Raw genomic sequence first — 60,948 nt, forward strand, 5'->3', positions numbered from 1 at the left:
CATGTGGTCCACAGACATACATCCAGGTGAAACATTCATATGCATGTAATAAAAATAAGTAAGTCTTTTTTGAAAATCAAAAGAGGGCTGGAGAGATGCTCTTCCAGAGGGCCTGGGTTCAATTCCCAGCACCCACATGGCAGCTCACAACTGTCTGTAGCTTCAGTTCCAGGGGACCCAACACCTTCACGCAGACATACATGCAGGCAAAACACTAATGTTCATAAAATAAAAATAAATAAATTTTAAAAAGGTGAAATAATAAAAAAGAAAGAAACAACTCTGGGAGCAGTGGTTAAGAGGACTTACTGGACGAGGGGCATAGTACTGCATGCCCAGTACTCGGGCAGGTCTCTGTGAGTTTGAGGCCAGCCAGGTCTACAGAGTGAGTTTCATGACAGCCAAAGCCACATAATGAGGCCCTGTCTTGGAAAAAAAAATATAAGAGCACTTACTGGTTTCTCAGAGGACCAGAGTTTGGGTCTCAGCACCCACATGGGGCAGAGGCAGTTCACAACTGCCCCAGCTTCAAGAAATCCACTGCCCCTTTATGGGCACCAATACACACACACACACACACACACACACACACACACACACACACACACACACACTTAAAAAAACCAAGAAATAGAATTTATGCTGAATTCTGTCATATTCTAAGCAAAAGTAGTACTTATCCATTCATATTTGGAAGAAAAAATATCTAATAGTTAAAACTTATGCTGACTAATAATTTACTTTTTCTAATTTATTTTATTATTATTATTTTTAATATATATAGGTGCTTTGTATGCACATATGCCAACAGATCAGAAGAGGGCATCAGATTGTAAGCTGCCATGTGGTTGCTGGGAATTGAACTCAGGACCTCTGGAACAGCAGTCAGTGCTCTTAATCACCGAGTCATCTCTCCAGCCCCTGCTCATATTTTCTAAAGTACTCTTATTTCAGGAGGTCTAATGTAGTCCAGGTTGGCAATGAACTCACGGTGCAGATGATGATTACCTTGGGTTCCTGATTCTCTTTGTCCACATTCCAAGTGCTGAGATTCCAGGTGTGTATTACCATGATGTTCTAAGGAATCATTTTATATTCATTTGAGCTGAAAAAGAAATGTGAGAAGTGATCAGTAAAAGATTGTCCTCACTCTCATTGCCATAACCAAATATTATAGACTGGATAACAGAAACAAAGGATGGTCATTTTCCCATAGTTGAAGAGGTTAGAGGAACAGGACAAAGGAATGAACACAAACAGGGTCAGGTAAACGTGCTCTTCTTGACTGTGCACAGTCTTCTTATCCCTGTGTCTCCACATAAGGATCCCCACAAAGATCTCTTTTACAAGGGCACCAATCCCAATATAAGACATCCCCTCCCCCCACACACTCTCAGGCTTCTCATTTCAATCTAATTATTTTCCAAAGGCCTTATATCCTAACATCCAGTGGGAATTATGGTGTTAACATATAAATTTGGGGAAGAAATAATTCAATCCATAAACTTTTAAAGCATAAAATCATGTTCCATTAAGATAAAATTCAATGAGGTGAATATAATGGAAAATGAATTAGAATTAAAGATAATTTATATAAACTTTCTGGCTATTATTATTATTTTGGGTTTTTTGAGACAGGGTTTCTTTATTATGTAGCTCTGGCTGTCCTTGAACTCGCTATGAAGACCAGACTGGCCTCAAACTCAAGAGATCTGCCTGCCTCTGTCTCCAAACGCTGGGATTATTTTTGCTTCTTTAAAGGTAATTTTATGTAACCCAGGCTATCCTCAAACTTCCTATGTACTGATGAGAACCTTGAACTTCTGATCCTCTTGCCTTACACACAATTCCCAAGTGCTGGAATTATAAGCATGCCCAACTGTGCCCAGCTGATTTACTTTTTCAATAGTGGTGATGCAAGCCTGTAATCCCAGCCCTTGGAAGGTAGAGGCAGAAGGATCAGGAGTTCAAGTTCATTAAAGGTTACATATTGAATTCACATTAGATGCCACCCTGGTCTATATGAAACCTTATCTCAAAAGAAATAAAAACAAACAAAAACTCAAGTATAGTGCTGCATGCATATAATCTTAGCACTTGAGAGGTATGTGAGGCAGGAGGATCACTGAAAGTTTGAGGCCAGACTGGTCTATATAGCAAGTACTAGGCTAGTCGGGGCTGCATGGCAAAACCCAGCTTCAACAGAATAAAAACAAAAATATCTTTACATTTTATAGAACTAGGGGTTAAGCTCAGGGCTCCACACATGCTAGGTAAGGACTCTACCACTGACCAATAACCTCAGTCTTTTATTCAGAGACTGGATATTGCTATGTAACCTGAGATGGCCTTGAGCTCCTGAGCCTAGGCAATCCCCTGCTTCAACCTCCTGAGAGTCAGGACTACTGGCACAGGCATGGCACCCAGCTAAATCTCTTTTTAACTGATATATAAAGGCATAAAAATCATGCATATCTATTGAGCATCAAGTGACAGTTGAACTATCTATATCTCCTATCGGTTTCACTTTTTTTGGTGAAAACTTTCAAAAGCCTGTTTTGTTTTGAGACAGGGCCTCATTATGTAGCTCCAGCTGGCCTCTAATGCACAAGGATATATCTACTTCAGCATTCAGAGTGCTGGAATTAAGGCATGTCACCATGTCTGACACACCAGAAGATTTTATTCTTATCCAAATGCAACTTAATTACCCACTGATTAACCTTTCTCTATCCCTCTCAGTCCCTTAATCTCTCCCTTCTCTGCTAACTACCATTCTATCTACTTCTATGATGTCAATTCTGTCTTCTCTGTATGGCTTATTTCACTTAACATAATTATCTCCAGTTCCATCCACATCACAAATCACATTTTTTTTATCCAAGCATCAGTTGATGGACACGCAGGTTATTTCTGTTTCTTGGTCATTATGAATATTGCTGCAGCTAATGTGAACATGGAGTGCAGGTGAGTTTTCATCATAACTAATTTTATTTTCATTGACTATATACCAGTAGTGTAACTGCTAGATCACATAGTAGTTATACTTTAAATTCTATTAGGGACTTTCTTTTTGTTGTTGTTCTCTTGAGACAGGGTCTCTCAACATAGCTCTGACTTTTCTGGAATTCACTATGTAGACCAGGCTAACCTTGAACTCAGACACCTGTCTGCTGGGATTAAAGTCACAACACCTGGCATGTTAGGAACTTTAATACTTGCTGTGGGATGTTCTGTATGCTGTGAATATGTGTTGCTCTAATTGGTTGATAAATAAAATGCTGATTGGCCAGTACCCAGGCAGACAGTAGAGGCAGGATAAGCAGAGAGGAGAATTCTGGGAAGAGGAAGGCTGAGTGAAGAGACCAGGGAGCAGAATGTAATGGCACACAGGTAAAGCCATGGAAAATGTGGTGATGTATAGATTAACAGAAATGGGCTGAGTTTAAGTGTAAGAGCTAGTCAGTAGTAAGCCTGAGCTAATGGCTGAGCAGCTTGAATTAATATAAGCCTCTGTGTGTTTACTTGGGTCTGAACAGCTGCGGACCGGGCAGGACACAAGAAAACGTCAGCTACACATACTGCTTCTTCTTTCATTAGATAGGATTTTATCCAGCAGGTTTAGTGTGCCTGGAACTGATCATGCAACCTTGGCTGGCCTTAAACTTGTAGCCATCCTTCTGTCTAAACCTTACAAATGCTGGCATTACAGGCAGAAGTGACTATGCTTCCACATTGTTTTCCTTAATGACTGTGCTAGATAACATTTATTTACCAACTGTGTAAAAAGGTTCTCTTCTCTACATCCCCATCATTGATTGTTAAACTGGATTTGTTTTGAGAAAGTGTGTGGTGGTATTGTGCTCCCCAAAATATTGTGTACCCTAATAAACTTATCTGGGGTCAGAGAACAGAATAGCCACTAGGTACAGAGGCTAGAAAATGGAGGCACTCACGCCTTTAATCCTAGCATTCCAGAGGGAGAAGTCCCTCTGGATCTCTGTGAGTTCAAGGCCACATTGGAAATAGCCAAGCATGGTGACACACACCTTTAATCCCAGAAAGTGAGCCTTTAATCCCAGGGAGTGAGGCAGAAAGCAAAAAGGTATGTAAGACGTGAAGACCACAAACTAGAAGCTTTTGGCTAGTTAAGCTTTTAGGCTTTGAGCAGCACAGTTCAGCTGAGATCCATTTGGATGAAGACTCAGGCTTCCAGTTTGAGGAAACAGGATCAGCTGAGGAATTGGCAAGGCGAGGTGGCTGTGGCTTGTTCTGCTTCTCGGATCACATTCACCCCAATACCTGGCCCTGGGTACGTTTTTATTAATAAGACTCTGTAAGATTCATGCTACAAAGGGTCTCATGTATCTTTGGCTAGCCTCATGCTCACTATGTAGCTGAGGATGACCTTGAACTCCTGATTTTCATGCCTACATTACCCTAGCGAGGGCATTACTAGCATGTCACCATGCCCAGTTTTATGAAATGCCAGAGACTGAATCCAGGGCCTTGGGCTAAGCAAGCACTCAACTAAGCCCCAGCCCCAGCCCTTGATATTTTTTTCAAACAGCCATTCTTATCGGTATGAAGTGAAATCTCATTATGGTTCTGATTGCATTTTCCTGATGATTAGTGGTATGGAGTTTTTCCATCTACTTTTAGCCATGTTTTTGAGACATGGTCTTACTATGTAGCCCTGGGTATCCTGGAATTCACTATGTAGACAAGGCTCCTTCAAACTCACAGATATTCTCCTGCCTCTGCTTCCCAAGTGCTGGGACCAAAGACCTTTAGTCATTCTTCTGTCTTCTTTTGAGAAACTTCTATTTAGGTATTTTTTATATTTTGTAATTGAGTTGTTTCTTTTTCACTATTAAGGTTTTGTTTTGTTCTGTTTTGTTTTTGAAACAGAGTCTTGCTATATGGCCCGGGCTGACCTGGAACTTAATACATAAGTCAGGCTGACCTTAAACTCCTGGTCTACAGAGTTCCAGGACAGCCAGGATTGTTCCATAGAGAAACCCTGCCTAAAAAAAAAAAAAAAACCTCACTATCCTTTTGCTATAGGCTGCCAAATGCTGGAGTAGACATGCTTCTTCATGCTTAGCTTGACAACATGTCTTTTAGACACATTGCTACTCTCTCTGCTGGGAACTTCCTTGTTTCCAGGGTTACTGCAATAGTTTCCTAAGTTCCTTCCATCTCTTCCCTCAAATCCTTTCATTATATTATATTATGCTATCACAGTGATTTTCTAAAAGCCAACTTTGATTTAAAATTCCTTTGATGACCCAGGCATAGTGGTTCAGGCTTACAATGCTAGCACTTGGGAGGCTGAGGCCGATGGATCACAAGTTAGAGCACAGTCTGTCTCAAGAAAACATAAAATACAACCAAACAAAGCATAAATCCATGAATTCTTTTGATAGTATTCTTCTCCACAGAAGTGTTCCGAAAACCTGACCACACCATAAACCAGCCAAGTCTGGTGGTAGATACCTGTGCTCTCAGCTACTTGGGAGGCTGAACCAGAAAGGTAGGACCTGGGCAACTTAGAGACACCTTGTCTCAAAGTAAAAAAAATAATGTGTGTGTTTAGGTCAGAGGGCAGTTTGTGGAGTCAGTCCTTTTCATCTACTTTGAGATCAGACTGAGGACTGAATGCAAATCATCGAACTTGCATGGAAAGCACTTTCTAAATGTTTACTTTTATTTTATATTTATGAGTGTTTTGTGTGTGTGTGTGTGTGTGTGTGTGTGTGTGTGTGTGTGTGTGTATGTATGTATGTGCACCGTATGCATGCAGTGCCCGTGAAGGTCAGAATAGGAAGTCAGAACACCCGGGACTGGAGTAAGGAGGATTGTGAGTCACTATGTGAGTTCTGGAAACTGAACTCAGCTCCTCTACAAGAGAAGTAAGTACTCTTAAACGCTGAGCTAGCTCTCCAGCCCCATGGAAAGCATTTAGGCCTTAGTTGTCTTTGTTCTGTTTTGTTGTTCTGTTTTATGAGACAGGGATTCACAGAGCCCAGGCTTGCCTTGAACTTTTCATCTCCCTGTGTCCACCTCCTAAGTTCTGGGATGGCCCATATCTGATTTATATGACACTAGTACAAGCATTCTACCAACTAAAGTATATCTTCATCCCTAGGATTCTTTTTATCCATGTTCTGATCCCAGTCCTAGAAGAAAGCCAAACATTCAGGATGTTCTCGTTAGGTTCCCTCTACCCAAAGCCCCTACCACTCATCCACCTAAGCCTACCCCTGCAGTGACTGCTCTCTGATGGAGCCAACAAGAGGGGCCCTGGACGCAGATCAAATCAGGCTACAGCAGACTTCAGCTGTAATGTGTTTTTGTTTTTGTTTTTGAGACAGGGAAACAGTCCTGGCTGTTCTGGAACTCGCTCTGTAGACCAGGCTGGCCTCGAGCTCACAGAGATCCACCCCCACCACTACCACCACCAAGTGCTGGGATTAAAGGCATGTGCCACCACCGCCTGGCAATAATTTTTTTTTTTTTTATAAAGAGTCTCGTGTAGCTCAGGCTGGCCTCAAACTTCCTATATAGCCAAGGCTGGCTATGAACATTTTTTGTGTTATTCTGATTTTTTTTTTCCAGAAAGGGTCACATTATGTAGCTCTGGCTGTCCTGAAACTTACTCTGTAGACCAGGCTGGCCTCAGAACTCACAAAGATCCACCTGACTGTGCCTCCTGAGTGCTGGGATGAAAGGCGAGTGCCACTAAGCTGTGCTGTGGCTCTGAACTCTTGATACTCCTGTGATGATTATAAGTGTTAAGCACCACAACTTGCTAAGACTTCCGTGTTGAAGGACAACTAAGAATTGGGTAAATAAAGCAGTGGGACAGAAGCATTTAATCTGACAAGTCAGAACACGGTAAGGCATAGAAATGGAACAAAATACCTTGTACACTGGAGTGGTAGTTAATGGCTTCTGCGTGCTTACTGTTCTCATACTACGTTAATTGTCTTACATAGTGACAAAGGCTCCCTCCTTAACCACACTGGGGTCTGGCTCCTCTCAGACACTGAGTTAAATCCTAAGTCCAGTCAGTCCAGTTTTACAAAGAATCTGAGTCTCTAGCAACCACCACCCTTCATATCTGATCAAATTCCTCGTTCTGTGCTTGTCACTCTGGGCTGCCTCCAGCAAGAATTCCCCTAGATTTGACATTTCCTCTTGGTAATTTTCCATTTGTTGACCCCTGTCCTTTCCCTTGGCTACAAATTCCTGTCCTTCCTTGCTCTGTTTGAAGCGGAGCCTAACTTCCTTCCTCCGCTGCAAAATGGCATTGCTGTGGTCACTATTCCCATCCTGATAGAGCCTTTCTTTACCAGACATCCTGAAAGGTATGTTAACGAGGATCACATTTGGTTTCATGTAACCCTATGAGCGGCATATTTTGCTAACACTTTTTTACAGAACAGAAGACTGGAGATGACTGGAGAAGTTGGCCGAGTGGGAGGGAGGACAGAAAGAGTGACAGAGACTCTAGGGAACTCTTCAGGGCCAGATCCTAGTCCATCTGACCTGCCATAACAAAAATACCAGATACAAATGTGTTTGGTCTCTAGTCAGAAGGCTAGAAAGTCTTTTTGTTGTTTTTGAAGGACAAAGCCTAAGATCAGGCGCGAGCAAGTTCACTTTCTTCTAAGGCCTCTGTCCTTGGCTTTACATGGCCACCTTCTTCCTAGATACTCATATGCTCACTGTGTATGTGCCTCACTGATGCTGTTGTTGTTTGTGGGTTTTTGTTTTTTTGTTTGTTTGTTTGTTTTAAGACAGGGTTTCTCTGTGTAGCCTTGGCTGTCTAAGAACTAGGTCTGTAGACCACACTGGCCTCGAACTCACAGAGATCCGCCTGTCTCTGCCTCCCAAATGCTGGGATTAAAGGTGTGAGTCACTACAACCCAGCTGATGTTTCTTTTAATGGCCTCATATCCTATTGATGAGGCCACCAATCGGGTTTGATTAGGTTCCACCCTGACAGTTGCACTTTAACTTAAATACCTCTTCAAGGACCCTATCTTTAAATGTAGTCACACTCGGATACAGGGATCCAGCATATAAATTGGGGGAGAGACATCTGAGCTCAGTAAAGGATTTGAACCTTATAGACCAGTTTATTCTGAAACCTGGTGGTGAGTCAGAATCACTGGAAGATTGTTGGGAAACTCCTAATTCCAGGGCATGATTCATATTTGATCACTGTCAGCTAGGTTCTGGGGAGAAATCTAGTTCCTCTGTCCTTTCCAGTTGATTCTGGGGTAGTCAGGTTTTTCTCCCTACCCTGCTCCCCACCCAAGATACTAGGGATTGAACACAGGACCTTGCATGTGCTAGATAAGCACTTATCACCAAGTTCTATCTTCAGCCCTTTTGAAAATTCTGAGGGCCAACACAATGGCTCAGTGAGCAAAAGCATTTATTTGCCTTGTAAGCCTGATGGTCTGAGTTCAGTTCCCAGATTTCAAGGTGGAAGGAAAGAATCAACAGGTGAAAACTGTCTTCTGACCTCCAAACCCAGAGCATTGCACACACACATCCATACTCACAACAAAACACACAAACACACATACAATAACATAATAAAATTAGAGCAAAAAAAAAAACAGACAAAAAGAACACTTAGACCGTGGTGAACATTCAGCAGACACTAACTGCAACTATCTACATTTAAGATATGAATCCCTTCAGCTCTTTGGCTTCTGGTTCATATTCTTTCCAGCTAAACATTATTCAAATTGACCCTCTAACAAGCCAGCTTCCCTCCTGGACCTTAACTCCAGTAGGTTTTGCCTTCCCCCAATCCAGACTCACAGGGACAATTCCCTGACCTTGACTGGTTTTGGATTGTTGTCTCTGAACACTGAAGAGACTGAGCATAGCCATAGGGCTGGACTAGTATATAGAAAGCTTGGATGGACTTTTGCCTTAGTTGGAGATGACTGTGTGCTCTTTTGGCCCCAGCCCAAACTGTATGAGCCCTTCCCTGGAAGATAAAGGCGGAGAAAGGAAAGGGAGGGCTAGAGAGAGATAGCTGCTTTGTCAGCATTTGACTACACAGAGAGAGGAAGTTCCAGTTGCAGGAAGTGAGGCAAAGTTTAGCTATGCTGACAGCCAAGCAAAAGTCAGGAGATAACTGGGTGTGACTGGTCCACACTTATAATCCCAGAGACTCAGGAAGCCGAAGCAGGATGGGTCCCAGGAGTTCCAAACCAGTCTGAACTACAGTGTGGGACCTTGTCAAGAGAGAGAGAGAGAGAGAGAGAGAGGAGGACAGAAAGAGAGAGAGAAGGGGAGAGTGAGAGAGGAGAGGGGAGAGAGAGAGAGAGAGAGAGAGAGAGAGAGAGAGAGAGAGAGAGAGAGAGAGGTAGAGGAGGACAGAGAGAAGGGGAGAGCAAAAGAGGAAAGAGAAAGAAAGAAAAAGAAAGAAAGAAAGAAAGAAAGAAAGAAAAAGAAAGAAAGAAAGAAAGAAAGAAAGAAAGAAAGAGAGGGAGAGAGAAAGAAAGAGGAGGGAAGGAGGGGCCAGAGGGCAGAAAAGCAGATGCTGCAAGTAGATGCCAATTGATTACCATGAATGATCTTCAAGAAGGCCATCCTCTGACTGATACCAGGGTGATCCTTGGCAGGTATGTACCCCTTCCTGTAAAAGGGTACAAGACAATAGCTCTAAGGGAAAAGCCTGGCTCACCCCACCTTCACCCCCTCAATCAAAACAATTCTGCTTTCGATCTAGTATATTTGAGCTCTATCTTAGAACTTCTTACAAAAAAGTTCCAATGCCAAACCATTGTGATTACCTCAGCAGGTTAACTATGAATTTCACTTTTGATAAAATCTAGTTGCCACTGAGGTGTGGTGACTACGATCAAATATTCTCGTCTATTTATCAACATCTAATGCATTTTAGTCTCTGAAGGAGTGTCCTTTCTCCTAGTCAAAGCAAATGCTTCTGTTTGTACTTCAATTCTATCTTTTATCTTTTCCTTGCTTCCTATGAATCCTTATGCCATCCATTTTTTTTCCTACTATATGACAGCATACTACTTTTATGTTGGAATCATTTAGAGGGCCGAGTTGGTAGAGTTCTGTTTCTTGTTTGTTTTGAGCTAGGGTCTGGTATCAGACTGGCTTAAAATTCACTATGTCGAGCACGTCGGTAGTGCGTGCACGCCTTTAATCCCAGCACTTGGGAGGCAGAGGCAGGTGGATCTTTGTGAGTTTGAGGCCAGCCTGGTCTACAGAGTGAGATCCAGGAAAGGCGCAAAGCTAAACAGAGAAACCTTGTCTTGAAAAACCAAAAATTAAAATTAAAAAAAGAAAACTCACTATGTAGCCATAGATGGCCTTGAACTTGTGACTCTCCTGTCTTCACCTCCTGAATACTAAGATTACAGGTTTGCACCATCATGCCTAAGTTTGGACACTGTTGCTTTCACTGGTTGCAGTCTTGTGCCTTGTACACTTTTCTCCAGTATTTTCCTTAGCTTAGAAAAATCCCAAGCAAATATCCTTGCACAGGTAAGGATAAGGTCTCAAGAGATGTCTTTTTGTAATTTAACATTTCTATGGCTCCCTGTACATAGAACCTAGACATTATACTTTTGAGGGATCATATCTCCCAAGGGACAACTCAGTATTTACCAAGGGTCTAAAACAGTCATGAAATGCTTGTTCATCCATTCTACAATTATCTGCTGAACACATACCATGTCAGATGTTGTGAGTACTTGGACTATATCTGTGAACAACAGAAAAGTCTCTACTCTTTGGAATATTTTTTCCTTTCTTTCTTTTTGCTTTCTTTTCTTCTTAATTGTATGCGAGCCTGCAAGAGTTCATGGGTTACTATGTGATGAAAGTTCAAGCAGAGGGCATCAGATCACCAGCAACTGGAGTTACAGATGGTTCTGAATCATGGTGTGAGCACTGGGCACTTAGGAAGGTCCTCTGCAAAAACAGAAAGCATGTTGAGGCCCTGAGTCCTCTCTCCAGTCCCTGCTTTATCTTCATCTGAGACAAGGTTTTACTCTGTAGTGGAGCTGGCCTCAAACTCTTGCTCTTCTTGCCGCATACTCTTAAATGCTGGGGTTACAGAAGTACAGGACCATGCCTGGCTCCTCATCCTTCTCTTCTTGAAGGTTTTATTCTAGCAGGGATGGAAGGAAGAAATATATAGTAAAGAAAATAGATAGGGCTGGAGAGATGGCTCAGTGGTTAAGAGCACTGGCTGCTCTTCCAGAGGACCTGGATTCAATTCCCAGTGCCTACATGGTAGCTTACAACCATCTGTAAATTTAGTTCCAGTGAATCCAAAGTCCTTTTTCTGGCCCCTGCAGGCACCAGGAATGTTCATACTGAACCAACATACATGCGGGCAAAACATTAATACACATAAAATAATAAAACAAGAAAAGAAAATAGCTGAGAGGCCATGGAAAGGGGGGGCATGTTGAGGTTGTCTAAGAAGGAGTGGAAAGAGGAGTTAGGAGTTCCTATGGGGAGTCGGAGAGGGGAATTTGGGTGCTTTTGATCAAGATGCATTGTTTACATGCATCAAATTGTCAAAGAATAAATAAAAGTATTCCATCAAGACCGAAAACAAAAGAAATGGCTGGAGAGATGTCTCAGTGGTTAAGAGCAGGTACTGCTCTTCCAGAGGACCTCAACTCAGTTCCCAGCATTCACACTGGGAGGCCTGTAACTAGTTCCAATAGATCTAATGTCCTCTTCTGGTGTCTATGGGTACCTACACTCATATGCACACACTCCCCCACACATAAACTTACGTGTACACATAATTAAAAATAAAAAAGAGAAAATAATAAGATAACTATATAGTATATCAGAAATGCAGGAGATGGATGAAAATAGTAGGAGGAATATGAGCAAGACACACGATATTTTAAGTATGAAAATATAATAAAACCTATTATTTTGAGCCAGGCTGTGGTGGTGCATGCTTTTAAGTCCATCACTAAGGAGGCAGAGGCAGGTGGACCTCTTTGAGTCCAAGGCCAGCCTAGTCTATAGAGCCTGTTTCAGGATAGCCAAGGCTACACAGAGAAACCCTGTCTCAAAAAACCAAAACAAAAACAAAAACAAAAAAAAAGGAAAGAAAAAAAGAAAGAAAAGAAAAAGCTTTATTATTTTTTAAACTAAGTGTAAAAATATTAAAAAGGAAAAATAGCTGATTGTGTCGGCACACACCTTTAATCCCATTACCTGAGAGGTAGAGGCAGATGGATCTCTGTGAGTTTGAGGCCAGCCTGGTCTACATAGCAAGTCAGGCCAGCCTGGACTATGGAGTGAGCTGTGAAAGCTAAAGGGATAAAAGGGGAGAGGCGAGGACGTGGAGGTGACAGGCGTGAAGTCGGTGGAGGGCTTTTTATTAGTTATCTGTTGCTGTGTGATAAATCACACTAAAACTTAGCCACTGAAAACAAAAAACAACAGTGTAGGGCTGGGAGGGAGGATAACTCAAGAAAAGTGCTTGCCTCACGAGCATGAAGACCTGACTTCAATACCCAGGCCCTATGGGGAAAGCTAGGCATGCTAACATGGCCTTGCAATCCAAGCATCGGGGAGGTGGAGACAGGTAGATTCCATGGAGCTCATGGCCAGTCAGCCTGGTACACGCAGTGAGCTCCAGGCAAAAGGAGAGTCCCTATCTCCCAAACCAGGTAGGCGGCTCCTGCATTTGCTTCTCTGTTGATGGAATAAACATCATGACCAAAAGCAACTTGGGAACAGAGGAGTTTTTTTTAACTTACAGTTTACAGTTTATCATGGAAGGAAGTCAGGCTAGAAAGTCAAGGCAGGTACCTGGAGGCAAGAACTGAAGCAGAAACCATTAGAGGAATGTTGCTTACTGGCTTGTCCTCATGGCTTGCTCAATGTGCTTTTTTATACAACCCAGGCCCATCTGCCTTGGGGTAGCAACCACCCACAGTGGGCTAGGCCTCCCACATCATTAATCAAAAAAATACCACACAGACTTGCCTATATGTCAACATGATGGAGGCATTTTTTGCAAATGAGGTTCTCATCTTCCCAGATGACTCTACCTTGTGTCAAATGAACAAAATCTAATCACCATAGCTCTTGAGAAACATCATCTGAAGTTGTCTGACCCACATACAAAAGAAAGGGAAAAAATGCACACAAATTCAGGAGAGAGGTTTATTTGGATAGTTCTAGCTTTGGTTCTCCATAGGTTATACAGTTTTTTGGAGCATGAGGTAGTTTGAAAGTAATTGGCCCCCACAATCTCATAGGGAGTGGCACTATTAGGAAGTGTGGCTTTGTTGGAGTGGGTGTGGTCTTGCTGGAGGAAGTGTGTCACTGTGGGGGTGGGTTTTGAGGTTTCCCATGCTCAGGATACCTATTGCCCAGTTTCTAAGACCACTTCCTGATGCCTGCAAGATGTAGGCCTCTTAGCTATTCCTCTAGCACCATGTCTGCCTGCATGCTGCCATGCTCCCCACCATGATGATAATGGTCTGAACCTCTGAAACTGTAAGCGAGCCCCTTCAATTAAATCTTTTCCTTATAAGAGTTGCCGTGGCCATGGTGTCTTTTCACAGCAATAGAACCCTTAAGACAGGTGATTTTTAGTTTGTTTATTTATTTGTTTGTTTCCTTGTTTTTCGAGACAGGGTTTGTCTGTGTAGCTTTGTGCCTTTCCTGGATCTCGCTCTGTAGACCAGGCTGGCCTCAGATCCTCCTGGCTCTGCCTCCCGAGTGCTGGGATTAAAGGTGTGCGCTACTACTACTACTACCACCACCACCACCACCACCACCACCACCACCACCACCACCACCACCACCGCCCAGTGATTTATTTATTTTTTTAAGACAGGGTCTCACGTATCTCAACCTAGCTTTGAATTCACTATGTCTGAGAATAACTTTGAACTTCTGATCTTCCTGTCCACACCTCCCAAGTGCTAGAGTTACAGGTATGTTCCACCACACTAGGTATATGTATTCTGGGCAAGCACTCTAGCAGCTGAGCTACATGCCAGTCCACAAGAGATTGTAGGCATCGTAATCTTAGGCCTGAAGTAGTCTCTTCAAAGTGTCTTACTCACATGGTCAGCAAGGTGTGGCAGCCTGCTGGTCCAGGGGGAGGAAAGATGGGAAAGGGGTAGGACGCATTTTCTCATTAGTTTAGATACTGGGCTGGGTCGTCTGGTTTCTTGCCCTTCCTTCCTTCTTTTCCTTCTCTTTTTCTCTCTTTTGGGTGGGGTTTGAGATATGTAGCCCAGGCTTGCTCCCTATGCAGCTAAGGGTGACCTTGAAATCCTGGTCTTCCTTCCTCCACCTCTACCTCCAAGGACTAGACTACAGGCATGTGCCAACAATCTGTTTTCTTTCTTGAATAAAAGTCTTACGATGTAGACTAGGCTGGCTTCAGATTCATAATCCTCTTGCCTTGGCTGCCTGAGTGTTGGGATTAGTCATGAAGCATCACAGCTAGTTTCACCTTCTGTTTGAATACTCAAACATGCCAGGGTTACTCCACAGCAATCAATCCAAGAGAGCCAGGCAGAAACCACAAGGCCTTTTATGACCTCACTTTAAATGTCACACATCACCACTTCTGTATCCCATCAGTCACACAGGCCAGTAACTAATTCTAGGCAGAAGAAACACAAGCAAGCACATGACTAGTAGTGACTAGTGACAGGTGAAGACTGTTGGACACCATCTGGTAGCTGACACCAGAACCTTTGGAGGTATTCTTTTTTTTTTTTTTTTTTGAGTGAAATGGAGAGCCAGTGAAGGGATCTGAGCAGGACAATGATCTGTACTGTGGTTTCCATGCGTTACTGGTTGCTGTGGAAATGAAGTGGAGAGGGAACTGAGAAGGCCAATGAGGAAGCTACTGCAGGCCAGGGGAGAGATAGGCTTGATGAAGTGGTGCTGAAGTTGATGAAGACTGTGGTACTCGGGACATATTTTGAAGATAGCAATGGTAAGCTTTGCTGACGGGTTGGATGTGAGATGAAAGGAACTGGAGATGTGTCTAGGTGCTGGGGACTGCAGCTGGGGGGAGGGCTTACCTAGGATGCACAGAGTCCTGCATTCACCAGCACAGCATAAAGTGGGCATGGTGGTGCACGCCTATATCCCAGCGACAGGGAGGTGGAGAAGGGAAGGGGAGTTCAAGGTTGGGTCTACAAGATGGCTCAGCAGGTAAAAACATTTCTCTTGGAAGCCTGGTAACCTGACTTTGATTCACGGAACCAATGGTGAAAGTGAAGAACTACTAAATATGCCCTCTAGCCTCCACACACGTGCCTGTCATGTGCCTGTGGGACGAACGTGTGAGCCTGTGCCTACACACATCTCTCTTACACATGACTATCTTAAAAAAAATCAAAAAGGCACTAGAGAGCGAGCAGTCATAAAGGGACTTGCTGACAAGTCTGATGACCTGAGTTTGAGCCCCGGAATGGGAATGGTGTGTGTGGGGGGGGACAGTCAACTTTAGCAAGCTGCCCTCTGACCTCCACACACATGACATGGTTTCCACTCCTGTGAATACATTTAAAATTCATAAAAGATGACTTCAAGGGTTTTCCACCAATGATTTGGACAGAGACCTCCCCCTAAATGAGCTTGCACCATGGGAGAGATGAGACATTTATACGAGGAGCTCCATTGTGTGGCATAGGCACTGTGCACAGTAACAAGACACCAATGTCAGTGATGGAGTTAGATGAAAAAGTTCTAGAACAGTGGTGATGGTTGCACAACAACAGGAATGTTCTCAATGCCACTGAACTATGTACTCACTGTCAGATCCCAAAGCAAACACGGCTCACTGACTACCTGTGCCTCCTCCCAGCACTTCTCACCCCACCCCTACCCTAAACGGCTCCAGCACGGGCTGGACTTTGCTTCCCTCCCCCAGCTTCTCATTCATCTAGAAAGCTGCCATTTTGGCCATGAGTACTCTTGGTCCTCGGCTCCTCTCTGTATCCCCTTGCCCCTTCTCCTCTCTTCCTCTCCTGCTCCCCGCTCTCATGGCCTAGTTCAGTCCTGACCCTTCCAGATGCCTCTGACTGAACCCTCCCACACACTTACAATCAAATCCTTCTCCTCAACCACAGCTTGGAGCAGTCATATCGTCATTTCCACTCACTTACAGTGGTTAAAATAAAATGGCTAAAATAGTAAATTCATGTACATTTGACAATAAAAACGTTAACTGGCTGGGGGTAGTTGCTCAAGCTCATAATCTTAATACTCAGGAGGTTGTGGCAAAGGATTGCCAAGGGTGAGCCCAGCCAGACAAGGCTACATAGCACAATGTCTCACAAAATAAAGCCAGACATGGTGGGACAAGAAGATCAGGAATTCAAGGTCATCCTTGGCTGCATAGTAAGTTTGCAGCCAATGTAAGATACATGAGACCTCGATTCAAAAAACCCAAACCAAACAGTACTAGCTAGGTGACGTAGCAGTTGCCTGCAATTCAGGCTGGCTTGGCCTTATGCAGTGACTTCTGAGACAGCCTGGGCTATACAGTGAAACCCTGTCTTAAAAAAAAAAAAAACGAAATAACAAAACGCCCAAAACAGCAACAATAAAGATTCTATAAAACACTTTAAGTTCAAAGAATAACGAATAACAGAAAATGAGAAAATATAATCTTCAGGTAAGGGAAGTAGAGAAGGTTCTGCTTCTGTTCAACTAGTTTCAAATGGCAAGAGCCAGGGCACAGTTCAGTAGTTTTCTTAGAAGCCACTATACATTATCCTAGGGGTGAGTGAACTCAAGGCTAAGGGGATTTACTCTCATCTTGAAGTCAGAATGAAAGGATTTAGGATTTAACTCGGCCTCATGCAAGCTGAGGGCAGGGGTGGGGGTGTGGGGGGTGAGCGGCCGGGCAACAAGTCTAATACCAGAGAAAGCAGCCTAGGTGATGGTCTGGCAGAAGACCTGTGAGCAGAAAGATCCAGGGGTGGCTAACAAAGACTAGCACAATTGATTTCAGCCTCTTTAAAATGAGATGATGATGGACCAACTTACTATAAAGACAAAGGAGGGTAGCTTGAGGTGAATTTCTGTTTTGGTTTTGTTTTGAGACAGGGTTCCATGCATCATCATAGGCTGGGGTCACACTTGCGACTGAAGATGACCTTGAACTCCTGATCCTTCTCTTGATGAATTTGAAGGTGGCTTGGTAAGACTCCTATCTAAAGGAAGAAAAGGGGTGGGGGTACTGATTTATATATTTAAGAGTGCTCTGAGAAATGAGATAAATATTTTCTTGCTGTTTTCTTTTGTTGGCAGTGATGAGGTCTGAGTCCCAGACCTTGCACATGCTAGACAAGTGCTCCACCAATGTGTTACATCCCTAGGCTTTGCTTGCAATTACTAGTATTGCAATAGGTCAGGTCTAATTCTCGGGGCTCCAAGCACACCAGGGCCTCGGACACAGGTGACTCTGGGGAGAAAGGTTTTGCCATCAAGCTTGAGGATCTGAATTCATCCCTGGAACCCACATGCTGGGAGAGAATGGACTCCCCAAGTTGTCCTCTGACTTCACACTAAATCAATGTAATAATTTAAAATTTAAAAAAAAAGATGGCATCAGAAGGGATATTATGTTAGCAAAAGTTTAAGAAGCAAAAATATTTTTCTTCTTTTCCAAGTTCCTTTTCATCAAGGGCAGCATTATTTAACCAGGCAGATGGTACTCATGATTCCTTTGAAATGATATCCAGAATCTATCTTACTACACTAACCACTAAGAGCCCAAATTCCTGGAACCTAAATCCACATTTATGTGACAACCATACAAGCATATCTGAGTAACCTAGGGGCATGATCATCATTTTGCGTACAAAGACTTTTTGTGTTTCTTTTCCATCTTCGCTGTATTTTTTTTTGTCTCTTCACAAATCAAACATCTCTCACTCTCTTTGTCGCCCTTTCCTGTCATTCCTTTCATCTTTCTCTCTTTGGAAACGGCGGATTCTAATCTCAGTTCTCTTTTTTTCCGGTGGGTGACACTGGAATAATTAACTTCTCCGGGTCTCAGTTTCCCCCGGAGAAGGAGTTTAATAGGGGTGTCTTGCCTTTCAGGGTTTTCAAAATAACAAAGAGTACGTTATACACCTAGTCCTTGATATCCAGTAAGAACCCAGTACGTTCTGACCCTTCTCCCTCGGTTTTTAATCCTCTGACCTGTATTCCCCTACTCCTCACCCTAAAGTCTAGGTTAAGGCCATGGGAAAAAAAAAAAAAGTCCTGGCTGCTAAGAGGAAACGCTTGGGCTGGGCGGGGACTGCGAGGTGACCTGTGCGCATGTGCAGCCGCTGGGTCAGGCTCTGGCTTGGAGCTGGGGAGGGGGGGGGGATCGGGCTGCATAATGAGGAGGACCGGGTTTTTTCTGGATGCCCCCTTCCGGCTCCGGGAAGCGGCGGGACGTTGGTGCTCCCCCGAGCAGGCGCGACGCTAATCGAGGGCCACCCGGGCCCGGGCGGTAGGTCGGAAGATGGCGGAGCGGGAAAGAAGGAGGGGCTCTGTCGGGCGGGAGCCGAGCTCCCCGGGGGTGAGGTGGGGAGGCCATGGCCTAAGGCCAATAGCTGGGCTGGCCGGGGAAGCTGGCGGACAGCACCCAGTGGCTTTTTTTTTTTTTTTTTTTTTTAGCCCTGACGTGGACACCCTTGGTTCCGGTCTCCGAGTTCTCTCCGAGGGGGCCGAGGTCCGGCCTGTGGAGGCCGAGGGAGGGAGACAGAGTGACTTCCGTTTCCTTCTCCTAGGCCGCGGCCCGCTGCCCCGCCGAGTTGTGTTTTCCTGATCCGGCGCGGGCTGCCCCTCCTCCGGGACCCTCCCCTCGGGAACGGTCGCCCACGGCGGTTTGGACAGGCTTACTTGGCGCGGTGGGTACAGCTCTTGTGGGTTTCCCGCCCTCCCCTCCTCCTCTCCCCTCCCCTCCCTCCTCCCTTCCCCCCCTTTTCTCTTCTCCTCCCTCCTCCCCCCTCCTCCTCCCCGCTCTCCTCTTCCCCCCTCCCTTCCGCTTGGGCTAGCTCTGCCTAGTTGGGCGGGAAGGCCGCGCCCGCCCGCGGGGAATGCTGGACTGGGCTCCTTGTCCAAGGTCCCCGGGATTGCCCCTGGAAGCCGAGTGTAGGGTGGCTGGCTTCAAGCCTTCGGGTCAGCCTCCTTAAACTTCGTGACACCTAAGGTAAATCTAGTTAAATAATTAAAAAAAGATAGGATCAACCTCCCCCCCCCATCTGATGCCTGTGGCGTGTATGGGGCAGGAAGAGTAGGTTTCTAGCAAGGGTGCGTGAAACCAAAAGCCTGAGGGCCCAAGAGCTTCCAGAGGAGGAAATAGCTGGTCATTCTTGCCACCTTTGGTCACTTCCCCAGCATTATTTCTGAAAGAAAAATGTCAAGTTGACTTTCGGTTTCAGTATTTTTAACTCCACAGTTGAATTGTGGGGGTGTTATTCTTTGAAGGGAGGGGAGTAGTGATTGCTGGAACTAAGCAGTGGCCCTCTCCATCTCCAAGAAGAAAAATGTTTTAGTGGAAACTTTGGGAAAAACCAACCCATTAGATTTTAATAATCTACTACTTTGCCTTCAAGTATAATTATGTCACTACTCAGTCATCACAGCTATACCTTGATAATGAACGAGTCATAGAAATTTAGTAAGACTGGAGATTACTGTAGTATTTCTTCGCTCTTCTCATTTTCTCCTGAATACTTTTTTTTTTTTTTTGTAGCCAGTTCAAGAGAACACTGTTAAGAGCCGGCCATCTTAGAATTAATTATACCGTCTTAGAGTTGGGAAGGATTTACCCCAACCTTTTGGTTTTACAAAGCAGAAACTGAGGCTCAAGATTTCATGACTTGCCTAAGGTTACATGGCTAGTTAGATGAGAACTCAGATTCTGTGGCTCCCTGACCACCTCTCCTGATGCTTTTTATAACCTCTAAGCACAAAATCTAAGGATATTGTCTTTAACATTTCTGTACAGCATACTACTACTTTCTGCTGGTGTCTGCACCGTTTTCAGTGTACTTAACATGTATGTACTGAACATGTATGTACAGATTGTGCCTGGTTTGTTTTCCTCCATTACTTAAAAATTGGAAAGCATCTTAGGTGAGACAGATTTATACCTACAGACACAAAACATAAGTTTATGTCTACTTGGATTGGGTCACATGGATCCTTGAAAGCTATACAGGAAAATGAGTAACGCTGGTCACTTCTGAAGAAGAGGGATGGAAAACTTCACTTTGCTTTTCTCCTGTGCCTTAAATGTATGTTTGAATGTTTTACTATAAACAAGTTTTGATTTTATTACTAAAAAGTTTTTAAAGCACACATAGATGCATGTCAACATAAATATTTGGAGTTGATATTTATTACCATATCTATTTATGTATCAATGATTTATACTGTAAAATCCCATGTGGCTTATGTTGTCTTAACAGACAGGCTTGATTATTTGGATATTTGTGTTTCTCTTTTGGCTTTCACTTATTGTTCCCCCTATTCATGTGAAATGGTAAAAAGGTTAGTCTCTATTTTTAGGAAATATGGTAAGCTTCCTGATTATCAAATAGCGTGGCAAATTATAAAATTCAGATATCAAATTTGACATGTAGATAAATCTGAATCACAGGGTCTTTCTGGATTACAATTATTTTTAAAAAGATTAAGAATGTAAAGATTACATTGGGATATGTAGCTCAGTGTGGTACAGTGAATGCTTGCTTACCATGTACAGGGCTCTGGGTTTGGTTTGATTTTGTTATTATTTTTGTTTTTTGAGACAGGGTTTCTCAGTAGTTTTGGTGCCTGTCCTGGATCTCGCTCTGTAGCCCAGGCTGGCCTCAAACTTACAGAGATCGGCCTGACTCTGCCTCCGAGTGCTGGGATTAAAGGCATGTGCCACCACCACTGGCGGTTTGATTTTTGAACATCTCAAAGAAAAGGTTAAGCCGGGTGGTGGTGGCGCAGAGCTACACAGAGAAACCCTGTCTTGAAAAACCAAAAGAAAAAAAAGAAAAGGTTAAAAGTTGACCAGAGTACATTATTATATAATTGGTGAAAATATAACATAAGCCATTGTTTTGGACAATGAATATATACCAATAGAAGAAAGGGAAAGAAAGGCAAACTTGGTGGCTTAATCCCAGCACTGGAGTCAATGCAGAACTGCAAATTCAAGTTCAGCCTGGGCTATGTATTGATACCCTGCTTCAAAAACAAGTTGGATTGGAGAGATGGCTCAGTGTTTAAGCTCCCTGGCTGCTCTTCCAGAGGACCTGGGTTCTATTTCCAGCACTCAACATGGTATCTCACGGCCACCTGTAATTCCAGTCGCACAGGATTCAACGCCCCCTTTTGGCCTGTATGGGCACTGCATGCAAAACACCCATACACATAAAATGATAAACCATCAGAGTCGGGGCACACACTTATAATCTCTACATTTGGTAGGAAGAGGATCAAGAGTTCAAAGCCAGCTTGGGATACATCTGGACAAACAGAATCACAATCAATAAAATTTTTATATTGCATGGCATCATTTGGTGTTTGCTTTTTGTGCCATCTTTACCAATCCTCATGCACTTTATACAGTTTTAAAAATAGTAAATGTTTTAGGTTGGGGATAAAAGCTTCAAAGGGTTTAATTAAGGGTTGTAATTCAGTACAGAATGTGTACATAATATTCACTAGGTGCTGTAGTCAGTCCCTAGAACTAAGAAAAAAAAGTAAGCTGAACACACCCACAGTGTTCTCTTGTTTACAGATAGGTTGATGAGGATCCAAAGATGAAAAAAATGAATTGCTCAGAGTTAAACTGTTTATTTTTAGCAGACTTCGGACTGGGCTCTATATTCTAGTCTAGAGCACCTGTAATTTTATTGCTTTTATTCAGTGAGGCCAACTAAGGTAACAAAATAATGCTGGCTAAAGGTTAGTCAGATATTTCAGTGGGCTAGCATTATAATTAATGTGCCAGTTAATTTAGTATAGCACTTACAGTTTTAACATAAATGTTCCCCTTAACTTTTAACGTATCCTCTGTATTTAATGACTGGAGACTCTAAATGTAATAGTGATAGTTAAGTCTAATAGCAAGTGCTAGCAGGAGGGAAAAGGCTATGTTTTAGAAAACAAACATTTATTGGGTACCTAATATGTGCCAAGAATTTGCACTTTGTGTTAGGGTTCAAAAGATGAATAGATACCACATACAGTGATATACATTTGTCATTTTTGTACTTGGGAAAGTGAGACAAGAGGGTAACATGCTCCAGGCCAGCTTGGGCTGCATATTGAGACCTCATCTCAAAAAAAAAGTACTAAAAGTTGAATATGGGAAAGTGCTCTTGTTATTTTGAGGCAGTAAGATTATGATAAGCTGTCGATTCTTAAATTTTATCTCTGGGGTAATCTGTTAATAGTATTATGTAACCTTTTAGCATTGTCTATAAGGTCATTGTCGATTCAAGGAGACAAACAGTGTTAGAAAATGAGAAATTAGTACTGAAGTTAAATAATTATATACAGAGGAAAATATCCTGAATTGTTTAGTTTTGAGGGGGGAGGACGGTCTTATCTTTATTTCCACTATGTTTTGGGATTGTGACTCTTAGTGCCTCCATGTTTATTTTCTTTTTCACAAAGACATGTTTATTCTATTTAATTCAAAACATAAAAAGGGTGTTTTGGCTATTTTAAATTAAAAGAGCATGTTCTAGAAAATTTATGAAGTTTGAGGTAAGACAGAAAACTAAGGGCCCAGTTATTCAGTACTTTATTACTCAGGATTTTGTTGTGATTCCTATGTCCAAAAAAGTCTTTCAAAATGTAATTTTTGTTTGATAACCTTTTTATCTGTACAGATTTGAGCTCCTTGGTTCAAAGATTCAGATTCAATTATATTTTTAATTATTTCATTATATTATTATTATTATTATTGTTGTTTGGTTTTTCGAGACAGGGTTTCTCTGTGTAGCCCTGGCTGTCCTGGAACTTGTTTTGTAGACTAGGCTGACCTTGAACTCACAGAGATCCACCTGCCCCTGCCTCCTGAGTGCTGGGATTAAAGGCGAGTGCTACCACCTGGCTCTAATTTTTTATTTTGCGTTTTGTGGCAAGGTTTGCTGTGTAGCTTAAACTGGCACATTTATATCCTGCCAGCTACTCTGGAGGTTTAAGCAGAAGGATCTGGTTCAGGGTTTTGTTTTTGTTTTTAATTGATTTTTGTAGAAAGATCTCTTGAGCTTGGGATTTTAAGAATAGCCCAGCAACAGTGAGACCATCCCATTTTTTTAAGGCCTTATAATATCAGTTACATTTTAAAGAGACAAAATAAGAATAAGGTAGAAATTGAAACCTTTAGTAACTTGTGGTTCATACTTTATTTTTTGGAGATAGATGGGGCCCTGATATGTATCTTCAGGGTGACCTAGAACCTCCCCTTGCCTGATTCAGGCTTCAGTTTCCTGAGTGCTAAGATTATAGACGATGCTACCACACCCGGCTTTCTTTCATTTAATTTGACGTACTTTTTATTATTACTGTTGTAGTTGTTGGTATTTTGAGATTCGGAGTCTCTCTGTGTAGTCCCGGCTGGCCTTAAATGCACAGAAATCCTCCTGCCTCTGCTTCCTACGTGCTAGGATTACTCCCAGCCCCCTGGCATTTAATTTTAAACTTCTTGTGATAAGTATCTGAATTTGAATTTTGTGAAAGTATAAATGGCAGTTGCTGGCCTGTTTTGTTTTCTGTGGTAGGTGCAGAATAGGATGTAAAAAGGAAGAACTGGGTTTCTGGGTTTGAGATTAGGAGAATTTGTGAGTGCTCACAAACTCTGGGAAAACAGTTGTAGAGGTAATGTCAAATATCAATGCATAGAGTTTGACTTTCATAAAGTCCTATATGGTGGTGCACATCTTTAATCCCAGCACTCAGGAGGCAGAGGCAGGAGGATCTCAAGAGTTTGAGGTCAGCTTGGTCTATAAAGTGAGTTCTGGGCCAGCCAGAGCTGCATTTGACCTTGTCTCAAAAAGAAACAAAAAAGACATTGCCTATCATATTACATGTAGTTCTTGATAAAAATAATTATTAACCCACTGTTCATCTTAACCCAGTTAAGAGCACTTGCTGCACTTTTTACCTTTTTGAGGTAAGGTCTGCTATGTAGCCCAGATGGGACTTGAATTCTTTTTTGTTTGGTTGGTTTTTGTTTTCGAGACAAGGTTTCTCTTTGTAGCCCTGGCTATTCTGGAACTCTTGTAGACTAGACTGGCCTCGAACTCAGAGTTCTGCCTGAAGGCATGCACCACTGCTGCCCAGCTGGGAATTGGATTTTTAATTTTCCTACTTTAGCTTCCTGGTGTCATGGATATATCATCATTATAGGCTAAGATCGACTTTTTGTTTATTTCTTGAGACAGTCTCATTGTGTAGCTGTGGCTGTCCTAGAACTCGTGTAGAGTTAGCTAGTCTTGAATTTGTGGTCAGTCCTCCCATCCCTGCTTCTTGAGTATTGGGATTACAGGTATATGCCACCATGCCTGGCTAAGACGGACTTTTTTTTTTTTTTAAGGGTATTTGGTTAAATGGAGAAAAGGTGGTGCTACTATGTGAAACACATGGACCTGTGCCACAGCACAGTTTATGTATCTGCAACCATTTTATTGACCTCAGAACATAGAGCCTGACCAGGATGGGACACTCCTGTAATTCCATTATTAATTATGAGTAGAGAAAGGAAGACCTTCAGTTCATGGACAGCCTTGGATACTAATAAAACCTTTTCTCAGAAGTGAAAAAAGACACTGGGCAGCGGTGGTGCAAGCCTTTAATCCCAGCATTCAGAAGGCAGAGCGGGGGACAAGGTTAGGAAGCTTCACATTTTCTTATACTTCAGTAGATTCTGCCAATAATAGTTATGGTAACTTCTTTAAAACTATATTAATCACAAGAAATGGGTTTGATTTTTTTTTTTTTTTTTTTTTTGTCTGTCATTTACCATGTTAGGTCTGACAACCACCAGTCAGCAGCACAGTTTGCCCATTTTATACATGAAAGCTGTAATAGATGTGTTCGGTAAGTTAAATCAGATATCACCTAGCAAAACATCCTAACGAAATTTTAAGGTATACTGACAAGTTGTAGTTATTATGAAAGGAAACAAGGTTAAAAAAAAAAGGAGGACGAGATAGAGGATTGTATAAACATGTGCTTAAATGAAGGCAATTCCTCATTGCTTTTAAGCAAGTTTTCTGGATTTGAGCAGATATTTCCCTGCAGCTAAGCATTTAGTTATGATATGGTATTAAGGTAAATAAAAATTGCAAGGTAGTGTTTGGTACTTGAGGACATTAAGTATGTACTTTAAAAATCTAGGTTATTGTTACTGAGGTAGATTACTTTGCCCAGTTTTTAAGCTAAAACCTAGGGTTGGCGGTGCATGCCTGTAATACAAGTACTTAGTACGTGAAAGGAGGAGGATCGGGAGTTCTAGGCCAGCCCAGGATACATAGTAATTTTTTAAATTTTTTTTCAAGACAGAGTTTCTCTGTGTAGCTTTGGAGCCTGTCGTGGAACTTGCTCTGTAGACCAGGCTGGCCTCAAACTCACAGAGATCCACCTGCCTCTGCCTCCCGAGTGCTGGGATTAAAGGCGTGAGCCACCACTACCACCCAGCTACATAGTAAATTTTAAACCAGGTTTTCATGAGACCCTACCTTAAAAAAAAAGTAAAATTAATTCAATAAAAATAAAATCTAGACAGGATAAGCCTACCAAATGTTTTAGTATGGACAACAAAGTTGTTTACAAATAGACCAGAATGTTTTTGTAGTGGGAAAAGGAAAAAAGTAGGTTCCCATGAAGAATTTGTTTAAAAGGCCTGGCATAGTGGTATGAGTTTGTCATACCAGCACTCAGGAGATTGAAGCAGAAAGATCACAACTTTTGAGGCCAGCCTGAGCTGCATAGTGTGGCACTGTCTCAAAAAAAAATAAAATAGCTAGGCATAGTAGCACACGCACATCTGTAATCACAGCACTTAGGAGACAGAGGCAAATGCTAATCAAGATCAGTGCTGATGAGATGGCTCAGTATGTAAAGTTGCTTGCCCCGAGCCTGACAATCTGAGTTAAATCCCACATGATGAAATGAGAGAGCCAGCGACTGCAAGTAGTCCTGGCTTCTGCAATGCCCCCTCCAAATAAATAAATAAATAAATAAATAAATAAATAAATGAATAAATGAATGAATGAATGAATGATTAGTTAATGTGATTTTGTGTTTTCAAGTTCGTGATTCTGCAATGCCTTGTGTTTTCAAGTTCATGATCACCCTACAACTATAAAACAAGTGTGTGGCTAGTAATGGGCTATGTGAGGCCCTGTCTCAAAAATAAAATAAAAAGTTTTGTTTAGCACTCACTTGAGATTCCTAGCATGAACATAAAATAGAATATTTCATTCCAGGGTCTCAAAGTACAGCTCTGGTAGAATGTTTTCCTTGCATGCATTGGCCTTGGTTTCCATCCCAAACATTACAAAAAAAATAATAATAATGTATTCTGAGAAATTTCTAGGGTAGGTAATACAACTGATTTGCCAAACCATCCACTAAACGAACACCAACATGGCATTGTGAGATCACCTGATTGTACCCTGATCACTGTCAGAATAAGTTATCTAATCAAGTATGGAAGATCAGAATAACATGTAATTCTCTTCCAATAATTAGCTATGTGGCCTTGGTCAGATTTTCATTTCTAAATGCCTTAGTGTCTTTATCTATGAAAGGAGTGATTTCTGCTGTCCTGTTCAGCACAGTCTGTTATATGAATTGTTTTTTAATCTTTTGAGAACATCTCACTTTGTGCCTCTAACTGGCCTGGAACTCACAGATGTCTGCTGCCTCTGCCTCCCAAATGCTGAGATAAAAGACATGGACACCATGCCCAGCTCATTGTGTGTAATTTTGCTTCTGAATGTCTATAAAATATAATACTTTTAATTTTCAGTATAATTGTTTCTCAACCAGCAGCCTCTTTGTAAAAGATATATGAAAAATAAAGTAAAACAAAAAAATTGAGGGGCATTTTTGGCTAGAGGTAGGCATAATCCTTTGTGCTTATTAGACCTTTAAAAATCATTGTACTTGCCAGAGGTGGTGGCGCACACCTTTAATCCCAGCACTTGGGAGGCAGAGGCAGGCAGATCTCTGTGAGTTCGAGGCCAGCCTGGTCTACAAAGTGAGTTCCAGGAAAGGCGCAAAGCTACACAGAGAAACCCTGTCTCGGAAAAACAAACAAACAAAAAAACCAAAAAAAAAAAATCATTGTACTTTTTTTCCTTTTTTTTTTTTTTTTTTTTTTTTTTTTTGAGACAGGGTCTCACTATGTAGCCCTGAGTACCCTACAACTCACTATGTAGATCAGGCTGGCCTGAAATTCACAGAAATTTGCCTGCCTCTGCCTCCTTAGTACTGAGAGATTAAAGGCATGCATCATCAAGTCCTCCTAATTAATTTTTACATGGCAATATATGAGTGGTTAACTAGAAATCAGTTAAAAATACTTTTCAAAAGAGCACATTTATTTTCAACTCAAAACTAATGAGCTAATCCAAATGTGGCTTGTATCTATAATACCAGCATTGGTAAGCTAAAGCAGGAGACATTGGAGGCCATCATGAACTACGTAGTGAGTTCTAGGCCAACCTGTTCTACAGAGTAAGACTCTGTCTCAAAAATAGACAAATCCCCTCCCTTCCAACAAAGTAGCAATCAGGGATTAACTCATTTCCCCCTTTTTGTAGCTGAGTTCTTTCCATCTAACCAAAGGATCAAAAGGCATTTGATTCCTGGCAAGTCCATCACTGAGACTTCACCTCTATCTTCTCCATCTCTTGTCTAACCTGATGATCAAACAGTGTTGATATCAATTTACAGTTTCTCCTCTCTTGTATGTTTTCCTCCTAGACAGTTATCTAAGCCTTTCCAAGTTCCTCCACCTTCCTCTCCCCTCTTCTCACTTGCATTCTCCAGGATCTTCTCTCTTTATCTTTTCCACATCCCTCCACCTTCCACTCCCCTCTTCTTTTTGCTTTCTTCTCTGTGATCTTCTCTAGCCTTTCCATGTCCCTCCACCTTCCACTTCCTTCTTTCCTCTTGCTTTCTTTTCTGACTCCTCTCTTTGTCCTTTCCATGTCCCTTCACCTTCCATTCCCCGCTTCTCCCTTGCTTTCTTCTCTATGATCTTCTTTGTCCTTTTGATGTCCATCCACATTCTACTCCCCTCTTCTCTCTTGCCTTCTCTATGATCTTCTCTCTCTTTTCCATGTCCCTCCACGTTCCACTACCCTCTTCTATATTTCTTTCTACTCTATGATCTCTCTATCTTTCCACATCTCTCCACCTCCCACTTCCTTCTCTCTTGCTTTCTTCTATATGATCTTCTCTCTTTGTCCTTTCCACATTTCTCCACCTTCCACTCCCTCTTTCCACTTGCTTTCTTCTCTATGATCTCCTTTCTTTATCTTTTCCATGTCTGTCTACTTTCCAGTCCCCTATTCTCTCTTGCTTTCCTCTCTATGATCTCTCTTAATCCTTTCCATGTTCCTCCACCTTTCGCTGCCCTCTTCTCTCTTGCCTTATATGATCTTCACTATATGTACTTTCTATGTCCTTCCACTTTCAGTTTGCCTATTCTTTCTTGCTTTCTTCTCTCTGATCATCTCTCTTTATCCTTTCCACGTCCCTCCACCTTCCACTCCCCTCTTCTGTCTTGCTTTCTTCTCTATGATCTTCTCTCTTTACCCTTTCTATGTCCCTCAACTTTCCACCACCATCGTCTCTTGCCTTCTTCTCATTAACCTTTCTCTTTGTCCTTTCCATATCCCTCCACCTTCCACTCCCTCTTTTCTTGCTTTCTTCTCTATGCTCTTTTCTCTTTATCATTTCCTACTCACTCCACTTTCCACTCCCCTCTGCTCGCTTGCTTCCTTCTCTATGATCTTCTCTCATTGTCCTTTCTGTGACACTCCACTTTAAATTTCCTTCCTCTCTTGCTTTCTTCTCTATGATCTTCTCTCTTTATCCTTTCTAAGTTCCTCCACCTTCCTCCTCCCTCTTCTCACCTGCCTTCTCTATGAACTTCTCTCTTTGTCCTTGCAACCTCCCTCTATCCTCCACTCACCTCTCCTCACTTGCCTTATATGATCTTCTCTCTTTGTCCTTTCCATGTCCTTCCACTTTCCATTTGCCTGTACCTTCTTCTCTCTGATCTTCTCTCTTTGTCCTTTCCATGTCCTTCCACTTTCCATTTGCCTGTACCTTCTTCTCTCTGATCTTCTCTCTTTGTCCTTTCCACGTCCCTCCACCTTCCACTCCCCTCTTCTCTCTTGCTTTCTCCATGATCTTCTCACATTGTCCTTTCCAAGACTCTCCACCTTCCACTCTCCTCTCTCTTGTTTTCTTCTCTGTGATCTTCTCTCTTTACCCTTTCCATGTCCCTCCACCTTCCACTCCCTTCTTTCCTCTTGCTCTCTTTTCTATGACTTCTCTCTTTGTCCTTTCCACGTCCGTCCACTTTCCCCTCCCCTCATCTGTCTGGCTTTCTTCTCTATGATCTTCTCTCTTTGTCCTTTCCAAGTACCTACACCTTCCATTCCCTTCTTTTTGTCTTGCTTTCTTCCCTATGATCTTCTCTGTTTGTCCTTTCTACATCCCTCCGCCTTCCACTTCCCACTTCTCTCTTGCTTTCTTCTCTGGTCTTCTCTCTTTATCCTTTCCAAGTACTTCCACCTTCCTCTCCCCCTTCTCACTTAACTTCTGTATGATCTTCTCTCTTTTTCCTTGGGACCTCCCTCCACTTTCCAGTCCCCTCTTCTCTCTTGCCTTCTCTATGATCTTCTCTCTTTAACCTTTCCATGTCCCTCCACCTTCCACTTCCCTCTTCTCTCTTACTTTCTTCTCTATGAGAATATCTTTCACCTGTAATTTATGAAACTTGTCCTTAATGAAAAGTCAAAACCTGGTAGTACAAGGCCCCAATACTCACTTTGTTAGGTTAATGTATTCATAGATGAAGGAAGCTTTTGTCATGTATAAGTAGCCTGATGATACTCTGGTGGGCAGGATTGTATAATGGTCCCCTGACAAAATGTCTACCTGCTTATTCTTTTGATGAGAATTCCGTATACTTGATGGATAAAATTTAAATGATGAAAGAAAGCACAAAGAAGAAAATAAATCAGTAATAGCATTACCCAGAGATAACAGATTTTTTTTTTAAACAATAAGGTCTCACACTGATTTCCAGTGGCCCAAACTGCCTTGGAGGAAATCACTGTGTATCTCAGGCTTGCCTCAAACTTTGAGCAGTTTTTCTGCCTCAACCTCTGCAACATGGAAATACACTTGTGAGCCATTGTGCCTTACAACAATAGAATTTCAGTGTATAATGCTGCCACTTCATACGTTTTTATTATTGGTATGATATAGTTTGTATCATCATTATTATGCTGGGGATCCCTGACCTCATGTATGCTAAGCAAGCATTGTACCACTTAGTTACACCAAAACCTTGTAAACAGCTTTTTCACTGAATACAGTATCATGAACATATATGTCTCTTATACTTTACTATTCATCTACAACCTGAGTTTTTGGGCTTTTTGTTGTTTGCTATGGTTCTGGGGTTGGAACGATGGGCAAGTGTTCTACCACTGATCTAAAATAACCCTGACCCTACAATCTGGGGTTTGCTTTTTTTAAATTTGTAAATGTTTTTTAATGATTTTCATTGGGGGGTGCACGTGTACCACCATGTGCATGAGGGGGTTAAGGGATACTTTGTGGGATCATTTCTTTCTTTCCACTTTCACCTGGGAGCTACAGATTGAACTCAGGTTGCCAGGCCTTTACCTGATAACTGTCTCTCCTATCCAACCTTAGTTTATAATGATTGCTTTTATTTCTGGTGCTGAGAATTGAGCCCAGGTCCTTGCATATGATAAGCACACTGTATGGTGTTAAACTGAGCCTATATACTTTTTTTGAAACAGAATCTCCTGTAGTCTAGGCTAGCCTCCAACTAAGCAGGATTACAGATATGTCACTATGGTGATTTGAATGAAAATGGCCCCTATAGGCTCATAGAGAGTGGCACTATTAGGAGGTATGGCCTTGTTGGAGTAGGTGTGGCTTTGTTGGAGGAAGTGTGTCACTGTGGAGTGGGCGTTGAGGTCTCATATATACTCAAGCTGTGCCCAGTGTGACCGTGCACTTCCTGTTGCCGGTGGATCAGGATGTAGATCTCTCAGCTCCTTCTCTAGCACCATGTCTGCCTGTGTGCTGCCATGCTTCCTGCCATGATGAAAATGGACTAGACCTCTGAAACTGTAAGCCAGCCTCAATTAAGTGTTTTCCTTCATAAGAGTTGCTGTGGTCATGGTGTCTCTTCACAGCAATAAAACCCTACATTAGCCACTGGTTTTATTTTCCCTGTGTGTAATATATCAGGTTTTGTCTGTTGTCCTATACCTTCCCATGTTTATGGGTTATATTGGCTTGTAATAGTGATCTCTGGCAAATAGGATAAAAATAGCATCATGTAATTATTCTTAATTTTTTTTTTTTTGGTTTTTCGAGACAGGGTTTCTCTGTGTAGCTTTGTGCCTCTCCTGGAACTCACTTGGTAGCCCAGGCTGGCCTCGAACTCACAGAGATTCACCTGGCTCTGCCTTCCGAATGCTGGGATTAAAGGCGTGCGCCACCACCGCCCGGCCAGTTATTCGTTATTTTGATTACACATGAGATTTAATACTTTTGCATACATTTGCTGATCTTTATAGTTGCTATTTGCAAATATTCTGATTCTCTGTTGGCATGTTCATCTTGTAGAATTATGAGTGAATTTATGTCTTTCCTTTTCTTGTAGAATTATTAATGAATTCATATCTTTCCTTAGAAACCATTATTGGTTAAAAAAAAACAGGATGGATTAAAAGAAGGTACTGACTGATACAAGATCCATTTCTGCTTGAGACCATTTAATATTATTGTGAAAAGCAAATAAAATATAAACAGGTTTAGACAAGATACTCCCTTTTAAAATTACATTTATTTAGAGAGTATGTGTGTGTACATACCCACATGTCATGTCACTCATTTGAAAGTTAGAGGACAACCTTTGGGAGTTCGTTCTCTCCTACCGTGTTGGTCCCAGGGATCGAACTCAGGTTTTCAGGCTTGGTGGAGATTGCCTCTACTCAGTGACCCATTTTGCCAGCACAATGCATTTTCTCTTTTTTAAATTTAATTTTTTAATTACCATACAAAATGTTTCATTGTGGCATTTTCATACATATATGTGATTGTACCAATTTTTCGTTTGTGTATAAATATTTTTCTGTTGGTAGATTTTGTGTCTAAAACATTATGCTATTGGAATTCATTAAAAGAATTGAAAAGTGTTGGGCATAGTTGTACATCCCAGCTCATGGAAGGCTGAGGCAAGAGGATGGTGAGTTCATTGCCAGCTCCAAACAAACCTAGGCTGTATAATAAAACCTTGTTTCAACTCTCCTTGCCCCCACAAAACAAATGCACACCAGAAACTTGACATGATGCTCCAGGCCTGTAATCTTAGCATTTAGAAGGCTAAGGAGGAGGATTACGTTCAGTAGCTTGTCTGTACTACAAAGCAGGTTCAAGGTCAGTCTGTCAGTTGAATGATAGACACCCAGTCTCACAATTTTAGAATGAACCAATGAGATGGCTCATCAAGTAAAGCACTTGCCATGCCAGCTTGACAAACTGAGTTCACTGTCCACAACCCATGTAAAAGTGGAAGGAGAGAATTAATTCCACAAAGTTGTTCTTTGACCTCTATACACATGGCATGGATTGCATATGCCTTTCACACAAGCATGTATACAAAATAGTAATTTTTTGAAGGTAAGTAAAAGTTTTAAAAACCTAAGAAGTGAGGATATAATTCAGCCTTAGATTACTTGCCTAGCATGTGTAAGGCCATTATTTTAATCCCCAGCACCACAAAACAATGAAAAGTATACTAATATGCAAATAGACATACTCAAGGGGAATTCCATAAGACTGGAAATGAGGACACAAGTTATTAAAGGAGTCTCATTAATAGAGGCAGTGAAATTTACTTTTTAAAGTATTTGGAATTGGTTTATAAATATATAAGGATAGAAACCAGTTAACAGTTGTAACAAGATTTCATAATTGAGCATAACTTTAGTGCTTCAGAGCATGAAAAGCTATTCCTACATCTACTTGGCTTTCTAGAAAAAAATTTCTAAAAATTCAGAAAGTGACTTGAACAGTTAGTGAGGAAATCATTGCATTAAGAAATAAAAATACGCCGGGCGGTGGTGGCACATGCCTTTAATCCCAGCACTCGATAGGCAGAGGCAGGCAGATCTCTGTGAGTTCAAGGCCAGCCTGGGCTAAAGAGTGAGTTCCAGGGCAGCCACCAAAACTACACAGAGAAACCCTGTCTCGAGACCCTCCCCCCACAAAAAAAATTATAACCAGACCTGGTGATTCATGTCTTTAATCCTAGCACTCGGGAGGCAGAGGCAGGTGGATATTTGAGTTCGAGGCCAGCCAGAGCTATATAGTGAGACTCTGTCTCAAAAAATGAGAGAAAAGAAAAAAAAATGAAATGATAGGGATTAACAAGATGGCTCAGCAACAAAAGGGGCTTTGTTGCCAAGTCTGATGACCTGAGTTCAATCCCTTAGGTACACATGATGAAAGAAGAGAACTGATTCCTGTAAGTTGTCCTCTGATTTCCACATGCATGTTGTGGTGCAAACTCCCTCGCCTTCCAAGTAAATGAATATAATTTTTTAAATATACAGGAACCCAGTGTGGTACACATCTTTATACCCAGCTCCTAGGAGATGGCAGCAGAAGGACCAGAAATTCAAAGTCATCCACAACTATATAGGGAGTTCAAGTCTGCCCTAGGCTACCTGGAATGCTTCCCTCCTTCCTTGTTTTCTCCATTTCCCTAAAAAATCAAATAATAAGATGTAGCTAAAGTCTTCCTGTGTCCCACCTGTCCTGCGGTCAGGACAGATCTCTCTCACCCACCAGTCTTGCAGCCACTCAGACCCAAGTAAACACACAGAGGCTTATAGTAATTATAACTGCATGGCCATGGCTCAAGTTTTCACTAGCTAGCTCTATATCTTAAATTAGCCCATAACTATTAATCTGTGTATTGCCACATGAACCGTGACTTTACCTACATCCCATTACTTGTTGCTCCTTGGGTGGCTTGTTGGTGTCTCTCCCCGCCTTCTTCCTGTCTCTCTCTTTGAATTTCCTGCGTGCCTCTAAGCTGCCTTCCTATAGGCCAAACAGCTTTATTTATCAGCCAATCAGAGCAACACATTTGCAGCAATACTGAAAGACATTCCCCCATCAATAATAGCAATACTTGGAAACATAAGAGCTTAGATTCTCAGTAACATGAGAGAGATAGCTTTAAGCTTTTTCACACTAGAATTTATATGTTTCAGAAAAAATTAACTGGGTTCTGGAAGATAAGTTAAATATGCAAGCACTTAGAACAGAAATGTCTTAGTCTTCTCAATGTTATTCTGAAAATATACTGTAATACCACATTCTGTAATCAAAGACAACTAATTAAAACACAGCTAATTTCACTGGTAAACGCAACTTTTTTTAGACTTAAAATTGACATTTTAACAATTGCCAAACAATTTTAATATCTTCGCAGCTTTATTGAATGTTACATAATTCAAATGCTATAAAATTAAAGTGTGCATTTATGGAGCCACATACCACCATAGCGTGGTATAGCATTTGCTATAGTTGTAGAGCATTTGCTTAGCGAGCATGAGACCATGAGTTCCATCTTCAGCACCACAAAAAAAAAAAAAAAAAAAAAAAAACACGAAGTATACCTGCTATTTCATGGTTTTCAGTATATTTTTAGAATTGTGCAACTGTCACCAAGATGTAACTTCCCTGTGAGCATTTGCACTTATTCCCCATGTTCCACTGTTCAGTCATAGCAGCCTTTAATGTACTTTTTGATTTTCTTTCAATAACATTTTATGATTGTGCTAGTTACCTATTCTGGGTCATTGGTATCAAGGTTCAACTCTTTTGATTTTTCCAGACAAGGTTTCTTTGTGTAGCTCTGGCTGTCCTGAAACTAGCTCTGTAGACCAGGCTAGCCTCGAGCTCACAGAGATCTACCTGCCCCTGGCTCCCAAGTGCTGGGATTAAAGGCGAGCGCCACCATTGCCTGGCCTCAACTCCTTTTCTAATATAATTTTTAAAAAAGATTTATTTATTTATTTTATGGACATTGGCTCTTTGCCTGCATGTATGTCTGTGTGAAGGTATCAGATTCCTTGGAACTGTAGTTACAGACATTTGCGAGCTGCTTTATGGGTGCTGGAAATTGAACCCAGGTCCTCTGGATGAGCAGCCAGTGCTCTTAACTGCTGAGCCATCTCTCCAGCCCCAAGGTTTAACTCTTTTGTTGTTTTATTTTTCTTTCCTCCTTTTAAAAAAATATTTATTTTTATTTTATGTGCATTAGTGTTTTGCCTGAATTTATGGCTGTGTGAGGGTGTCGGGTCCCCTGGAACGGGAGTTGTTGGCCACCATGTGGGTGCTGGGAATTGAACTTAGAACCTCTGGAAGAGCAGTCAGTAGTTAAGCCATCTCTCCAGTCCCCATTCTTTCCTCCTTTAAAAATTTTTTTTTTTTATTTTACTTATTTTGGGGAAGTACTGGGGATAGAACATAGGACCTCATGCATACTACATAAGTGCTCTACAACTAAACTACAGCCACTTTTGTTTATTTGGGACAGTCTTGCTGTCTATCCTGGGCTGTCCAAGAACTCCCTGTGTATCCCAGGACCGGCATCATACAGCAGTCCTCCTGCTTCAGCCTCTTGCATGCTGGGATTACAAGTGTGAGCTACCACACCCTCTGTAAAAGCTCATAAAAGCTAATTTTACAACAAATGTGATATCCTCACTTAGAAGACCATCAGTTGTTTCATAATGTTATAATTGTAGCTTCTGAGAGTTTTTTATTGGGAGCATGTGTCTCAAATTCTAGAAGTGCCTATAGCACATGCTAAGCTCACTTACTTTGAAGGGGAAAACACCTTAAAACTGAATTTGTTCTTCAGCTGTAGGAACAATTTTAGCCAGTAGCATACCACTATTTTCTATGGTAGTGTGATTTTCATCATTCTTTTTTGTTTATTTGACATAGGGCTTTGTATACACTCAAATTCATATAGTGGTGGCTGGCCTTCAAATTGGGATATAACCCAGGTAGGCCTTAAACCAGTGGGCACTGTTTCAGTCTCCCAAGTAGTTAGGCTTATAGGAATGGGGTATCATGCTGGACATGTAACATTAACTTCTAAAACATAAAGAGTGTGGTGCCCGTGCTACTACCCATTCGAGGGGCTGAGGATTAAAACAGAGACAAGACAGCGGGTTATTGTCTCAGTAGAATGGCCTTTATTGAAGGAGGGAAGAAGCCTTAAATACAGGCTTACAGCACAGTGGGAGAACCCCGGAGGGAGGGAGGGCAGAAGTTCGCTACAGATGTTTTTACATTCTTGCATCCTAGCTGTTTACACCAATATGCAGGATACACAAACAAGGAACCTCTGGTAGGCTGTTTAGGAGGAAGGAAACCGGCAGGGAATTAGCATAGGGAGGACATCTGATCAAGGTCAGTAAGCAAGGCAACAGCTGCATAAGCAATGGGGGCCAGGGCCCAACAAAAGAGCTAACATTCTTCTGTTGTGAGCCAAAGCTCCTGAAGCAAACTGGGATATAAGGAGGTCTAGGTCTTTTTCCTAAGCCGTATGTTATATTCTCTTATGGTGGAAACATCCCAGAATCCTGGGGAATATTCAGTGCTGTGATTGTAAATGGGATAAGTTTATGGGAAAACATTCATGTCTATAATAGTAAATAGATGCGGAAAGTCTTAAAGCATACTAAGTGACTAGATACTGCCTTTCTGTGGTTGATAGAAGAGCGTGAATCAGTTACCCCCCCTCCCGTGTGTGTGTGTGTGTGTGTGTGCTCAAGCACATGTGCACACACACACACCTATTCATCCTGTAGCACATGTGTGGAGGTCAGAAGGCAACCTTGGTCCTTTCTTTTCACCTTGTTTGAGATAGGGTCTCTGTTGTTTTTCCACTCTGCATGCCAGGCTGGCTAGTTCTTGAGTTTCCAGGGATTCTACTGTCTCCACCTTCTGTCTCCCAATAGGAATCCTGGGATTGTAGATGCTCTTTTCTTATTTGCCCCATTTTTATATGGGTTCTAGGGATTCAAACTCAAGTTCTCACACTTGGCATGGCAAATGATTTTACCTGATGAGCCATCTCCCTAGTCAAGTTAAAGCATTTTTATTGTCTAAATAACATGATTACATCAAAGTCACTGTTTACTGCTTTTCCATTCCTCTATAAAAATCCTAAATAGTAGGTTAGCTGTTGAAACACCTTTAGGGTAGTTGTTGTTATATAGATTAAAAGTCTTCCTGGATGTTTGCATGACCTACTAAAATGTTAACAGATCTCTTGTGAACATTTTATAGTAATCCACAAACTCCTTAAAGTTTTCAGGTTTTGCTTTTTTTATTTTATGAAATTTGATGCTGACCTTGTTTTTGAACTCCACAACCATAGTTCATGCTTAGTACACCCTTAGGAGTGATAGGAGGCTTGTAAACACCTGTAACCCATGAGCCCACAGTTGCATGTGCCTAAGATGGAATTGCTGTCTAGCCTGGAGCTTCACTGCTGTGTTAGCACAGCTCTGCTGCCTTCCTTTGTGGGGGCTGAGCAGTCTACTTTTGCTCTCTGCCTCTTACAACATGTAGGGGCAACTTGACAGATTTTAGGTGATAATACTAGTATTTGTAAAGAAAAAAGTATAGTTTATCCTGAATCAAATGATAATGCTAAAGTTTTCTTTTCTTTTTCTTGAGATAAAGATCATTTGTAATCTTGTCAGTATAATATTTTTTTTTTTCTGAGACAATCTCACTATGTAGCCCTGGCTGTCCCGGAACTCACTATGTAGACCAGACTGGCCTCGAACTCACAGATATCCTCCTACGTCTGTCTTCCCTCCCAAATGCTGACACTTTAGTTTTCTATTAGCAATAATCATGTCCTAATAAACTTCATCAGTTCCAATACTACCACTGTGATACTGTTATTGAACAAAGCAGAATTTTTTTTTTTGAGACAGGGTTTCTCTGTATTGTTTTGGTGCCTGTCCTGGATCTAGCTCTGTAGACCAGGCTGGTCCTGAACTCACAGAGATCTGCCTGCCTCTGCCTCCTGAGTGCTGGGATTAAAGGTGTGTGCCACCACTGCCCAGCTCAAGATATTTTCAATTCATTGAATATTACATTCTATGTTTTGATCATTAGTATGCTTTAATATGATGGCAGTTTGGTTTATCTCCTATTTTATATCCTCTGTCCTGTTCAAATAACCTTTATTCTACATCTCTTAATAAAAATCTAAGAGGGGAAAAAAAAACCTTTTGTGTTGTCTACAAATAGTAAATTGGCTGTTTTTTGTTTCTGTATGTCTCAACCTACTTCCTTTTTGCTCTCCAGGTTAACAATCCTCTATTCTTAGCACCTGCCCATAGTTTTCTTCACAGAGCTGACTAGGATATGTGTGTCTGTCTGTGTACACATGTGTATTTTACTTTTTTCAGGGGGAGACAGGATCTTGTGTAACCAGGCTGACTTTGAACTCACCATGTAACAGGCTGCACTTGAACTTCTGCTTCCACCTCCCAAGTGCTAGGATTACAGGCATGTGCCATTAATCCCAGAATTGCATGTGTGTTTTAAACAAACTATATCACCATTTAAAATCTTTCAAATCTATCGTAAAAACATACGTGCCATTCCTTGCTGTTTCATTGTTGACTTCCATGGTACAATTTTCCCCAGTCCTTTTTTTCCCTCAAGATTTCTGACTGCCTTCCCCCCTTTGACAGAGGTTTCTTTGACATTGTGCTCCCTGCTTTTTTCCATTTCTGGTTACCCAGTACAATGCTGGAATATACCGATACAGAGAAGCCTTCAGTTATCTCAGCATACTCTATTGCTCCTCACATCTTTTTTTCACATCCAAAGACATTCTGTAACCTTTCTCCAATAGGCATATACCCCATTTTCTTCTATATTCATAATTCTCTGCTTTTTATAGAATTACATCTCTGCAGTTCCTTGGGAGCCTTCATTTCATGTGAATCCTTATTTTACTCTCTGTTACCCTTTCTGTTACCTTCTTCCAACCAGGTTTCCTGTGGTGTGTGTGTGTGTGTGTGTGTGTGTGTGTGTGTGTGTGTGTGTGTGTATTGCACTCACGTATGTGATAGACACACACACACACACACACACACACACACACACACAAAGTGCATGATTAGAGGTCAAGTGCAACTGTGCAGAGTTGTTTCTATCCTTTACCTTTGTATCAGTCATCAGGATTTAACTCAGGCCACACACTTTGTGGGATAAGCACTTTTACCTACCGAGCCATCTTTAGCCCACAGGTTTCTCTTGATTGTCACTTGTCTTTCACTTTTAGCTTATCAGATAACTCTATTTTGGCATCCTTCCACATCTTCAAATACCTGCTTTTCAAACCTCTGTAACCTAAACCAACAGCATGGAATTAATCCCTGAGAAAGTGAAGTCTTTTTATTTTTTGAGGCAAGGTCTCAGACTCACCTTAAACTCATCATCTTCCTGCCCTAGACTTCAGAATGCCAGGATTACAGGAATATGCGCCACTATATCCACTTTTGAAGTCTCCTCTTCAAAGCTTCACAGAGATGCTCTCATAGAATGACAGAGCTTCACGTATCTGGAATGGGATGAATAATTGAACCTCACAACATTTCTGCCACTGTGAAATAAGACTAGATCTTTAATTTTATATGTGTTGATTGTCCCAAGAAAGAAACATTACCTTAGGGAAGGTGAGTTTCATGATTTTGTTTATGTTGATCATTCTTCAGGATGATTCCTGATTTGAAAATGCCTAGTCTTCTATTCTACACTGAAATCTCTTTACTGATGGGAAGGGCTCATAATCTCCACGCAGCCCAACTCATTTTGTACTGCACTTGCTTGTTTTAAAGTTGATTCATATATGGGGCTAAAATGTATTATTGGTTATGAGCCAGCCAGAGGGCTCATCAAGTAAAAGCACTTGCTGTCAAACCTGATGACCTGATTTTTATCTTTGGAGCCCCGTGGTGGATAGGAGGAGAAAACTGGGTCCCAAGAGTTGTCCCCTGACCTCCACACCTGTGCTGTGGCACATATCCTGTGGTGTGTGTGTGTGTGGTGTGGTGTGTGCATGTATGCGTGTGTGTAGATTATAAAATGCAAAAAATAAGTAAAATGTAGTAAGTATATGCATTGCCCTTAATTCCACTATAAGGTAAAGGTACATGGAATTTGGATTTCTTTTCCACATGAAAACCCTCCCTCCTTTTAGGATAAATAGTCTTGGCTCTTGCAACTATTCCTCATATGATATTATCTTGATTGCTCTTCTGAGGACATGAAAATTTGTCAGTATTCCTCCTAAAATGTGTTTGGAACTGGAGGTAATATTCATCGTGGAGTTGAATTGGCTATGAATGTTCCACATCTGGACACTAACAGTCTGAAGGCTGAGTGTTTTAGCAGCCATGTAATGTTGGCTTGTAATGAATTTGCAATTAACTAAAATCCCAAGGTTTTAAACTGGAAGTTCGCCTTTATGTGACTTCATTCTAAATCATTTATTCATTTTCCTTAGTTATGCAACAATTAAAAAAACAGAATATAAAATTTTATGTATTTCTGTATTAATTTTTTCCCACTAGCTTATCAGTTAGCCTTATGTTTCTTTGAATCTCTTATTTAATCATCTAGCTTATGCTGAGCCAACAAAGAACTTTGAATGTATTGTCAGAATGTTTTCAAACATCTGGAAAATGCTAGTCAAAAGTATCTAAAACTGTATTCCAAAAAATTGCTCAGAGATAGATAAAAGTTAGCCCTTAAGGGATATATGAATACTAGTGAAAATTGGCAAGGCCACACAAATCTGAACTTTATTGTCATCTTTTTAATATTACTCAAAAGGAAATTGATGTTCTATGACATAGTGTGCTAACATAGTGCCCAAAGTTCTGCATAAGTCTTTCCCAAAAAATTTATGTCTAGAAGTAAACAAGACATCGTGACCATTCTGAGGGATGTGCGCGCGCATTTCCAAAAGGGTCTCTATGTAGCCCAGGCTGGTCTTTAATTTAGTGTCTCCTGCCTCAGCCCCCTGAATGTATTCTTTAAAATACATATATTTAAAATGATTTATTTTTTTAAGATTTATTTATTTTTATTATGTATACAGTGTTCTGCCCGCGTGCCAAAAGAGGGCGCCATATCTCATTTCAGATGGTTGTGAGCCACCATGTGGTTGCTGGGAATTGAACTCAGAACCTCTGGGAGAACAGCCAGTGCTCTTAACCTCTGAGCCATCTCTCCAGCCCTAAAATAATTTATTTTTATTTCATGTGAATTGGTATTTTGCCTGTATGTATGTCTGTATGAAGGTGTTGGAGCCCCTGGAAATGGAGTTACCAACAACTATGAGCTGCCGTGTGGGTCCTGGAAAATGAACCCTGATCCTCTAGAAGAGCAACCAGTGCTCTTAACTGCTGAGCCATTTCTCCAGCCCTTAAAATATATTTTTAATTGATACAGTAATTATAAGTGTATGTGATATAGTGTCACATGTTTCACTATGCGGGAAGTCTGCATTAACTCAGATCTCATGTTATACATTTATTTTCTTTGCATTGAGAATATTCAGAACTTGCCTGTTAACTATTTTAAGATATCTGGTTAATTATTTTCAACCATAGTTTTTCTAGTATACTACAGAGTATTAGTAATCAGGGCTGAGTAGATGGCTCAGTAGCTAAACTATATGCTATGCAAGTATGAGGACCTGAGTTTTGATTCTCAATGCCCAGATAAATGCTGGGTGTGGGCATGGTGGCATACCCATAATTCCAGGAGGAGACAGGGTCTCCAGGGCAAGCTGGCTAACAGACTAGACATTATTAAGAGGTCTAGGTTTTACTTAGAGACCTTGTATTAACGAATAAGATGGAAGAGAAATCGGGGCAGATTCTCAACATGCACGTTAGGCTTCCACATGCACAGGCCTGCACTTGCATATTCACCCCCATACATGAAACAGGAAAATTCCTTGTCCTGCAGTGCTTGGTGGTACATGCCTGTAATCCCAAGACTCTGGAGGCTTAGGCAGGAAATGTGAGGCCAGCCTGGATTGTGTAGTGAAACTGTGACGCCAAACAAAAAGGAAGAACAATAAGTTACTTCTGTTTAAGTACACCCTTGTGCCCATTAAACTTTTAGCTTCCACAGATGTATCTGATGTATTTCTTCATGTTACTTCACATAATTTCATCCAGTTCTATTTACATTTTGCCAATGGTAGAATTTTAATCTTTTTAAGGCTAAATATTATATTGTGTACATATAATACATTTTCTTTGTCTATTCAACAATGGTCACCTAAAGCTGGTTCTACATAGAAATAGGACTGTAATAAATGAGCAAATACAGGTGTCTCTTCAACATACTAATTTCACTTCCCTGGATGTATGCCCAGTGGTGAGACTGCTCGATCCTGTGTCAGAGCTGTCTCTGCTTGTTTGTTTTTGAGATTGTATATCACAGACTGGCCTAAACTTGTTATGTAGCTGAGAGTGACCTTGAAATTCTGATCCTCTTCCTTCCACCTCATGAGTTCGAAGATTATCGGTGTACCACCACTCCCAGTTTCTGTGGTGCTAAGGATTAAACCCAGGGTAGCTAAGGCCTCTACTGCATTAGCAACATCTCCATCACTGTCTAGTTGGTCTTGAAACTTTTTACTTTTAATTATGTGTATTTGTGGGTGTGTGCACGTGAGTATAGGTGCCCAAAGAGATCAGAGGCATTGGATCCCAGGAAGCTGAAGTTACACTTAATTGTGAGCAGCCTGATGTGGATATAGATGCTGGGAATGGAACTCAGGTCCTCTGCAAGAGCAGTAAGTGCTCCTAACTGCTGAGTCACCACTCCAAACCTCAACTCTGTCTTTTAAGAGGCTCCATTTAGGGGCTGGAGAGATGTCCAAGTGCATTGTGGAGGCAGAAGCTGGCTGGAGCAAGCTGGCTGCCTAGACCAGCCCAGTCAGTGAGCTAGCTCTGAGTTCAACTGAGAGATTCTGCCTCAACAAAGTAGAGAATGATAGAGAAAGATATCCATGCACATATCTACACAAAAACAAAAAGAGCCTCCATTTTGTGTTCCATAATGGCTGTGCTAGTTTACATACCTATGAAAAAAGGTCCCTTTTTCCTATCCTCAGCAGCATTTGTTGGTTTTTGTCTTTTAAATAATAGCTATCCTAATAGTTGTGAAGTGATACCTCATTGTGACTTTAATTTGCATTCTTCTGGTGTTTAGTGTGTTAGTTGACTATTTGTACATCCCCCTTTGAGAAATATCCAGATATGTATTCATTTTGCATCAGAATCTTTCATTTTTGCTGTTGTGTTTTAGCCATTTGTTTATTTTGCATTTGACAAACATACTGAGGACAGTATGGCAATGTGGAAGATTCTGGAGATTCAGGTTTGTCTTGTAGCTAAGGTGAGCACGTGTTCTTCTGTCTGCTTTGCCTAAGGTGACCATGATTTATGCCTGTTGTCCTTGTGCAGTTATTAGTAGCATCCTTCTGTGTTTTACCATGTTGGAGGACAAACTATCTTGCCACTCTTCCCATAACTCAGCTGACTCCTTTTGTTATGTTATTTGGGCTAAACACTGCATAGTTGTAATTTGGCAACTCTAATGAGGCTGCTGAATTCTCTTCCATTTAAACAGACTGTTCCTTGACCAACAGAAGTTGTTCTTAAGCCATTATCTGCCTGGCACTTTTGGGTATGTAGGGTGTATGGGGGAAGGGGAGGGGGGAGGAAGAGAGAGAGAGAGAGAGAGAGAGAGAGAGAGAGAGAGAGAGAGAGAGTGAGAGTGTGTGTGTGTGTGTGTGTGTGTGTGTGTGTGTACACATAAAGTAAGGAATGGTCTAGTTCCAGCAAAAGTGGACTCTATACATGAAAATGAGAAACATTTGATATACTTAGCATGCTGGAACTAGTATTGTGAATACTTTGTTACTTTGTTTAATATTTTTATTAGTTTTCTGAGAATTTTATGCATTGCATTTTGATCATAGTCACCTACCTCCCTAACTCTTTGGATCCACCCCAACTTTGTCTTCCTTTTTTGAAAATGCATCAAGTTTAATTTGTGCTTCCTATATACTCTTGGGCATGGCATCCACTAGAGCACTTCTTCTTTGGCTAAGCAAGAAAGTAAAACTGTATTTTAAATTAATCCATGAACATTCTAAACATTCATTTCTTTTTAAATAGTAAAAATTGAACTTTGATGTCTTGAATATGAAATGATTCATTATAGCAATTATATATGCCTTTAATAATCTGCATATTTTATGCTACTTTCATGTTTTTCCTAATTAATGACTTCACATGTTTAATATTTATAATTTTTCTGTGTCATAGTTTCCATATTTATATAAAATGAGTACTTAAGATTAGTAATTCTGCTCTGTTTGTTTACATATTGTTTTCCATCAAAAGAGAAAATGGGACTGAGATTAAGGTTCATTTGTAGAGAGTACTTACCTAAAATGCAAAAGGCCCTGAGATGGATATCCAAGACTACAAGAAATAAGAGAAAGAAACAGGCTGGGAGTATAGTTCTGTGTTAGAGCATGTGTTTGGCATTATATGAAGCCCTAACACTGAAAAAAGAAAAAACAAAAGCACCAGATTTTAAAGCTCAAGTAGTTTGGTACTGTAAGGCTCTAGTGTTTAGAATTAAAATGTGTCTTAGTGATTGTGCCATTGTTTTTATGTTATCGCTGGATAATGTGTTAGTGGTTAGTATCAGAAATATATTCCTTATGTTATGTGTGTTGGATTTCCTAATGCAATGTTCTCTTTTTAGAAAAGGTGGACAAGTCTTATTTTCAAGAGAAGATGACTTTTAACAGTTTTGAAGGCTCTAGAACTTGTGTACCTGCAGACACCAATAAGGATGAAGAATTTGTAGAAGAGTTTACTAGATTAAAAACGTTTGCTACCTTTCCGAGTAGTAGTCCTGTCTCAGCATCAACATTGGCACGAGCAGGGTTTCTTTATACTGGTGAAGGGGATACTGTGCAGTGCTTTAGTTGTCACGCGACAGTAGATAGATGGCAGTATGGAGACTCAGCTGTTGGAAGACACAGGAAAATATCCCCAAATTGCAGATTTATCAATGGTTTTTATTTTGAAAACAGTGCCACACAGTCTACAAATCCTGGTATCCAAAATGGCCAGTACAAAGCTGAAAACTATGTGGGAAACAGAAGTCATTTTGCTCTTGACAGGCCATCTGAGACTCATGCAGATTATCTTCTGAGAACTGGACAGGTTGTAGATATTTCAGATACCATATACCCGAGGAACCCTGCCATGTGTAGTGAAGAAGCCAGATTGAAGTCATTTCAGAACTGGCCAGACTATGCCCATTTAACCCCCAGAGAGTTAGCTAATGCTGGCCTCTACTACACAGGGATTGATGATCAAGTGCAGTGTTTTTGTTGTGGTGGAAAACTGAAAAATTGGGAACCCTGTGATCGTGCCTGGTCAGAACACAGGAGGCACTTTCCTAATTGCTTCTTTGTATTGGGCCGGAATGGTAATGTTCGAAGTGAATCTGATGTGAGTTCTGATAGGAATTTCCCAAATTCAACAAATTCTGCAAGAAATCCAGCCATGGCAGAATATGAAGCACGGATCATTACTTTTGGAACATGGATATACTCAGTTAACAAGGAGCAGCTTGCAAGAGCTGGATTTTATGCTTTAGGTAAACTTAACCAGTAAATTACTTTCCATCTGTCACAGGGCTCCCCAAAAGAAAGTCATTGCCTTTAGTCTTCAGAACTGATAAGTATTTAGGGCTAAGTTTTTAGGATTGCTTATCCTCAGTATCATTCTCTGATTCTTTAATGTAACTATTGAATTTAGGTTAAAATGCCATGCTACTATGAGTCAGATCTGTTTTCATCTAATTGTTTTGGGGGTTGAGTTGAAAGAAAAAAACGATAGTATCAATTCCTGATAGATAATGGGTCTAAAACTAGTAGCTCTCATTTATTGAACATCTACTCTGTGTGCTAAAATACTTATTAAATGGATTTTTCTCTAAGTTTCACTATAACCCTATAGAAAGAGTTAACAGAGAATTTAGTTTGGTTTGTGGTAAATTAACATCAGGCTAAGCATGGTGCCACACACCTGTAATTCCAGCAATCCATAGGAAGATGAGTTTAAGGGCAGTTTGGGTACATCATGATACCCTCTCTCAAAAAACCAACCAACCAAACCAAAATTAACATCTACCTTTAAAACATACACTACATATTTGAAAGCCGCCCTCTATTATGCCTTGCTACTTCAGAGTATTTTTGAAACAGTTCCTGTGCATGTCTCAGGAATAGCCAGTAGTGTGGTGATTTCTAGGAATATTTTCTATCTACATGCCTGGCCCATTTATTTTAAGATTGAATAATACCAAATTCAAAATATAAATTATTTCACATCTTATCATTTATATAACATAGTAATCTTAAAGGTCTGTTTCATGTCAGAGAGCTCTATTGTTAAAGATACTTACTTTGTAATTTATGCTGAATTTTATTGTTTTTAACATTTGGAATACAACTTGGACAAATTTCAGTTTGATGAAGTAAGTGTAATGGTGATAGCACAAATGACATACACTAGAAAGAATGTAACAATTGTAGTTTCTAACATAAAAATTGGATTTTACTTTCGTTGTCTTCTACAAAGCCCCTGATATTGAGATGGTAAAAATTGTATCTAAATGGAATGTGAATGTCTTCTTTCAAGCCATGAGATTTTATGTAACTTAGACACCCCTTAAATGTTTGAATGGGCATTTTTCTGAAAACGTTTACTTGCACAGATGCACATACTTTTACTTGTGTGTTTTCTTAGGTGAAGGTGATAAAGTGAAGTGCTTTCACTGTGGAGGAGGGCTCACAGATTGGAAGCCAAGTGAAGACCCTTGGGAACAGCATGCTAAGTGGTATCCAGGGTAAGATTCTTAATTGTTCATTCAGTAATAGGAAGGTTGGACATTGTGCATGGAAAGATTTGAATTACTTTTCACCTCAACTATTTTTGCCTTCATTATGGCTGGAAATTCACACCAGGTTTATAGAAATGGGGTCACCTACTTTGTAGGAAAAAAAAAAAAACACCACCTAAGACTTCTGGTAACCAAAACACTCACTGTTCATATATCATGATACTTAGATGGTTCCATTTCTAAACAGCAAATTACAAAAATGTCTACTTTTTATTTAGTATACTATACAAAAAATAAATACTTTTTATTTAGAAGTAGGCTCTTTGAAGATTGGCCTACACCTATGGTGCCATGAGAAGTCCTGAAGAGGTGTCATAATGTATATTATTAACTGTTTGTGTTTGGTTTGGTTTTAATTTGAAACAAGGTCTCACATTAGCTCAGGTTGGCCAGAAATTCAGTGTCTTCCAGGCTGGCCTTCATCTTGAAACCCTCTTGTCTCAGTTCCTTTGTCATTTGTAAAATAAAGTACTCAGCTGTGTAAGTTGTATGAGTTTCTACTATATAAAATAAAAAAAACTTAAAACTTTAGAAGAATCATTTGAAAAGAATCTCCCTTAAGTAACCTTAAAATTAAATTAGGAAATAAAAACAGATTTTTTTTAAGTGTTCAGTGTTGGTTTTAAAAAAGACTTACTAATTTGAACTTTTAAAAAATGTCAGTGTTGGCTGGGCGCTGGTGGCGCACCCCTTTAATCCCAGCACTCAGGAGGCAGAGGCAGGTGAATCTCTTGAGTTCAAGGACTCCTTGGTCAATGGATCGAGTTCCAAGACAGCCAGGGCTACACAGAGAAACACTATCTCAAACCTCCCCCTCAAAGAGGTCAGTGTTAGGATACTAATTTAATAGCTTCTTTTGCCTGTTTTCAGTTTTGGATTTTGTTTGTGGTTTTTTTTGTGAGTGTTTTTTGAAATACAGTCTTGTTATGTAGCCTTAACTGGCCTGCAACTTCCTATGTAGACCAGGCTGGACTTAAAAATCGTGGCAGTCCTCCAGCTTCTGCCTCTTGAGTATTACAGAGGTGTGGTACCATGCCTGTCTTTTTTGTTTGTTTGTTTCTTTTTGAGACAGGGTCTCTTGGAACTCAGACTAGCGGGCATTCATTTTGTTAGCCAATGATGGTGCTAAACTTTTGATTTGCTTGGCTTAACCCTCTAAGTGCATATATTCCAGGTGTTTGCCACCATACCTGGCTAATAACTTCTTTGACTGTTTGTTTTTTGGGGGACAGGGTATGGCTATATAGCCCAGGTTAGCCTAGTTTTCATATCAGTCTTCCTGACTCAGCGTCCCAAGTGCTGGGATTCCAGGCACATGCCACCAGAATTAGCTCCTAATTTAGTAACTCTTGCTTGAAAATTGAAAGTTCTAAAATTGATATTATTAACATGAATAATAGGAGCATTATTTTAGCCTTGAAATGACAGCTGGATAAGGAATTTGGGTAGCAGTTTGCTTTGTGGCTCCCTAGAAACAGTGATGCTGAGGCCTTTAATCTCAGCTATCTCAAATGAAAAGATGTATTTTTAAAAGACTAGAGTGATTTATGCCTATTCTTGACTATAATCCCAGTACTTGAGATATGTAGGCAGGATGATTAGAAGTCCGAGGTTATCTTTGGCTGCATAGGAAGTTTGAGACCAGCTTGAATCACATGAGAACTTGCCTGAAAAAAAGGAAGGGGGTTGGAACTGATGAGACATAGTTTAGTGATGGAATGCTTGTTTAACATGTACATGGCCCTGAGTTTAGTCCCTAGTACCACATACAAAAAAGACACTAACAAAGAAAAGGTACGTTTTAAAATTACATTTATTTCTTTATTGCATGGAGGACACTTCACATCCCATAGTGCACAAGTGGACAGTTTGCAGGAGTCTGTTCTCTGCTTCCACTATGTGAGTTCCTGGGATTGAATTCAGGCCGTCAGATTTGTCAGAAAGTGCCATCTCTCTGCTCCCAAAAGATAGTTAATAGAATTTATATGATAGAGATGGGCTTTACTAATACTTCACTAAGTTATTAACTAGTAGAGTTTAATTTTCTTTAATCTTTTAGGTGTAAATATCTATTGGATGAGAAGGGGCAAGAATATATAAATAATATTCATTTAACCCATTCACTTGGGGAATCTTTGGTAAGTTGCCTGTTGTGTAATATATCTTTTCAAAATCTGTATCGTTTGTTTTTCTAATGATTTCTTCCAGTAAAATGTATGGTATACTACTATAATTAATGTATAGTAAACTTTAAAGAAGAGAACTTGAAGAAAGTTTCTAATTCTTAACTCTGAAGCAAATTTTTGAAAAGATCAGAGTAAAACAGTGTATTGCTGTGGTCAGGGTGTAAAGAACTTAAAATACTGAAATCATTTAGCCTTCAGAAATTAGGCTTTTGTGTAATGTACTTTCCACTCACAAATAGTTCCTACCTTCTGGTTTAAAAAACAAAACAAAACAGCGTCTCACCCTGTAGACCAGGCTGGCCTTGTAAACCTACAAGATGTGCCTGCGTTTGCCTCTTGAGTGCTGGCTGAGATTAAAGGAATCTGCCATCATGCCTGGCAATTTTCACCTTAAAAAAAGATTGATTGATTGACTGATTGATTTTTGTGTGTGTGTGTGTGTGTGTGTGTGTGTGTGTGTGTGTGTGTGTGTGTACACACCATGTGTTGTGTAGGTACCTGAGGAAAACAGAAGAGGGCATCAGATCCCTAGAGCTGGTGTTACAGTTACAGGCATATGTGAGCTACCCAATATGGATTCTGGGAACTGAACTCTGGTCTTCTGCAAGAGCAGCAAGTGTTCTCAACTGCTGAGCCATCTCTTTAGTTACTTTTAAGGACAAAGGGCAGGCAAAGCATTAGTGAAATGTGGGAAGCATCCTGGACTGGAATGGGAGTTTAGAGTTGATATGATGGTTCTACCATTAGTTTTTTAGTTTAGTTTGGGTTTGTTTGTTTCCCCTCAGGAAGTCATTTGATCTCATTGGCCCTCATCTTCTTGTCTGTAAAGTAGTGATGTTGGATTAAATAGTCTTAACTTCCTTCTGTTCCATCAGGCTATGCTTTTGTGAATAGTCATGTTTTAAATTAGAATAAAGCCGATTTGTTTTAAGTTTATTAACTTTTCAAATTGAGATAATTGCTTTCTACTAAAGTGAATTCTTACCACTCATATTTCTATTTTAGGTAAGAACTGCTGAAAAAACACCTTCACTAACTAAAAAAATTGGTAAATATGCTTATTAAAATAAATCTGTGTTTAATTTTGTGGCCAAATTATCATGGTATGTTTAATGAAGTTGCTATAAATTTAAGAATTTAATGAAGTACTTATAATTTTCTATCATGTATTTCTGTAGTGAAGATATTAATAGAAAGCCAGGTGTTGCTGGGCAGTGGTGGTGCGTGCCTTCAACTGTGTTAATGAAAATCTTTGTTTCTGTTGTGTTCTTTCTCCATCCAACTGTGATTTCAGATGACACCATCTTCCAGAATCCTATGGTACAAGAAGCTATACGAATGGGATTTAGTTTCAGGGACATTAAGAAAACAATGGAAGAAAAAATCCAAACATCTGGGAGCAGCTATCTATCACTTGAGGTTCTGATTGCAGATCTAGTGAGTGCTCAGAAAGATAATACACAGGATGAGTCAAGTCAGACTTCATTGCAGAAAGGTATGTGTATTTTTTTAAAACGAAAGTAACAACTTTGCAACCCATTCATTTCCTGTTTATAATATCCCCATGGGATAAACATTTTTTACTCTTTTATTATGATAAATTTCAAACATACGTAGAAGTGGAAAGAACAAATGAATCAGTTTCAATAATAAGCAACTCTTCCCCATCTTGATTCTCATCTTCTCCTATCTTTTTTGCCATAGCACTACAAAGTAAATATAAGACATCCTGTGCATCATCATCTACGAATACTTTAATATATAGTCAACATATTAGGGTATTTTTTAAGTATGCCCTCAATGCTGTGTTTCTGAGGCTACTATAACAAAATACCACAGAATAGATTGTTTAAACAAAATGCATTTGTTTCTCACAGACTGAAAAGTCCAAAATCTAGGTCTTCCTGCAGCTAGTTGCCTTCCCAAAGTAGTGTTTATAGCCTCTCAGGTCTTTCTTCCTTTACTTAGTAGAATATTAATTCCCCCAGGAGTTTTCATGCTCATGACTTCATATAAACCTAATTGTATTCATGCATTGCTTAACAATGGAGATATATTCTGAGAAATGTTAACCAATCTCATTATTGAATGAATGTCATTGAATATACTTATACAAACATAGATGGTATATGTCAGTCACTTGATATGGCTTTTTGATACAACCCAGATACTTTGTAAAGATAAGATGTGTGCCATGAGGCTTCTGCTGACATGATATGACATTGTTTCATGGTAGTTATATTTATATGAAGGAGTATATTCTAATAATAAAGTATGTAAGGTAATACGTGAACCAGTAGCATAGTTGTTGGGTTTTTTTTCTTTTTCATTATCATATATTAATATGTATGCTATGTTTTCATATGACTAGCAGCTCAGGAGGTTAGTTAATACCAGCATCATCACAAACATGTGATGCATTATGCCATAACATTAGGCTGGCTGAAATGTCACTAGATATGATAGGATTTTTTCAGTTTATTTGTGATCTGGAACAAATACATGATTTCTAGTTTACCAAAGCATTGTGCAGTAGCACATTACTAGACTTCCTAAAGCCCTTCCTCCGAACATCAACTATGTGGAACGTTAAGGCTGGAGCATATGAATGTTAGGAACACAAAACATTCAGTTCATATCACATTGTTATCACACTTGACAAAATTAACTAATTCTCTAAATCATCAGAAACCTAGTTGGTTTTTAATACCCCTCCTTTTTTTTAGTGCTATAAGGTAAACTCAGGGCCTGATACATGTTAACTGAATGTTCTGCCAATGAGGCACACCTTTCATTTTTCCAGTTTCTTAAAGCATTTCTACACTTGATCCATTTTAATAAAGATCTAAGTAAGATTCACCAGTTTCTTCATTTTAGTTTTAAATGCCTCAATGACATATATTAATTACATATAATGATAGGTTTCATGTACCCCATTTCTTCCACTAATCCCCTTCTAATTTCATACCCCCATCCCCACCCTTTGTGACTCAATGAGTTTCATTAGAGATGTGTGTGTGTGTGCGCGTGCGCGTGCGCGCGTGCGCGCTCCTGTGTGTGCTCCTGTGTGTGCATATGCATGTGTGTGCACATAAATGTAAAGGCCAGAAGAACAACCTCAAGCATTTGAGAAGATACCTGACATAAGTCTCTACCCTTCATGTACACAAGCAAGTATACTTATATACACAGGCGTATACCAGCCACACAAATATAGACACATGTACACACAGTTTTTTAAGGCTCTGCATGCTTTATTATTAAAAAAAATAGCTCTTGTGAAACAGAAAAGCAAACCAGACCCCCAATTTAAACATGACCAAGTCTCCAGTGGTTAAAACATTCAACTCCATCTGATAGGATTGATGGATGACGTAATTCTCCTCCAGTGTCTTCTCTTGGAGTTGTACCTGACTTTGTTACCAGTTTTCATCTAAATCCCTCAGGGGAATAGAGCAGCATTGCCTTTGTTTCTTGGCCAGTAATCTCTTGATTCTGAAAGTCTTGTGGAAAGACATGGCAAGAAACAATCAGACCCATGGCTCATGATAGTGGAGGAAAAGCACACACGTTTTATTTTGTTTTAATACATGAGGGGAAAAATTAAAAAAAAATACATGAAAGGGGCTGGAGAGATGGCTCGGTGATTTAAAAAATTATAGTACTCTAGCAGAAGACACAAGTTTGGTTCCCAGCATCTATGCTAGGTGGTTTGCAACTGCCTGTATCTCCAGATCCAGGATATCTGACACCCTCTTGTGGTTTCCATAAGCACTTACACAAATGTACTATACGTTCACACACACAAATAAATGTTATTTAAAAATAGATAAAAAACACAAGTTCTTAAGCTAAGGCATAGTAGCCCCAGCAATCTATATTCTCAGCTGCTTTGGAGGCTGAGGTGGTAAAATCACTTCAGCCTAGGAGCTCAAGGGCAGTCTGAGCAACATACAAAACCATGTCTCCCAAAGTTTGAAATAATATACTAAAAATATTAGAAAGGGTCACCAAATGTTATCTAGATACCAAGCCTTTATTGTTATGTACCTGGGACATGCTGATCTCGAAGGGAGCCTTCTAAAAAAAAAATACAAGATGAAAGATCCTTGAGTGTGGTGACACAGGCTTTTAATCCTAACACTCTGGAGGCAGAGGCAGGTAGACCTCTGTGAGTTCAAGGCTAGCCTGATAGCTATAGCAAGTTGCAGAATAGACAGAGCTGCATAGAGAGACCCTGATTCAGAAACAACAACAAAAAGCTGCTATAGGCAAGGATATAGAACATAATATTCACCTTTGTGGTATGAAGCAGTTGCCAATGGTAAATTACTAGTCAGGAGCATCCTCAGTATGTGGCTGACTAGAAAAAGTAGAGTTGATCCTATCAGTATTTGAGTTCATTCCATTGGGTCTGTAAAATGAAATCACAATCAAACCCAAGAGGAATAGTAATCCCAACACTTTAGAGGCTAACGCAGAAAGAGCTAGCCTACATTCATGATCATTTTAGGTTACATAGCAAGACTCTGCTTCAAAAGGAAAGGGGTATTCTCAGGATATAGCTTATTTGATAGAGCTTGTGTAGCATGTGGATAGCCCAGGATTCTATCCCCAACACAGCATAAACTGTATGCCTTTAATCCCAGAATTTTGGAAGTACAAACGGGAGGATCAGGAATTCAAGGTCATCTTTTACTACAAAATGAGTTTGAGGCCAGCTAGGATACATGAGATATTATCTCAAAAAGATGAAACAACAGAAAACAGAAAAACAGCCTAGATTATATTATGCTTTTATGATTTCAATGAGCAGCCGAAAATACAGCAGATAAGCTGCTACCAGGAATTATTTTTTAATTGTAGTAAAGTGCACATGAAATTTAGCATCTTATAACTGGGGATATAGCTCAGTGGTAGAGTAATTGCCTAATATACCTGGAGACCCTGGGTTTGATCCCCAGTACCACAAAAAAAAAAAAAAAAAGACTTACCTCACTGGGCGGTGGTGGCGCACGCCTTTAATTCCAGCACTCTAGAGGTAGAGTTCTAGGACAGCCAGGACTGTTTCACAGAGAAACCCTGTCTAAAAAAAAAAAGAAGAAGAGATTAGAGGGGCTGGAGAGATGGTTCAGTGGTTAAGAGCACCAACTGCTCTTCCAGAGGATCCAGGTTCAAAATTCCTAGCACCCACATAGCAGCTCATAACTATCTGTGACTCCAGTTCCAGATGATCCAACACCCTCACACAGATGCACATGCATGCAAAATACAAATACACATAAAATATAAGTTAATTTTAAAAAGAGAGAGACAAGAACAATACTTTTGTCCCCTTCCTACCCAGAGAAACTTCACTGGAGCTCAAATGCGACAGTGCCACTCTCTGGCTTAAAACTCCCCACCAGCTCTCAGGACCTTTAGAACCAAGTCCCAACTCTTCGATGCTTTGCCATATCTTTAAGGGTCAGTTCTTGCTGGCCTTCTGTACTGGTCTCTTTTCCTTCAGAATCAATGACCAGTTTTTACCTATGCTCCTATAAGTCATGTTCTATCTCTTAGAATATGTTTCAGTCATTTCTTTCACCTAAAGCAGTTTCTGTCATTGCTCTGGCCTCCAAGGCCCCTCCCTCTTCTAGGTAACTCCTGTACATTCTGTATGACCCAAGCTAGGTATAATTTCCTTGAAGGGCCTTCATTTAATACCTTAGTCACCATAGTGTATCAAAGTTTCCTGTTTATTTATGTTCCCTACCTGTCTGCATATTGGATGCCTAAAATACATGTATGTATTTATTAATTGTATACCAAGTGTCTAAGTAAGTGTTCAATAAGTACTTGAATGAAATTAAACTATTACTTTCTAAACATATTTTGTAAGTAATGTTCCCTTCTAGGACACTAAATGTCATAAAAAGATGTGATGCCCCGCATACTGGCACAAACCTTTAATCCCAGCATTTCAGGTGGCAAGGCAGGCAGAAGTTCCAGGCCAACCAGGGCTTCATAGTGAGACCCTGGTTTTTTTGTTTGGTTGGTTGGTTGGTTGGTTGTTGGTTTTTTTGGTTTTTCAAGACAGGTTTCCTCTGTATAATAGCTCTGGTTGTCCCAGAATTCACTTTGTAGACCAGGCTGACCTCACACTCACAGAGATCCGCCTGGCTTTGCCAGTACTGGGATTAAAGGCGTGCGCCACCACACCAGGCTTGTTGTTTTTAAAGGAGCTACATAGTTAAATAGGGAAATGCATCAAATGTTTCCATAATGATATATATGATGTGTGTGTGTGTGTGTGTGTGTGTGTGTGTGTGTGTGTAATAAAGTAATTCCCATGTGCCCGTGTGACTAGCACTAGAAGTTTTAGAGTTAGTAGAAGAGCCTAGCAGGGATGGGGTGACTGCTCAGTGGGTAAAGGCACCTGCTTCCAAGCCTGAAGACCCGGCTTAAGTTTGATCCTGGAACCTATGTAGTTGAATGAGAGAAGCAGGTCTTGAAAGTTGCCCTCTGACTTTCAGACATGTGCTAAAATATACACACCCACACAAATATAAATTCAATAAATTATTTTTTTAAAAAGAAAACTTTTTTTTTAATGCCACAAGAGGTAGGGATGTGGCACAATGAATAGTATATAATATCCTCGACTTCCATACCCAACATCAATGACACCTCCTCCTCCAAACATACATACCAAAGGAAAAAAACAAGTAATTCTCACTTGAGGCCAGTATACAGTGATTACAACGATAGTTAAAATAGGTAATTATTTGTAGTGCCTAGCACATAATATTTGTGCTCTATTACTGTTGATTGTTGCTGGTGTTATCATATATAACCAGTCACAGTTTTGTGGCATATTTGTTAGACTTTCATAAAATCTGTTTTGGCAAAAGTTCAACTAGACAGCTACTTCAGTATCCTATATATATGCTAATCATACCCAAATATGTTTTTTGTTTGGATACCCTGCCAAATTCTCCAATATAGCTGAAAATATAAAGCCTCTACCTCCTTTTGTATTTCCAGTAATTCTCATCGTCTCCTTGACACATTAGCAAACCCAACTTTAGTTCCTCTCTCTCTCTTTAGCCCTCATGTCTAAGCACCAAATCCTACTTGGGCCACTGGCGAAGTGTCTGTCAAATGGATCCTTCTTACTAGTGCCCTTCAGAGATGTTGCTTTTACTTCATCCTTGCTTTTCTGCCTGTACTTAAATGTCACAGTCCACCTCTTTCTCATGATGCCTTCCCCAACCAGCCAGACAGAAGAACTTGTTCATCTTGCCCCAGAGCACTTTGTTTGTAACTTTATTATAGTACTTACTACTGTGTACTTTGTACTTACCTCTCTAGCTGCAGCTCACAGTCTCTCCCACTAGCATACAAACTACTTAAGAATGTGTGCCATTGTGTGAGTCATTTTCATGTCTCCCAAGACTTGAGTGTCTGGCACACAGAAGGGGTTCAGTGTTTCAATGAATTTAAACAACAAACCCAAAAACTAGTATATGTTGTTTTTCTCTTTGTGCAGACATTAGTACTGAAGAGCAGCTAAGACGCCTGCAAGAAGAGAAGCTTTGCAAAATCTGCATGGATAAAAATATTGCTGTAGTTTTTGTTCCTTGTGGGCATCTGGTCACTTGTAAACAATGTGCCGAAGCAGTTGACAAATGTCCCATGTGCTACACAATCATTACGTTCAAGCAAAAAATTTTTATGTCTTAATTCAGAGCCACAGTAGGCATGTTATGTTCTTCTTACTCTAATTGAATGTGTGATGTGAGCAAACTTTAAGTAATCAGCATTGCATTCCATTAGCATCTGCTTCCAAGTGGAAACAAATGTTAACAGCACTGTTGCAGTCTCAACTTTGAATTTCTAGATCTTTCAGGTTATTAGCTATATTGTTTATCCAATTTTTTACTCAATTGAAACCTCGGACAAAGAAGCATTTAATATTGTAACTTTTCGCCTTATGTATTTGTAGTACACTGACTTGATTTTTATGTGTAAGTGAATTAATCACCTGCATTTTTCATTCCTTTTGGATAAGCTTAACAAATGGAGTGTTCTGTATAAGCAGGGAGATTTGAGTTAATCTACCCAATCACTTAATTTGTTTATTGTGAATATGGAATGAACTGTTCCACACTGGTGGGAGGATAAACATTGTCTTTAGATGTTTGTTTCTGTGTTTTATGATTCTGTCTGTTTCCTTTCAAAATTATAAATGTACTTGTGTGAATGATTTTTTTCCAAGTGGTTTTGCCATCTCCCAAAAGATATTTAATGGTAGACTACTATCTAACCAGCATATACTAACATGGAAAGACAACAAAGATATAGTAAGTGTAAAATACAAATGGCAAAACACTATGTATAGTTTGAGCCAAATCAAGGTGTGTGAGTTTTATATCTGTATAGGACAAAAGAGATTTGGAAAGATATGCATCACACTATTAAATATGTTTTTTTTTTCTTGAGGGGGGTGGGGGCATGGGTCTTAGAGGGGATTATAGGAGCCCTTCTCTCTTCTTTTCATTTTATTCTGTTTGAAGTTTATATAAGTATGTATTACTTTTATATAATCAGAATTTTTAGGAAATATTTTACTGATTTAAAGGCTTAGGCATGTTCAAACGTCTGCAAAACTACTTATCACTCAGTTTTAGTTTTTATAATCCAAGAAAGCAGGCCAGTTAAACTTTCTGGTGCCAATGTGAAGTTTAAATATTTTTGTTTTACCTGCTTTGTGGATGAAAAATATTTCTGAGTGGTAGTTTTCTGACAGGTAGATCATGTCTTCTTATCTTGTTTCAAAATAAATATTTCTGATTTTGTAAAATGAAATATAAAATATGTCTCAGATCTTCCAATTAATTAGTAAGGATTCATCCTTAATCCTTGCTAGTTTAAGCCTGCCTAAGTCACTTTACTAAAAGATCTTTGTTAACCCAGTATTTTAAACATCTGTCTGCTTATGTAGGTAAAAGTAGAAGCATGTTTGTATACTGCTTGTAGTTTTAGTGGCAGCTTTCCTTGTTGAGATTCTCATGTCAGTTTGTGTCTTCAAAGTTTCATGTGAGTTTTTACTGTTAGGTGAATTAAGATGTATATAGTACAGAATGGTAAGTCTTTATGTTTGTTTGTTTCTTGACTAGTAATGGTAGTAAATACTTTTAAAATATTTTCTCAAGATCCTTAAAGCCTCTTGGAAATTGTAACATACTGACAAGAGTAGTTGTTTAAATATTTTTTAACAACTTGTGTAAGAGTCAATATGAATAAAATCAAGCTAAAATGCTTCATAGAACGCAGGATTTACCTTAAACGATTATCATTATAGACCTCTTATAGAGACTGGTCTATTTTACTACAGAGAACAGTTTGGGAGTGAAACTGTTACAGTTTAGACTTTTTGTTGTATTTTCTAAGAGAAAGAGTATTGTTAGGTTCTCCTGACATCTGTTGACTACTATGGTAAGTGATGTTATTTTAATTGCAAATTTAAATAGAAATTAACAGAATTAAGTACATGACTTCTCTCTCTCTCTCTCTCTCTCTCTCTCTCTCTCTCTCTCTCTCACTCTCACTCTCACTCTCACTCTCACTCTCACTCTCTCACTCACTCACTCACTCACTCAAATCTTTAGTTCCTTCCATTGTCTCCTACTTAGGTCCAGTTAGGTAGTCATTAAGTTGAATTTGATCTAAATTGACTAAGATTTAAATTTACATTTAAAGCATTCTACAAGGGGAAGAAATGTTTTATAAGATACTTCAGGTACAAGTCATGTAGGTAGTTTGTTTAATTGTTATCCAAGGATTCAAGGACTGAATTGTTTTTGAATAAGGCTTTTCTTGTTGTGGGAGCCTCAGTTCATCAAAACTCTCTTTTTAAAACTTGTGTGCTGAGAGTTAAGCAAGACCTCTTTTTTTGTCTTCATGAGTTGCGAAATTGAATTCATGAAGCTGATGTGGCTAACAAGTTTATTTTAAGAATTGTTTGGAAAATGCTGTTGCTTCGGGTTCTTAAAATTACAGCACTCCAACTCTAATCAAATTGTTGGAGACTTACCAGAGTTGGTCTGAGCTCACACTAAAACAAAACAAAACAAAATACTAGATCCTTTCCAATATAGCTGTGTAAAAGATTGGTCACTTAGAAGGTCAAAATACAACCAGATCCAAATCACCCCCGAGAGTTCTCTATCTGTGTTGATGTTCTTTTCTGTATAAAGTTCACTGTAGGATTTTGAAGTAACCATCTATTTTGCTACATATTAGTCGTGTGAAGTTTGAAGTTATTTTGTAATAGTTAATTTTATTTGTAATTCACTGTTGTTGAAAATGTTTGTGTTTGGCATTTATTAAATAAATACAGTTTATTTGATTAACAGCTTAGCATTCCCTTTCCTGCTAGATCTTGCCTCTTCCTTTGATTAGAGGTAGAGGTGAGGTGAGTGTAGTAAGTGAATATAATGTGATTTGGCCATATTGTTATGACATTTTGTTGTTTTGTTATTTACAATGTATGGGTTTTTTTTTCTGTTTTCATTTTAGTAAGGTAAAATTTCTATCTTGAGCTCTCTGCATGGAAACTACCACCCCAGCATTAGCTGCATGTATTTTTCCCATTAGACCTAAATCATGAAATAGATTGTATGTCGTTGCTATTAGAGAAATAAGAAAATGGAGAAATATCTGACAGATAGCATTTTAGTCAAATCTTCTCTTTTTAAAAAAGTAACCATCAGTGAAGAAATAAACTGGCTGTATAGGCTTCACAACCTGAGTTCAGATCTCCAGAGCCCACAGGAAAGCTAGGTGCAATAGCACGAGCATCTGCAATCCTAGAATGCCTACATGAGACAGGAAGCAGCTAGGAGAATGTCCAGAAGCTCAAGGTCAGCTAATTTGGCTTAGGCATTAGTAAAGAGACACTGTTAAACAAGATGGAAGATAAGCCCTCACCAACACCCAAAGGTTATCCTTTGGATCACCTGCCCTCCACACATGCATCATGGCAGGTATCCACCTATACTCAGACACATACACAAAAGAGAAAAAACAAAAAGTAGCCATCTGTGAAATGAGAGTATTACATTAACCATCTTCTCCAAGATGGTGGAACTCAACTCAAGAATATATCTTATATGCTCTAAGTGTTAATTCTTATCCTAAAACTTTTTTTTTTTTTTTTTTTTTCTGAGACGGGGTTTTTCTGTGTAGCCCTGGCTGTCCTGGATCTCTCTCTGTAGACCAGGCTGACCTCAGACTCAGAGATACGCCTGCCTCT

General features: G+C 40.2%; 1 protein-coding gene across 8 annotated transcripts; it reads left to right on the top strand.

Moving 5' to 3' along the window:
- The first annotated feature begins 9,516 nt into the window (after positions 1–9,516).
- LOC114701517 (X-linked inhibitor of apoptosis) lies at positions 9,517–60,586 on the top strand. Of its 8 annotated transcripts, none has more exons than XM_037199325.1 (10): positions 9,517–9,656; positions 17,131–17,224; positions 18,697–18,929; positions 44,101–44,157; positions 45,250–46,155; positions 47,310–47,409; positions 49,523–49,601; positions 50,655–50,697; positions 50,944–51,144; positions 57,181–57,415. In XM_037199325.1, exons 5-10 carry the CDS (start codon positions 45,282–45,284, stop codon positions 57,372–57,374), a joined length of 1,491 nt encoding a protein of 496 aa, XP_037055220.1. In that variant the 5' UTR covers positions 9,517–9,656; positions 17,131–17,224; positions 18,697–18,929; positions 44,101–44,157; positions 45,250–45,281; the 3' UTR covers positions 57,375–57,415. The 8 variants fall into 8 exon arrangements, with proteins under 8 accessions (XP_037055220.1, XP_037055222.1, XP_037055221.1 ...); XM_037199327.1 differs by having other exon boundaries at positions 18,810–18,929; XM_037199326.1 differs by lacking the exons at positions 9,517–9,656; positions 17,131–17,224 and adding exons at positions 18,338–18,529; positions 39,898–40,121.
- The last annotated feature ends 362 nt before the right edge of the window (positions 60,587–60,948 follow it).

This window comes from Peromyscus leucopus, chromosome X, assembly GCF_004664715.2.
Source record: "Peromyscus leucopus breed LL Stock chromosome X, UCI_PerLeu_2.1, whole genome shotgun sequence".
Taxonomy (NCBI): Eukaryota; Metazoa; Chordata; class Mammalia; order Rodentia; family Cricetidae; genus Peromyscus; species Peromyscus leucopus.

What these genes read in the sequence shown, in the direction of transcription:
- LOC114701517 (XM_037199325.1), top strand. Translation starts at nt 45,282, where the DNA reads ATGACTTTTAACAGTTTTGAAGGCTCTAGAACTTGTGTACCTGCAGAC. An exon ending in CATGCTAAGTGGTATCCAGG is followed by an intron (nt 47,410 to 49,522) that starts GTAAGATTCTTA and finishes TTAATCTTTTAG; the next exon opens with GTGTAAATATCTATTGGATG. An exon ending in TCAGACTTCATTGCAGAAAG is followed by an intron (nt 51,145 to 57,180) that starts GTATGTGTATTT and finishes CTCTTTGTGCAG; the next exon opens with ACATTAGTACTGAAGAGCAG.